General features: G+C 45.9%; 9 protein-coding genes across 11 annotated transcripts; 6 read left to right on the top strand and 3 right to left on the bottom strand.

Moving 5' to 3' along the window:
- The first annotated feature begins 659 nt into the window (after positions 1-659).
- LOC128305628 (ankyrin-2) lies at positions 660-1,571 on the top strand. The gene has a single exon (XM_053043177.1). The coding sequence runs from the start codon at positions 660-662 to the stop codon at positions 1,569-1,571; it is 912 nt and encodes a 303-aa protein (XP_052899137.1).
- Positions 1,572-1,754: 183 nt separating this feature from the next.
- LOC128305608 (protein Skeletor, isoforms B/C) lies at positions 1,755-16,454 on the bottom strand. Of its 2 annotated transcripts, XM_053043143.1 has the most exons (8): positions 16,338-16,454; positions 8,737-8,892; positions 8,179-8,526; positions 7,793-8,052; positions 5,477-5,576; positions 4,699-5,388; positions 4,434-4,627; positions 1,755-4,350 (listed from the first exon to the last, which is right to left on the bottom strand). In XM_053043143.1, exons 1-8 carry the CDS (start codon positions 16,411-16,413, stop codon positions 2,062-2,064), a joined length of 4,113 nt encoding a protein of 1,370 aa, XP_052899103.1. In that variant the 5' UTR covers positions 16,414-16,454; the 3' UTR covers positions 1,755-2,061. The 2 variants fall into 2 exon arrangements, with proteins under 2 accessions (XP_052899103.1, XP_052899112.1); XM_053043152.1 differs by lacking the exons at positions 1,755-4,350; positions 4,434-4,627; positions 4,699-5,388; positions 5,477-5,576 and adding an exon at positions 7,019-7,191.
- A 4,841-nt stretch (positions 16,455-21,295) lies between these two features.
- On the top strand, positions 21,296-27,456 carry LOC128305634 (phytanoyl-CoA dioxygenase domain-containing protein 1). The gene is made up of 3 exons (XM_053043190.1): positions 21,296-21,598; positions 25,719-26,275; positions 26,781-27,456. The coding sequence occupies exons 1-3, from the start codon at positions 21,575-21,577 to the stop codon at positions 27,061-27,063; spliced, it is 864 nt and encodes a 287-aa protein (XP_052899150.1). The 5' UTR covers positions 21,296-21,574; the 3' UTR covers positions 27,064-27,456.
- A 43-nt stretch (positions 27,457-27,499) lies between these two features.
- On the bottom strand, positions 27,500-28,634 carry LOC128305664 (omega-amidase NIT2-like). The gene has a single exon (XM_053043236.1). It carries the CDS (start codon positions 28,593-28,595, stop codon positions 27,765-27,767), a length of 831 nt encoding a protein of 276 aa, XP_052899196.1. The 5' UTR covers positions 28,596-28,634; the 3' UTR covers positions 27,500-27,764.
- A 1,238-nt stretch (positions 28,635-29,872) lies between these two features.
- LOC128305655 (omega-amidase NIT2-like) lies at positions 29,873-31,510 on the top strand. Its single transcript, XM_053043225.1, has 2 exons — positions 29,873-30,557; positions 30,623-31,510. Exons 1-2 carry the CDS (start codon positions 30,219-30,221, stop codon positions 31,118-31,120), a joined length of 837 nt encoding a protein of 278 aa, XP_052899185.1. The 5' UTR covers positions 29,873-30,218; the 3' UTR covers positions 31,121-31,510.
- A 572-nt stretch (positions 31,511-32,082) lies between these two features.
- On the top strand, positions 32,083-33,473 carry LOC128305643 (omega-amidase NIT2-like). 2 transcript variants are annotated; one of them, XM_053043202.1, is made up of 3 exons: positions 32,083-32,287; positions 32,416-32,479; positions 32,542-33,473. In XM_053043202.1, the coding sequence occupies exons 2-3, from the start codon at positions 32,461-32,463 to the stop codon at positions 33,378-33,380; spliced, it is 858 nt and encodes a 285-aa protein (XP_052899162.1). In that variant the 5' UTR covers positions 32,083-32,287; positions 32,416-32,460; the 3' UTR covers positions 33,381-33,473. The 2 variants fall into 2 exon arrangements, with proteins under 2 accessions (XP_052899162.1, XP_052899172.1); XM_053043212.1 differs by having other exon boundaries at positions 32,095-32,207.
- A 227-nt stretch (positions 33,474-33,700) lies between these two features.
- On the top strand, positions 33,701-34,207 carry LOC128309834 (uncharacterized). The gene is made up of 2 exons (XM_053046319.1): positions 33,701-33,868; positions 33,933-34,207. The coding sequence occupies exons 1-2, from the start codon at positions 33,766-33,768 to the stop codon at positions 34,205-34,207; spliced, it is 378 nt and encodes a 125-aa protein (XP_052902279.1). The 5' UTR covers positions 33,701-33,765.
- Positions 33,770-36,323, bottom strand: LOC128305619 (phenylalanine--tRNA ligase beta subunit). The gene is made up of 3 exons (XM_053043165.1): positions 36,165-36,323; positions 35,860-36,073; positions 33,770-35,794 (listed from the first exon to the last, which is right to left on the bottom strand). The coding sequence occupies exons 1-3, from the start codon at positions 36,220-36,222 to the stop codon at positions 34,294-34,296; spliced, it is 1,773 nt and encodes a 590-aa protein (XP_052899125.1). The 5' UTR covers positions 36,223-36,323; the 3' UTR covers positions 33,770-34,293.
- Positions 36,324-37,105: 782 nt separating this feature from the next.
- On the top strand, positions 37,106-61,563 carry LOC128305599 (ankyrin repeat and KH domain-containing protein mask). Its single transcript, XM_053043130.1, has 19 exons — positions 37,106-38,128; positions 44,788-44,826; positions 45,847-45,982; positions 46,103-46,195; positions 46,278-46,338; positions 46,405-46,561; positions 46,661-46,960; positions 47,380-47,794; positions 47,993-49,689; positions 49,845-50,336; positions 50,478-50,885; positions 50,928-51,477; positions 51,695-51,822; positions 51,916-52,209; positions 52,281-52,550; positions 52,625-58,543; positions 58,606-60,426; positions 60,542-60,694; positions 60,768-61,563. The coding sequence occupies exons 1-19, from the start codon at positions 37,106-37,108 to the stop codon at positions 60,795-60,797; spliced, it is 13,986 nt and encodes a 4,661-aa protein (XP_052899090.1). The 3' UTR covers positions 60,798-61,563.
- The last annotated feature ends 4,658 nt before the right edge of the window (positions 61,564-66,221 follow it).

Below are 66,221 nucleotides of genomic sequence, written 5' to 3'. Positions count from 1 at the left end.
ATACATCAAAAATTTAAGTTGCTCTTACTTGCTCTTATGAGATTTAAGGGAATTAGTCTGTGATTTTTTAAATTACATCCTGCGTATTCAGCAATCTCCACCAGCAAATTCGATTCAAGATATTGAAACTCATTCGAACCATCAGAGTACAAACTTTTAGAAGTATTATAGAAAACTTTTCCTTAAACTTTAGTATAAATAAACTATTATTAAAATACTTTATTAAGTGATAATGTCACGTGATTTGTTGAAGCAGTTGTATCTCCTTCTGTATTATTATTTATTTTAATTTTAAACCATAGCTCTAAGATAACCCAGTTCATAGAACTTAGGTATTATACTATAACAAAAATATATCTTGAATAAAACACTAAATTCTGAATTATTTTTCTTAAACAACCACTGAAGGTGAAGAACGATAAACCGATGCTTTTCTGGAATCGAAAGCTTTTCTGTGTTCCGGTACTACCCGATAGAGGGCGCCACATAAAATTTGAAGAAGTTCGTGGAGTTTACATCCGAAATGCGTTATAAGGCATCATTACCCCATTATCAACGGGGACGCGCATGCGTTTACTCCAAATTATCTCGAGAAGGTACCGGCAAAACGGAGTTCAAACCATTCATCGACCAAACAACGCACACCAAACAAACAAAACATGCCGATAAAAGTGCTTTCCTCGGACGATTGGTTTGAAGTTGTGCTCGTTAAACAAACCACATCCTCCATCACGTTCCAGTGGACGTTCCGGAACCCGCTCGATGTGCCGCACGATCTATACAAGGTGGAAAAGTGCTACAGTGTCAAGCGCGATCGCTGGGAAACGGTGTACTGGGGCGCAGCAACAACGCTAACGGTGCGATGTCTCGAACAGAACCTCTGCTACTCGTTCCGTGCGAGCATCCTGCACCAACCGTACGACGGTGCGGATTTCCAGTACGCCTATCAGTCGCCCATCTTCAAGGCAAGCACCCTTCCCAACATTCCCTCGACGATGGGCCTGTATCGGGCAGTTAAAAAGTGTCAACCGGGTCTGGTGAAGCGACTGCTGTTCGCTCGCCCCGAGCTGGTCAATGTGCCCGTGCATGGAGAGACGTTCCTCTACCTGGCCGTCCGTAGCAACAGCCTCGAGCTGGTAAACGCACTGCTCGATGCCGGTGCCAACATTGATCTGGGTGTACCGGAAACAAGCGTTACGCCACTACATCTCGCTGTGTACCGGCGCAACCTAACGCTGGTACGCCATCTCATCGAGCGCGGTGCCAATGTGCACGCGCAGAACTGTGTCGGCATGACCGTTGGCCACTATGCGATTGATGCCGACGATCTGACACTGCTGAAGTACGTGCTGACGCAGGGCATCAGTCAGGAGACGCGTGATCGCTGCCAGTGGACATTGATCTTTCGGGCACTTTACATGCGCTCGTCGGTCGATATCGTACGGCATCTGCTGGAACGGAAGTGTCGGTTAAAGGTGAAGGACCGGCTGCGACTGACACCGCTCTACTACGCTCAGGTGTCCGGGCAAGAAGAAATCTTGCGGCTACTGAGGAGAAGACTGAAGATTTAACGACGGCGAACGGCTTTGTGCAGTCTTGAGCCATTAACAGCCATAAACTTTTGTATTTCACAAGGATAATCTCGCAATAAACTGTATTTTCCAGCACTAAAGGAAAGCTTGTTGATTTAATTTTTTTCCAGACAATTTTCAACTTTATTTACAACCCACAACGATCAGATTCTGTGAGCAATAACCGAGCGTCTCGCACAATCCGGATACATACAGATCTTTCTGTTGCTATGATTATCGTAATCTATTTCCAACCTGTTGACGTACTCCCTCTTGTGCTTCTGCGCCATCTGAAGACGTTTCTCCTTCTCACAATCTTCTCCCTACTTCAACTGAGCTTGTTTTGTAACTCTAATGTACGTGCGTATGTTTTGGGTTTCTATTTAAATAAAATGCTAATTCTATCCTCTAGTGCTTGCAGAACACCGCATCGTTATCCCCTAATACTGCATCCCGTGCGTGACTTGCCGGGTAATGTAAACGACCCTCACTACAACAACACCGCTCGCCGAAGCACGATCGTAGACCATGCCGTGCATAAAACGCCAAGGATAACTTTGCTCCAGCTGCTTGCGACGCCGTTTCCACCACCAGCCATCGGTTGCCAACCATCGTCGTGGCTGTCTCCGTGATGATCCGGATGGTGGTGGGGCGACCGTTTGCTTCGTGCCCGACCGGCTTCCGATTCGGTTTCCTCGTAGGGGATCGGATCCTCTTGAGAGTTCGCAACGGGCTTCACTATCGAGAGCTTTGTCGAGATGGGTTTACCTACCGCCGCAGACTGATGCTCGCTGCTGGCACTGTCCTGTGCATTAATACCTCCCGGCAGCAGCGGATTCGCGTACTCCGACACCGGCGGCTGGACGGCGTTCGAACCACGCGTCCCATAGATGGCGGCAGTGTCCGGTGCGAGAAAGGCCGCTATCGGTGGATACTCACCACGGAACGGACCAAACTGAGGCGTTTCACGCAGCAACTGTTCCGATTTCGAACCCGGCCCAACCGGCGGAAGTGGTTCGCTTTGATGCGAGACCGCACCGGGACCGTTCACTAACGACATGTCCAGCACGGCTTTTCCATCGAACGAAACGACCGATCCGTCCGAACCGATCGGAGGCAGATAGAACGGATCGACACGATCGTTTGCCGCACCCAGTGAATCTTGTCCCTCTCCCACCACATCGGCCGTTTCGTCCGGTAAGATTTCAACATTACGCTTCGTGGCCGACTCACGGGCCGGACCGGCAGAGGGCTTCACATGCGCCATCGCCATACTGTCCAGCGGGGAAGGAATAAACATCGGTTCGAATGTCTGCTTCGACGGTTCATCCTGTCCATGGATTATCAGTGCATCGCTCTCGATCGCCTCATCGATATCGTCGTCCTGTCGTCGCAAAAACCCGTGCGCACGGTTATCCTCAAACTCAAGATCGTAATCATCCTTCCGGCGATAGATCGGCTTGAACCCGCTCTCCACAACGACCGAGCTCGGCTCGAACCCATGATTAGCGGCGTGCCCCTCGTACGACACCTTCGGTTCCGACACATCATACGGCGTCTTGAAGATTGGCTTTATGTTCGGCTTGTGGGATTCCTTCACCGGTTTCGTGTGGCGTACCGGGAGCGTAATCGGCACCGGTTCATTCTTCTTCAAACTCATCGTCAGATGCGGTGGCATTTCCGGCAGTGCAAACGGTGGACCGCCAGGTGAGCTACCAGGGCGCGGTTCACCACCGGAAATCTGCTTCGGCGGTTTCGCCACCATCATCTCCACCGACGGTCCTTTGCGAAACGGTTTTATCTCAGTGGGTTCGCCAAGCAGCAGAATCGGAGCGATCGCCTTAATCGGCATTTTGCCCTTCGTCACGAACGGTCGCATCAACGGAGCGACCGGTTTCTGGTAGTGGCTCACGATCATCGATGGCTGCGGGATTACGAACGGGCGCGTCGGTCTACTACCATGCATCGGGCGGCGCTCCATGCCGATCGGACGCCGGACAGGCAACTTCACCGGACGGAACATCGGTCCACTGTTCGGAGGGCGCAGATACACCGGTAAACCAGACGATGAAAGGATCGGTTTGGCCGATCCCGGATACCCGGGCGGCGGCGGATGACGATGGCCAGGTGGACCGGGTATGAAACTCGGATGGCCCGGATGGTGCTGGTGCGGTACGGTTTGATTAACGCTCTCCACCGTCTGGTTCGCACGCAACTTCTCCTCCAACTCTTCTGCCGCCCGTATGCCATCCTCAATGATGCGCGTCATCTCGGGGTTCTCCTCCAGGTTGATATCGAACGACTGTTCCTTCTTCGTGTCCGGCGTCATCTTGTGGTGCTTGATCAGATCCAGTTCGTGTTTCTGTAGGAAATTCTCATGCTGCTGTAGGAAGTTATCTGCCGGGAGCACCTTCGATTCGTGCCGTATCGATTCCTCCACCGAGATGCCTTCGTTCGGTTCCGCATACACCTCGTCGAGCTCGCTTGGTTGTGCGACATCGCATGCATCGTGCACATTAATGCGCCAGCCAAGGTAACGGTGCGTAAAACATTGATAGTACACGGTGTCGGGTGTGTCGGCGTCCGGTGTCCAGGTGATGATGCCCGGCTCACCAACATCACACTTGAGCGATAGACTGCGCTGGTACGCACCGAACGAAGGATACTCGTCCGACGGTGGACCGTCCGGATTCGGCGTCCAGTTACAGAGTCGTCCAATACCCGTTGGAACGAGCTTTCCGCTGCGGCTGCGATGTACTCCGGCAAAAATGCGAATATTCTGAAATTGGCATTGGCGTGTTGTATTAGAACCTTGATCCTCTACTAAACCCAACACTAACAAACTACAAAATGGCCACCAACCTTACGGTCCTCCTCCGACTGATGTTCATATCCACCAACGGAATCGTCTGTAATGTAGAACGGGTGATACTTGGCGGGTACGTTCGGATCCAGTCCACCCTCCACCACAAACGTGTACGTCTTGCCGCGCACGACATTTATCTCGGGAATTAGCAATCCATTGATGTACCACGAAATGCCCCATCCGACGTGTCCTGCAAGAATGAACCAGCGTGTCATACACATCGCCACCATCCAACCAACCTCTGCCAACTCGCGTCCATACCTGTAATAGCCGGATAACCCTGTTTGCCACCCGTTGGTCCCATCTGTGCGTAGAATACACCATCCTCCGGCTCGTAACACTGGATCGGGGGAATGTCCCATGCGCCCGGTTTTGCCGGTGGTCTTGCAGTCGCCGGTAGCTGAGGTCGCTGCTGTTGCACACTATTGCCCGCATCCTCCCGACGGTTGCCACCCCCATAACTGGACGATGCCGACGACAGCTTCTGGGGCTGTTCCGGTTGTTTCTGGTCCGATTCCGGTGTCGGACAGTTCCAGAACGGTTGGCGCCCAAAATCGACCAGCTTGTTACCCTTCAAATAGTGCGAATGGTACGACACCTCGTACCGCTGATTCAGTGGTCCTACCGCCCAGATGATGGCCTGCGATGCATTGGTGTACACGGGCAGATCGAGATGATCGGAGGCACGCAGCGGACGCTGGTACGTTACGATCGAGTACCCATTCACCATAGCCGCGTTGAGCAAACGGATCGAATTGCTGTTCTCGGTAATGCGCGTATCGGGACAGCTTCCGCGACCACCGGAACACTGCGATTTCGCATCGAGATAGTAATCCTGCGCATAGCCCTTGCCCGTTGCCTTGTCTACCCAGACGACCGCCACATCGGCACCCACCATCTGGCTCTGCTGCGGGTTAGGCGAAACGCCAAACGACATGTACTCGCCATCATCTGTATTCAGCGGAAGAGAATTCGAGATGTTGCATTATTAATAAAAGTATTCTTATAGAGATACAAGCCTTGATTGGGCATTACTCACCTAATTTCGCCACCAGCTGTACGACCACACTTTCCCCGGCTACGGCCCATCGTACCTCAAAAGCCAACTCGTCCAGAAGGACTTCACAGTTCAGTTTGGACTGAGGATAGAAAACAATAACATCGATTATGAACAGCCAAATTATTGCTTTAGTTGAGCGATTGTATATCAAGCTTTGGAGATCAATATACACTACAACTTATGCTAATGCTCTAAGTTTTTTTCCTTGTAAATCGCAAGATCTACGCACACCGTCTATTCCACCCATTAGTAGGCAACTATTTACATACTAACGCAACGTATAATCTACCGGGCAACACTAACGCTACTATTTACAATCGCTTTCATTGTTCACTCACTCAAACCCAGCCCAGCAAGCAAAGCAAATTGGGTTAGATCGTTTCCGATGCGATGTGTCGTGTTACTTACGCACGCCTCGCCAACGAAGGCACCGTTCCCCGGGGGCAGTTGAGCTTCGCCGGCCGATTGTGGTCGATTTTCGTATCATTAGATCGCACAATCAAAGCAAGCGTAAAGTTATCGACGCGCGTACCACACACACGGTGACTGCCACGGAACAATTATTATTTACAAACAATGGAAAAGCTCGCGTCGCTTCCGTTTTTTACACCATTTTTGTTGTTGTTTTTTTTTCTCCATCCCAATGCACCATCAACGGCGCCGATCGGTGAACGATGATGATGGTCGGCGGCCCCAGCGTAAGCGTAACGGGCTTATCGGCGAATGCAGCTCACGCGCGATGATCGGTGCAGCAAACGTCAGCTGCAGTCGTAACTGCACTCCCGCGGCACTTAGCGGTAATAGGATTAGTTAATTACACACGCGCACGGCAAGTTCCACCAGGCTCCCTTACTACCACACGGGCCACGTATATTGTGGCTCGGCACGGATAAAAGCCAAGTGACAAATTACGGTGTAACGAGGAACACCGTTTGGTGTGTAGTATTTGCTGGAAAGCTTTTTTCTTCTTCCACCGTGTCATTGAACTCGCGCACAAGTATCTTTCGAGGAATGGTTGTTGTTGTTCCTTTTTTTTCCTACTTTACCAAGTACCGAAACACATTCTTCACATTCATTAGAGCACAACATTTCCTCTCCTGGTAGGAAAGACACATTTTCTTTTAATTTTCCATCTTGATTGTTCCGCCAAACGTTACAATGATGAGTGTGTCGCCTCGATCGAGTGTACACCGCATCACACGCGAAGGAATTGTCACTTGGAAAGCGTTGGAACAACCCCCTTCCTCAGGTGGCCAATGCACGCGCCTACCATTTGTTTAAAAAATCCTCTTTTAGTTGCTTATGTTAGTCATTTAATTAAAAACAAAAATCAACTTTTACATTATACAGTTGTACAACTTTTATTTACATCCTAGAAGAATAACGTAAAGGAAGTTTCGAATATTCTGCCATTCCAATATTTATACACAAAACTTTGATAATGTATTTTGTTATTTTGTTTTATAATTATTGAAAAAAAATTCCACTTGTCATTATAGGTTGCGAAAATGAATACTGCATCAGCTGCAGCATTCGTTAAAATGAGTTACTCCGTAACTCTAGCAAATACTATCCACGCATCATGGTCTTAAGCCACACACGGCTAAGGTATTAAATAACGGTGTACTTAAACATAGACATCGCCGCAGTTCCAAACAGACCAATTAGTGGCCGCTTTACGCGAAGCGCGATCGCTGCAAACGAGAGTAAAGTTTGGAAGAATAAAACCAGCGCATTGGATGGCAAATGAAGGGCTGTTCACTGCTGCCCAATGAATCGGGCCGCTAGAGGCAAGAGAAGCCACCATGCTTGTGGTGCATAAATGGGTGATAGAGATGATATTAGCGAGTATATAGGAGTCCACCTATCATGATGGTGTTTTTGACCGAATGTGCTCATCTATCACGCAGTGAGGCTTGTAAACGTGGAATGAGCAAGAAGTTGTACTATGATTTTTTTGTTTTTCTAAATGTCAGATGTTATCATCCGTTGGAAGGTGTTACAGGTTACGGATAAGGGTAAACAGATGGTTTGTGAGTGGCACATGTGTGGTAATGTGAGTATATCAGCATGAGGTAAGTGTACACCTGAACCTGCCACCCCTCCCCCCGTGCCGTGTCGTGCCGCCCCGTGCTTAATGTTGGAAATGGTACATGGAGGTTTGGAACATTGCATACGAACATCGCCCACACTCCACTAGAACAGCAGTGAGCCAACGTAGTCCAGCAGCCCACCGGCACTGGCACTTCCAGCCGCTGGACGGCCCGGTTTGCGGCGCTGATTGCCATTAGTTACCTGCGGGCTGATGCCAAGCATCTTCAGCGACGGTGGCACATTGATCTGGTCCGGGATGCGCACGTGCCCGAAATCGACAGTGAACGCCTCACACCACACACCGAAATGGCCGATATCGAACACGGTCAGATCACCGGGAAGCGTCAGCACGATCGTTTTCTTGTCGTAACGGCGCAATGGCGTTTCCTTGCCATTCTCGTCCGGGATGCGAATGCCCTGCGAGGTAGGTGCCGGTCCACGTCCTACCCAAAACTTGGCATCTGTGAGGCGTGGCGTACGAGAAGAAAGGTAAGGTGTTGTATTTTAGCGTTTAAATGTTGCACCGTGTCAGGTCACGCACACAAGCTGCCAAATGTGTGTGCCCTCCTCTCATTGTCACTACTTACCCGGTGCCTCGCCGTCGTAGCTAAAGTTGGGTACGAGCAGCGTCTGTGCATCGACGATCACGATGTTGTCCGAGGTAACATCATGCACACCGCTCAGGCCGGCAATCTTGGTCGGGCGCGGAAAGTCGAGATCGTTCCGTATCTGCACATCGCCAAAGTTGACCGAAAAGTCATCGCACCACACGGCGAACCAGCGAATGTCGCGCAGCGTCTTGCCCTCTGGCAGTGATAGCGTAATGTCCTCGTTACGGTACCGCCGCAGCACACCGGCCCGGCCCCGTTCGTCCCGCAAACGATGGGCACCCTTATTGCTGGGGGCTCGCGTATTGCCAACGTAGAAGTAGGCAGCTAGTGGGGACATTAACAACGCAAGGGTGATTTTAGATGGATGATACAAACAAACTTTGCAGAGAGCAACCACAAAAAAAATAACAACATCACAACAAACCCGTACGGTTAGGTAACGCTAATGTCACCCGGAGAGAAATGCCCCGGCGGTAATGAAGATGACGCTGTACAGACTTTTTTGCTGGGTGGTAAAAGACGAGCGCAACTTACCTGGACCTTCGCCGTCGTAGTTGAAATTCTTCAGAAAAAGCGTTCTGGCGTCGACGGCATACACCGATCCGGAGACACCGTGGTGCAGCTCGGTAAGATCAGCGATCTTTGTGCCATAGTATCCCTGCAGTGCGCTTGTCTGTTTTGTCAGGAAACCTGCAGTAGAATAAAAATAAAAAAAATATAAATAAATAAATAAAAATAAATTAATTTCAATTTCTGAAATCTTCCCATGAATCGGAACAGACCCAAAGCATAATCACAGCAAAAACCGCGCGGTACCAATTAGGCAAAGCTATTTCGCAACGGGAATAAAGGATCGTATTCCATGGTTCTTCTTGCGCGGGGCAATGTTTTTGCGCATGGCCACTCCTGGTGTGATTTCCACCGAAACCGGTTCCCGACAGAGGGAGAAAACAGATACATTAAAAAAAAAAACAACCAGAGAAAGAAGCCCATTTGTTCGTCTTAAATTAATTGGATTTTCCCTTTCATTTTCACCCGCTTCATCACCGTTGCCGCCGGGGGGGTTTGACAACGAAACGCGCTTTTAGTGCCATTAATCTACCCGCGTTGGCCCGCGTTGCTCACTTCCAAGAAGCTTTGAACGGTTTTGCTCATGGCCAAATTCTTTCCCGTTTGCGCCCGGAAGGAAAGCAAAACCACTTTCTCGACAGTCTCCCGCGGGGCTAAATGATCTTTCCCCAAACACCGAAAAACTTCAACACGCTCGAGGGTTGTTCGGAATGTTTGTTCGAGCGTGTGCTTTTGTCGTTTAGTGTGTGTCTTCCAAACCCGGGCCAAAGTATTTTGATTGAAGGGCGAGGACAGACCGATCGTAAAGCGGGGCACGATCGTAAATCGTTGCCGCGTGAAAACATTTCAAGCGTTTGTCTCGGAAAAGAAAAGCGATGAAGGGGTAAGACATTACACTGCAACTCGCAAAGGATAAGAGGACACTTACGTTACACACGCGCTTACACTCCTTTCTTTCACTTGCCCTCGCTCTCTCTCTCTCTCTCTTTTTAAGACAGCAATAGTCGACACCTATGTCATTGTTGGGCGTCGTTTGATTGATTGGCTCTAATGGTAGGGCCCGGCATCTGGGAATGTCTTCGGATCCGTTCCCGAAACATACGCGCGCGCGCGCGCCCGTGGTATAATTAACCTACCCGTGGCGGAACCAAGGCGACGATCGTGTGAAAAGCCCCGCACCGGACGTTGTATCGATGGCTGTGGCGAAAGGAAAACAAAAGTGAATTTTCCCTCCGGTCCGAATTCGAAATTCTTTACTCCCTTTTAGCCCAAAGTGGATCGGCAACTGTCGCGAACGAAATGGATTTGCCATGGTGAAAGTTCGACAACACACAGTACGATCCGTCCATTGACCTTAACGATGGTAAAGATGACGGGTTCGATTGCATTCTGGCACGACGCCTCCAGATTGTGCCATTTACCATAAATAAGCATAAAACACCCCACAGTTGAAAACAAATGTACTTTCAAGGCCGGCATGATGTCAATCACTGTGCATCCAAATGGGATGGCGTGGTATTCACGATTTATTCGCGGCACTACTTTATTCTTTCTCTTCTCTACCTTTTTGGCGAACGAAATTCAAGCACCACCAAAAACCAACCACCCCATTGACGCAGAAGCTTACCTCATCGCTCTTAAGGCGCGCACACGGTCGCCAAACGGTGTAGACTGCGGGAAAAATATGAATATATAAAGAAAAAAAAGTAACACAAACCACTGTGCCATTTTCGTATTGCGACATGATCGTAAAGTTGCGCAATCGATGAACCCTACTGGCCCGTAACGATCCTGGGGTCGGACCGTTCTTTTACGGCATGATGCAGGGTTCGCGTGTACCACCGGATGCAACCTGCGCTATTGGCACACGGTGGCATGGACCAGTTGTAAATTAACATATCGTTAGCTAGTGCTAGCGAAAGACCTAAAGGGATCGACCAGAGAACGATCTGTGATGTGACGTAAGGTCCATTTCCCTGCCGAGTACATTAATAAGCATTCGGTGGGGCGAGCATCTCTAAAGCGGTACAAGATTGATTTGATTAACACACAAACTGTCAACAATTATAATAATTGTTCAAAATCATGTACATAGTGAGTTAAGAATGAATGAGTGAGTAAAATCATCATAGCGAGTGAGTTAATTTGACGAAGAGTTTTTATGACCTCATTTGTGCTTTAACTCACTCACAACAATTTAAACATTCTTTAAGCACGAAACTGGAATGAATTACTTGCAGAGGAATGAATTAGATCAAGATTTAATTCTGCATCTCACTCAGAATGTTTCACATCTTTTTTGAGTTATACAACAAATGAGTGAGATAAATCTGACAGGCGAGTGATTCAACTTACATCTTCTCGAACATTTTTTAATTGTTTATTTACATCACTGCTGAGTCAATAATCCCTTGAAAGAGTTAAATTAAATTAATGGTAATTAATAAAACACGCAGAATGATCAATGAATGAAATGAAATCAATCTTCACGAAGCATTTTTCATGTCTCTGGAGTGATATTACTCACTCACAGTGATTTCAATCACTTGCGAGTTATATAACTCATGTATGAGTTCAAAAGGAATAGGAGTTAGACTTGGAGTTAGCTCCGCAAGTCATTCGGAATTATTCCTGCGTTATGTGAGAATGAGCAAGATAGATTATGATCATGATTTGAACATATCTTAATGCGATTGAGATTGAGATACTAATCGCTGTGAAGAGATAATTCCTAAAAGTCTCAACACTCCAACGATCTTCACTGATCATTTGCTCTCGATCATATTAAATTATAACAAACTCTAACAAGGGCAGGTAGGGTTAGGGTAGCCTATAGAAGTAGACGATTAAATTCCCTAAAATGGATTGCTTGGGATCACTGCAAGTAATGCACCATCGGCAGAGAGTAATAACCCTTACGCAAGCACTTTATCATTTCACTTGGCCCTTTCTAACCGATGGGGGAAGGATGAAAACCCGTATCCTGCCCCGAGCAAATGATCATATGCAAGTGCGCTGACTGACGGAGAATTATAAAAAAAAGAATTATCGTACCACAGTTCAATAAACAGCACAATTTTACGATCACTCCGCAAAACGTTGCTGGGTTGCTTGGAAAAATCTACCAACCGCATTATGTGACACCGCAGCCACCATACCGAAAAGATGCGTCTGTCTTGGCTGTGCAACATGTTTTTTTTCCAACTGGTTGATAAAAGCGAAAGGGAAGCTTTTGCCTTCCGACCGATGCCGCCTGAAATCGGTCAATCGGTTTTGTCGATAAGTTGGACGAGCGGTTCAGTGTGTGCTGTTCGTTTGTGTGGCATGACTAAATGACAAGTGAATAGACAGGGGAAAAAATTAAGCACAACTGGTAAAGAAAAAAAGACAAATCCACCACCTTTATACACTCAATCACTGTGGCCAGCAAAAGCGAAAGGGAACGAACAACAGCAACGGAAGATACGTCTCAAAGCATCGATTTATGATGGAGTGCGTTGAACGAAGTCTTCCTGTAGTGTTTATGGTTGCTTTTTGCCGATTTTTAGCACGCTTTACACAATCGATCCGAATGAGGTTTGCCGTGAGCTATACATCGTACGATTTTGAATTTAATTTAGTAAATGCAACAAGAAATCAGCATTTAATTTAGGCGTAGGCTAATAAACAAGTGATTGTAAGTTAATTTAATCATCATTTAGACGACTCGTGTGAATTTGTATCATAAAATGTACATTTTTCATAACTTAATTGCAGATCGTCCAAACGGACCGGCTCAATGTCAAACGCAAATGTTACTCAATCCCAGCCCAGAGTGTTCAGTACAAAGCTTTCAAATCTTTGCATAAAAAAAAGCTCTCGCTACTCAATGGTCCGAAAAGGCCGCTGGCCTTTTCCGTTTTCCCACCGATCGGTGAATCGCTGGAATTAAAACGATAATTCTACGGAGCAACGGCATAGTACAGCATCCAAAACGACTCCCGTCTACAAACACACACAAAAAACACGATGATCGAATCGAGAAGATCATCTTCACACGTCTTGCGCACGCGACCATTCGCTCGCTGACCGCATTGAGATGGGATAAGACATTGATCGCACACGGTGGTATAATACCGTGCGAGCGGGCGAAACACCGCGAGAGAAAAGAAGCAGAAGGAAAAAAAAAGCGCACCCCAACAAAACAAAACCAGCATAAGGGGCAACATTTGCATAATCGTTTTAACCTTTGATAAATAGCGGTTCCTCACAACCGTACCGCCACCAGTCGGGGTTCACCCCGGGTTGCAGCTGCAAACGAACTGGAAGCTGTGCGTATCAGGGGAGGGAGCCCGAAGATGCACAATTCCATCCCCATCCCCATCCCCGAAAGGTTTTGCACACAGCTGGACATCGACGGTCACTGCTGCGGCAACTACCGATTGCGGCGAGGTTGCTGGACGGGTTTTTGGCGAGGTGTTTCACAGCAGGTTATTCTTACCATTTAGCTTTGGCTGATCCACTTCGCTGGTTGTGCTGTTTTTACTGTTACCGGGAATCATCACAGTTCTTAAAAAGGTTTTGTGCATTAAACCACCGGTTAATTTATCATAGGTAAGCTTATGAAGTGTTTACAAAGCCGTGTTCGAAGCTGCACATTCATTAGTTTTGCTCTCAATAGCTATTGACCGGCAATATGTTTACTACGTACCGTTTACTATAAAATGACAGCTGCAAGTAAAATTTGGCAAATCAACTCCAAAACCGATGACGACCAATGTGAAGTTCAGGTGAAACGAAATTTATTTTAATTTTGCTTTGTACAAACTTTAACATACATTATATAAAAACCAAAGAAGCTAAGCCCTTAAAGTTATGGTACACTATCATATATCAACAAAACCAGATGTAGCTTTTGTAGAATTTGTCTACTTATTCCAACATGATCAAGCTTCGATGAGCAATGATACTCGATTTTCCAATCTGTTGTGATAAAACGGCCATTGGGAAAAGCACTAACAAAAACAGTTATTAGCAAAAAATATTGAAATTCTCCGCATTTAGACGAGAATGTAAAGATATCTTGTGAAATGGTAAACTAGAAATTATATCATGTACCTTTTCAAAACATACACTACGAAAACATCTATACGTTTTATCCGTGTTGTCCATTTATTCGGGTGCAATTGAGTCTCACGAAATAAACACGAAATAAACGGCGTTGTACTGAACTAGATTTAAATTAATATACAGTAGAATTTTACCTTCTTTCATGAGCAGCTTCGTATTGAGATTTTCTTTTTTTCGTTTTAGGTTAGATTTAGCAATAGAAGAATTAATTGTTTGTTTGGTATTCTACTTCTAATTAATTGATCTGTTTAAAAGCAACTTTCATTTAGCCAAATAAGTTTCCCTTCCCGCTAATGTAATTTTAATTATATATTTACTGTTTTCTCCACCGCATCCCACACTTTTCTGAAACTATTTAGTAATGGTTTTATAAAAACAAACCAAGCTAAACACAATTTTTCCATGCATTTCACCAAAATCACAACCATTGGGGCCTCCGGCAATAAATTTAGCACAATGTCTACTTATGGCCAGCCAATTTACAACAATCCCCTCTTGTGGTTCGTTCAACAACAACAAAAAAGAGAAAAGCTACCGTAAAGAGTTCCGCACCATACGAGAAGTGATATGTGCTCAACCGAACAATGTTGAACCATCACCGAAAAAAAAGCCACTGCATCGCGAGCCTCAAAATTGTCGCCCATTTCGCCCAACACCGGTAACGCTCCAGTTCCGCACCAACTAAACCACACACCAAACTCTGAGACGAGACCGAAGAGTTGCTGATATTAATTGCAACAACAAAAGTAACGAAAACACTCATACACACAAACACAAATCTCACTTAAAAACTAACAAGCTGGCACCGTATCGAGCGGGCCCGAAATATTTGGGTCAAAATTTCCCTTTTCCAAGCATGCGCGGCGCACTCGCTATGGCCGCGTGTATATGTGTGTGTGTGTGTTGTGCCCGAAAAGTATGTGGCGAGCATAATTATTCAAATCCATTTCACGGCCAAGTGACTCAACGGGAAGCGATCGCAACACTCCGCGCCAACCGGACGGATGTTGGATGATTTTTGAATTTCTGTAACTTTGCCTGATCGCCTTACCGCCGCTACACAGAAGCGGACACTTTTCCGCCTTGGGCCGCTTTTTCCTTTTGCTATTCCCGCAAATTGATAAGCAACCAACTATCGAAAGGAACGGCATATCGAGACCGAAGATGAACAACGCTGACCGAGATCGCCCCTATCTTTGCAGGTGTCCGGCGTGGAGTGGCGGGTTGCGGAAGTACGGGAAGAGTGAAATCGTGAAAGCAAACCGGGAAAAAGGAGGCAACCCCCCCTAAACCAGCCACCCCTCTCCCGTCTTCCCTTCCCCCCCGGGGTGGGATGGACCAGCTTGTGTATAGAGATGTAGTTGGCCGGTCGGCGACCGGGTTGCTAAGAAAACTGCAAGCTTCGTGCAACGGACAAAACGCCTGGAACCGAAAGTTGGCCACGGTCCGTTGTGGTGAAAACAAACAAATCGAACACCGCGCAACCGGGCGCCATAAAGTGGGCGCCTGCTATCGGATCCACCAGTCCAAGATATTTGGGTCTTGCCATTCGAAAATTGTGAATTTTTATCCACCCCGAACGGCAGCAAACAGGCACCATTAATTATGATGTCGGTACCTGGTACCGGGGTTTCGGGTCGTATCGGAATCGGCACCGCATGTAGCAAAACGGGCCGATCGGCACGGGTTTCCACGTACCGGACCAGCGTACCGTGCGGTGGAACTAGGGAACCGGCACACGATAATTTGCCACCCGGATAAAGCCGAGTCCGACACCGCACGGTTGGCCATCATCATCATCATCATCATCATCACCACCATGGAGGGAATAAAACTCCAACTCGACTGGCATAGAGTGACTCGCCGGGATGCGTGGATGGCTCGACGGACGTCATGTGGTGGAATGGCATTAAAAAGGGGGCATGACTCTTCATCACGTCAAGCACCGCGACTTAGATCGTGAAAGATCAATGTTGCAGTATGGGTCGTTTTTTTTTCTATTTCGCCTTGTACTCTGCCTTGTTCTTTTCTATTGCCGCTAGGCTATGCTGCCGTGAGGTTCCTTAGCGTACCGACGATGGTACGGCCGAGGAGGTGAAATTAAAGCCTCAGCTCAATTCGTAACATCATGGCACACATTTTTCACCCCGATAGGTTTGATCGACGCACTGCAAGGAAATGGAATCAAGTCGCCTGCCTGGCCGACAATTGACCCAAATCTTCGTCTTGCACACGTCAATAATGATCGTCATCAGGTGATCGTTTCCATGTACTCTTGGTTGAATTAAAGGCAGTGGGCTAAGATATATTCTGCTATGCTTTTACCCTTCTAAACGAACTCCCTTAAACGCACGCACGCACACACACATAGACACACGTTCACAGATGGCGATGGATGACCGCGGAAGTAAGTATTGGATGACGTCCAAGCCCTAACGTAGCCACAGTAAACTTACAGATCAAAAGTATTCCAGCGAAGAACACGATCACTCTCGATCGTGGCCGGTCGTTGCTGCTGCTTGTTGGCAACATTTTATCAACCCTTAACGGTTGCTCCGTCCTGGAATTGCGATTTGTCTTCAACACGCACTGCACTTGCTCTTAAAAACCCTTCACAGACGAACCCCTTCACGGATGCAGGTCCTGAATATCTGGCAAACAGTTCACTTTTAACAAACTCCTGAGCAAAGCTTCACTTTTAACCACTCGTGGCCGCAGTTCCAGCTGTCCGAACCAGCGACGGGAACCGGGATGTAGCTCAGCCAAGTCCCGTTCGTTTTAGTTTCCCTTCTATCGTTCTCCCTTTGCTTTGCGATGTTTTGTTTTGCTGCACTACTTCACTTTCTGCGTGAGCACAACCTGAGCAACGAACGAAAGAGTCCCGTTTCTTTTCCCTTGCACGATGTTCACACGTACACACACCCTGTAGGTGTACCCACACACGCACAATCGCGCGCGCACACACACACACACTGTTTCCACGGTGATCTTCTGGACCCAAGTTCCAGACTCCAGGGGGGGGATCGGACGGTTTTATTGGAACGCCAACTTCTCCAACTGGGTGCTCTCCGGGCAACGGCTCGAGCCCAAATGAAGCCCGCCGCGCTGGTGCACGGCCATAAGTATCTACCGTACCGAATGATCGCCGTTGCGTTTGCGTATGGTCCTCTCGCGGATTATCGCGTGTTGAGAGGCTGCACGGCTAGCGCGATCTCATCCGATTCCGTTTTTCTTTTCTCAATTGATTGTTTGTCTGTCCGCTGAATCTTTTTATTTCTCCACACGACCAGCGACTCGCTGGAGAATAGGAGAGCTTTCAGATCGTATCTCATCCAAGCGGCGAGCTTCGTTCGAACCGAAGATCGACTCGATGGGCAACGCGATTTCGGGTTGAGGTGTTTTATTTACCGCCACGGAATTGTTTGTTAAATCCTCAACCGTTTGCCCACCGTTCACACCGGGAGACCTTCAAAGCAGTACAAAAAGTGCAACCCAATCTGTCCCGAATGTGAACAACAATGAACAGGCAAAAATTCCAAAACATCATTCCACCGGACCGAGTAGCTCCTTCCGGTAAACAACGCAGTGTCCTATGGAGTGAACTACCCCAAACATCAGTGAGCAAATAAAAAAAAAAGGAAGAGGAACCAAGGGAACTTGGACCAGCAACCTTGGACGTTCTAGAGTGGTTTTGAATTCGCTAGAAAATTAATTAATTTCCATTTCGTGCATCGATTTGCATCGTGTGCTGATCACACGGGTGGGGAGGGATTAAACATCCCCAGCAACGCGCAGTGGGCGCACCGTTCAGGGGTGGAAACGTATTACAAGTCTTCCACTCATATCTAACGATATTATAAAAGCTTCCCCATTCACCTAAATGTCACGGCTCCGGACCGTGCTGTCGGTGCCGTGTAACGACCGTGAACCGAGAACCTGCAATCGAACGGCTCGAATATGTGTCCGCTTCCCGTCCCATTCACTTACCGTTGCGTTCTGACGCGTTCTACCGTACCAGACTGGAACCGTCGTGATAGGCCGATAATGTAACCTTTTTCCTTTTTGCAACCGTTAGTCGTCTGACCGGAATTCACGACCGTTCGAGCGCATCGTGCGGTTTGCACATTCACGCGATGACGCCCCATTTGCAAGCGGATGACCCAACGCGTCCGGACGGCAACGTGCCGCAACCTACCACGAGCGGCAAACAGGTGCAATCCAGCGAAGACACGGCTAAAGGTGGCTGAAGTCTTCTCAAGAACTTTGCACGCCATTCAATGCAAATCACAATCTTGCACCGACGTCTTGCGGGTTCGTTGCCGTTCAGCTGACGGGCCCCGGAAAAGTTCTTTGTTTTGCACACCGGTGCACCATCGGAAGGTGGAAGGGCTGCCGTAGACTGGATGCTGCCAACATTCCGGCCTGGCAGTCGTTTGCTGGCGTTCTTGTAGCGCAATCTTTGCACCATTCTGTATAATTTATTCTCGTTTACATGCCACCGTCCACCGTTGGCCATGCCCGAGCGACCATTTTCCGACGTCAATTAGATTGCACGCTAAGTTTTATGAGTTCTTGGGGTGATGATAAATAATCCATCTGTCAGTGGGTCGTTTGTTTACAAGAAATGGAATACATCCCACAAACATTTTCCACATCGATACTACTGCGCGTCTCAAGCATGAGGATGATGTACTTTACCTTTTCGCACGACTTATGGCAGCTCTTTCCACAAACTTGTCAATTCACAGCGGAGCTTTCCATCCCCACCATTAGTTCATATTTCTATGGCTGGTTTTCCACTTCTCTTCGCTTTTTATTTTCTTCGTCTCACCGCAATCTCGCGGCTCATCGTGTGGTAGATTGAAGGAAAAACGGAAACCGTTGTCTAAAATTAGTCTCATCCTGTCCAGCTGCCTTCCCCCGTAATCCCACGCTTCCTCTGACTTCTTCACTACAGCTCGCGGTAACCGTGGTTCGCCCCTTTATCGTTGATTAACGAACGTCACTGCGTTGCCGTGCACCGTGTTTCACTCGCCAAAAACCATTCTTCCCTGCCGCGATGGAAACCGATTTTCCGCCACCCATAATATTGCGATATGACGCGGCGGAAGAGATGTTTTGTTTCGTAAAATGTGGGACAGATGCATGCATTTGTTTGACTGCGGTGCGTCCACGAGGGTCCCGTAACGAAGTGAATTGCCGAATTGTGATGGACACGCTTTTACTATCGAATTTTGGCAGTGGGCAGAAAATTAATGATTGATTCGATGGAAAAGAAACGTTAATGAACATATCAGCAGGAATATTTATTGCGCCGTGTGAATTGTACTCCTTCAACTGGAGACAATTCTCTTCATGAAGGCATTACTGCAATGCGTAAGTGTTCCATCCCTTACTTAGCCTATTTTACTGATTATTTTAAACACCTTCAAAGCTCAGACGTTTCGGAAGCGTTAATCAAACTTAAGTTTCTATCGTCGGCCAAATTTGAAATTCACCTACAGCCAAATTTGTGCATGGAAATATACAATCACAAAACACGCAAAGAGTAATGAAAGAAACTTTTTCATCTTTGAATAATCAATGCATCGTCCGGTTTGATCGACATTTTTTTAATTCTATTCAATTGTTTTTTTTTGTCTTTTTCTTTTTTTTGAATTTTTTCCATTATTGTGACTTCAAATAAGTTTTGTTTATTTTTTTTTCCAATTGCGATATGTAAATAAAAAATGAACAGGTTATTAAAAAAAATTATTTCAAAGTAATTAAAAAATTACAAAAAAGTTAGATAGAATATAAAAAATATGAAAATAACATTATTGTTGCATAAGCTTCAATAATAACGCTTCTAAAATGTCCACTAATAGTCAGATTTCTCTACACTGATCCAAAGGAGGTGAGCAAAGCAGCAGACCAAAGAATTTACCCAATGTATACCATAACTTTTGTAGACTAAACAGAAACCCCGGCAATTTTGATCTTCCATTTCGAACAAACCCCTAAAGTCACCCTTATTTCAGACGGTCAGGACGTTTTAGAAAGTCTCATTAAACGAAGATTGCATACTTTCAGGCGCTACGAATTATGGAAACCTTACGGGACAGGTAACACACCTGTATATTTATTTTGATTCATTTAACCAACAAAAACTAAACAGCCATCTATTTCAAAACATTAAAACACATTACATGTTTCATAATTAAAAATATATGTTCTCGCTACCATTTTATGCTACAACCTACTCCAATCCATTTAGGATCACCCTGTAATTCGTGCGTTCCCCTCGCGAGTATGAGTGCCACGAAATGCACCATTTAAAAACACCCCCATTTCACTCACTGCATCCGCTCGGAGAGATTTCGCAACGGAATTAACAGCAACAGCAATTTTAGAAAAAAAAAAACACTTGTTGCGTACACAATGTTAGATTGTCTTTAAGCATGTGTTTTGCATAAATCATGCGCAGAGCAAACAAAGCAGGATGCGTTCTTCATTATGCGCACGAGAGAAGTAAAAAAACCAACAATAAAAAAAATGCACCCATTTTATTAATTGCAGCTTTTTTGCACATTTTTTCACGCGCACCCCCGATTGAAAGCAATCCAAATGCACCAATGCATTGCAGCTTTTCACTTGTTCCACAGCAGATCGCGTGGAATGGTTAATTACGCATGACAGATGAGCTGATCGTTCTGCCAAGGAGCAAAAACGATCATTCCGCACCGCAAAAGAGTGTGTCTCAGGAGTTATCTCTCTCGCGAGTGCAGTGGCAGCAGATAGTGAACAGGGGGTTTTTACAAAGTTTACACGGAAAGTAAGTCTTTATATGTTTATTTTGTATGTTATACCTTTTCTGCATTTGTTTTATCATCTTCCCTGCTATGAACAGTAACTTCAACAGTTTGTGTTTAGGTGCAAATATTTTCTCTTGCAGCTCCGAGTGTATGAAAGTCATAATAATTTAACGTTTACTTATGGCACCATATTGATTCTGTAATTAAATACAATATAATTCTGTTAAAAGATGTACACATCACTTCAAGCGGTCATTTTTGAACATTCCTCAGATTTTCGGCAAACAAACAAGAATAATAAGTGCAAACTAAAACTTTCCCCACAAAAAGTAAGCAAAAATGCTACTCTTCTGCAATGGTTTTAAAACAAATCATGTAAAAACTGTTAAATTTTGTAGTGCGACTGCAGGAAAATACCAAACCACCCAAACCAAGCGCACTCATGAGTGATTCAAAAATGTAAACAAAGCGAAAAGAGATCCGGAGAGCGCCAAAAAGCGAGAGAGTGAGTGAGAGTTTTGTCGGAACTGCTCGCATTTGTCCATGAATGGTGGCCCAACATAAAACCGTGCCAGCGAGCGTTGTCGCGGTATAGTTTTGTTCGAATGCCCAGCATAGTAAGTTCGCGGGACCGTGCATCATAAGTGAGCGCGCACTCCATACGACGCCATTGTGATAATCGCTCGAAAGCAATAGATAAGGCCAAGCGTGTGGTGGTGCCGTCGTACAGCAAGGACTGAGATAAGATAAGCAAACGGTCGTCCAGCAAAAGCGGATCGTACGGCCGTGGTTTGCCCCCGGGGGTTGTTCTGCAGATAGTCATTGTGCGGCCTATCAGCGCCAGTGTTGTTTTGGACGGATCTCGGTGACTAGGAAAAGCTTCTAGAAATTCTTCCATCATGAGGAACCTTCTGATCGATCAGGTAAGCGTGTGGCGGACCAGTCGTGCCAGTCTTGGTGCTTCCCGTTTTCCGTGATCTTCTCATCGCCACGATTGAACGTTGAGGCACCTAAATTTAGAAAACCGTGCGCAATTTTACGGACAACACCGGGCCAGGGACGAAACCGTGGAAAACCCGTACCGTTTTACGGCCGGCAGTTGATTGCGCAGGAATTAAAGTTTAAAATCCACCCGAAAGGTGTGCCTCGGACCGATTGGACCGTGTATTTTGGGGTGGAATGGTTTACAACGTGTTGCTACATTCCCACACCTGAAAGTACAAATCACGTACGGTGGGGTTTGGAAGATGTTTCGGACAGTTTCACTGACCCCTGCTGCTGTCCGCCGTGTGGGGTTTGGGGGTGGTTGATGGTTGTTTTTCTATCTTCCGCGGACACACGATAAAGCAACGCAACACCTTGCCCCAACCAGTTTCGATAAAATGGACAGTGCTAAAATTAGGTGCTTGATGTCGCGAGTTGTTGTCATTTCACTTTTCGCCACCTTTTGCGGACAGCTCATTTCCGTCCAACCTCCAGTGACATAATCCTCGCCCAAAACACCCATCCTTCGTAAAATCAATCCGTGTTGATCAATCGGTGTGAGAAAGCAATGACACACATGGGCGACATGCAACAAAATTGCGGCAAAGTGGTTTTCCTTTTTCGGATGACCGAATCACTGAGCCGGTCCGGGTGTGACCGTATAAGGAAAACATCAACCAGACCGCCTGCCATCCACCGTCCACGTGCCAACCCCGAACCCAGCCTGACGGGTTAATAATAATTGAATTTTAATGAACTCACCTCCCAACGCACCACCGCGCCGCCTCCCTCGTCCTGTCGTCCGCTATCGCTAACGGTTTCCGGCGCTTTCGCCATCCGCCATTTGAGACGCTTTTGAGTGCCAACAGCGCGGCACCGCGGCCTCGCTTAATGCATTCACCGTTGTGGCTTTCCCAAAACCTCACCAGACATCAGCAGCAGCAGCAAACAACGAAATGCTGCACAACCGTTGCGAGAGGTTTTTTTCTCTACCGCCGTCGTGGCCGCCGCCGGTCTGTCAAGAAAATGGATCAAGATGGATTTCAACAATGGTAATAAAAGTACGGACACACGCGCTCGTACACAACAAGCCCATCATCAATGGCCATTGGCCGGACCATGGATAAGTCAATGAGATGGACCGGCAAACACCTTCCCGCCACGCGGCCCATCCTTTACGGCCTTCCGGTCCCGGCCGGTTTCGGTGTGAAGAGAAGCGTGCAGGTGAAAATATATTTCCTTCGCACCATATGTGTGCATTTTCACGCACTTGCACGCGCTGCCGCAGACCCGCCGATGCTGCGTCCGCGGTGGTTTATGCGCACGCACATTCACATTCCTCACCAATACACCGCAGGGCGCCCGCGCACACCACCTGAAACTGACTGCCGGATGGCGATCGGGTGTGATCTTGTTAGACAACATCGGGGTGCGCTTGAGGTGTGGGAAGTTGTTGGATTTGTCCATGATTCACTCTATTTATTCGAACTAAAACTAACGGGCTGCGAATGGTCGCGTGGGTGCTTCAGCATGTGTTCGATGTTGGTGGTGGCCGAACGGATTCATTCGTTCAACGGATGGATGTCATTCGCAGCATGGTGAAGAGATGTATTCTTGTCCACTTATTCCACTTTAGCGTATTGCGCATCGCCCTTCCGCTTGCTTTGTGCATGAGACGGCCAATTTGGCAGACAATCATTGTCAATGTTAGGCGAAATGATTTAAATAATCTATTTACCGTAAGGGGGTTGTACACTCTGTACAAAATTTAATGTTCAAGAAAATGTATTTTTGCTTAAATTATTCTTTGGATTATGCGGATGGTAGATGGATGTGGTGGTAGAGGAATAGCGGTGTATGTGATGTTCACATGACAGAACCAGGACAGAATCCCATCTGGACCAAACCCCCGTACGCAGGAATGACTATCTATCCACGGATAAATTAAATCCAAGAATACCAGAAATGACATTCCTAGACCTCTTAAGGATGTTGTGTCTTTAAGCAGGAGGAGGACGTTCCTTATCTACTTTATTACTGTTGGGTGAATCTAATTCCGATTCGTGATTGCGATATAAAAGAAAATCTTTAAACCTAATGGATGAATCCCTATTTTAAAGATTCACGAATACTCATAGATTTATGATTCCTCAATGACTCATAAATTCTCAAGATCCTCACGAATCTTAGATTGTCATGAATCTTTTGGATCCTCACTAAAGATTAATATGAATGATTCTTCTCAAAAGATTCATTAAGTACACCATTACGCTTACTACTTCCTATCCATAAAACATTGTTGTTCAGCGTTCATTGGTATTCCGTTGTTCTCCAGATTTGTGAACCGTTCCGAGGTTTTGTCCAAAGAATTGAGGGTTCGGTAAATGATTACCTTTGTATGAAATTGAGCGAACCGGTTCGTTCTTTGAGAAGAACTGAACGAACGGTACAGATCTTTCATTTGCTTGCTCACATAAAATGTGTCTCTAGTACTTTATCTCGTCCATATACTTCACTAAATGCTCCTACGGGTAGTTTGCCCAACCTGCCATTCTAGGGCCATCCTCCTTCGTTACATTCCGTTCAACATGCGCCATTCAACCTGTCTACATAGATACTTCATTCAGAAGGTTCATTTAAAATATCTGATCGAACTGTACAAGTTTAGTTCTTGCGACCCAACTCTAAAAGTTTACAATGTCGTAAATACCCTGATACTTTCATAAAGTTCACAACGTTCTTCTGCTTCAAAAGCTTATCTAACATAAACATTTCGTCGCTGGTCTTCTAATCTTTGTTTTGAACTCTTATCAAAATTCTTCAAAGTATAAAATGTACTTTCAAAGCTAGTTGTTGGTGTCCAATGATATTTGGGCACAATAGTTTGATGAGCAACATTTTATGTCAACCGAATGTTCCGAATTAACGAGCATCAAACATTTTGTCCAAATAAGAATAAATTTGTTCCCTCGAAAAAGTTGATGCAGCTTCGAGCGCATTCCTGATTAGAAGTGTTCCGGGGACGTTGTTTACCGCATGCAATGAATAATCAAAGTATTTGTGGAACCATGACATACCAAATATCGGTACGGAATGCATCGTAACATCACATTTTCCAATTCGGTACCATTACTAACCATCCAACAGTTGCCGTAGATCACCTTCACGAGAAAACAATCACATGCTTGTATGCTCTACTTCTTACTCATGCACTTAAAAGGCAAACCGAACGAACACATCCTGCGGCATTGCGTCTGCTATTTAATTCAGTCCCCTCTCCGCCAGTGCTTTTTTTGTAATTATAACACAAAAATATTATCCGCATACCCGAGGTCCCGTCGTCCAACCGAATGCAGTTCTCGGCCGGTTTCATGCAACCGGCAAGAAATGATGCAATGTCGGCACCAACTTCCTCCCCAAAATACAAGCGCAAAGCAAAGAGTCGAAATGATCTTCTACTTTGGTCGAAAAAAAAACCGGCCACTCTCAAACGAAGAAGAAAAAACAACCCCCGCGCAACGAACACACATACAACCACCGACATTTCGCGTCCAAATTAGACGATGCGAATCGGCGTCCTGTGTGAGGGCGCGAGGGTGGTATTGCGTTGCTGTAGTTGGTGATCGTGAACTGATGCGGATTTTTGTTATTTTTAACCCAACCGCGAGTGTCTTTGTTGGTTGGCGGAGTTGAATTTACACGTACTCAACGCAAGATGAAGAAAATAAACGAGCGCGTCCTTCCCTGTGCCATGAATGGTTTCCTTATGCTGTGCTGGGTGTGTGTTTTGCCTGTGTGTCATCGCTTTTCCGACCGGTGGCGAATGGCGAACACAACAACGGGATGTGGATGCGTCACACCTTCCGCCCTACCCGTGGGTATCGTACAATTTACGACGCACTTTTATCTCACGCGACCGATGAGTAATGTCGAACTTGAGCGACACGTGACGCCAATCGGTTGGCATGCGCTGAGGAATGTGTGTACGACACTGTACGATTTTAACCATCTGTATCTGCCCATTTTCTCATTCTTCCTCTCTCTATCTCTCGTTCGCAGATCCGCGAAGATGGGTTCGCCGTGATCGATGACTTTCTGACAGCGGACGAGATACAAGATCTGTTAAAGAACGGCCAGAACCTCCACAAGGATGCACCGAAGGAAGAGCGGAAAGTGTTCAGCGCGAACGCGGACGGCAAATCGGCCCAAAGCCGGGAGCAATATTTCCTCGACAGTGCGGACAAGGTGCGATATTTCTTCGAGGAAGGTGCCGTTGGTGAAAACGGTGAGCTACTGGTCGATCCATCGATTGCGCTGAACAAGGTGGGACATGCCCTGCACACGGAACATCCAGCGTTCGAGGACATCACGTTTTCGAACCGCGTGAAGGAGGTATGCTGGCAGCTTGGATTCCGACGACCGGCCGTAGCGCAGAGCATGTACATCTTCAAAAATCCGGGCATTGGCGGTGAGGTAAAGTCACATCAGGATGCCACCTACCTCTACACCGAACCGAGCACAACGATCGGCTTCTGGATACCGCTCGAGGATGCGACACTCCAGAACGGGTGTCTGCACTTTATCAAAGGTTCCCACAAAAGCGGTGTCCACCGACGGTAAGTAACAACGGCTGAAATAGAGCTATGTTTCATAACTTGCTTCCCATACTTAGACAGTAGTGTGGTATACAAACCACACCTCCAGACTCCAATGTCTTACCAGAGTCCCTCAGAGAAAAGCCATTTTTGTACATTTTCAGTGTAGAGAGTGTTGTTTGAATCACGAATCGACACTTAGAAGTTTCTGAATATCTCCTAGAATTCTAGACTCTCCAAGAATTTAAGAATCTCAACAATTGCATGAGCCTCCAATAAATGTTGAATATCAGAGGATGCTAGAATCTCCAGCCACTTTAAATTCGAACATTAAACTAGAATTTCCGGGAATTCATGAAAAGCAATTCGTTCGAGAAGCTTCTAAAATTCATATAAAGATTCTTCAATGACTTAAATGATAAAGATTCTTATGACTCACACACACATTATTTGTGTCCACTTGAAATGTTTTTCTGTAACCTTGTAAAACACTGTGTAAAACCCATTGTTCTTTCGTCTCCCACAGATGGATCCGCAATCCGGACAAGAGTGCCGACGAACTGCTCGTCTACGATCGGCCGGCACCGCTCTACCCGCAGTCCAACTTTGTCGCCGTACCGGTAAAGGCCGGTTCATGCGTCCTCATCCACAGCCAGGTCGTGCACCGGAGCGAGGCAAACAAATCCGAACGTAGCCGGCACGCGTACACCTTCCACGTGATCGAAACCGAAGACTGTGAATATTCCAAAGAAAACTGGCTCCAACCGACGGAGGAACGCGCATTTCCGGTGCTGTACGAACGTAAATAGGCGCTTCGGCAGGCAGAATTGTTGTTTTAGAATTTAAGTTGTCGCATTCCCATCATCCAACAGCAAACAGATGATGCGGCCGCGAATTGTCTCTCTGTAATTTACGTACATGTACAACTTTTTTTTCTGCGTGCGAGTGTTTGAGTGTATAATCTTTTTTGTAACCGATCATGTAACGCAACCGATCCTTAGGCTCTCGCTCCGTGCCATAGATGTTTATTTACACTTCGGCGTTTAGCGATCGGGGCTGGTCTCCGTGGTACACGCCTGGTGTCTTTTGCCGTGTAGCCCGGTAGCGCTGATCGCAAACGCACCCCCGAAGGTAACTGCACCGGAATTAAGCTACGTAGCAAAATGTGAATAAAACAACTATTAAATTGCTAATTACATGAATAGTGTTTCCCTCCCCTCTTTCTTTGCATCATTGCCTGTGCTGATCGGTGGCAGTGATCTTTTCCCCTTGTTGCACCTTTTATTTCAATGCCACTTCGTCACGGATGGGTTGCGATCCGTGGTCGCCGTAGTGGAAACAAGTACAGGACAAGAAGCACAAACACTTTTCCCTTTTTTTTTGATACCGGAAAAGACCCAAGACAAGGGTGCGGTTGAGTGAATTCGCAACTCGTGGTAGTGAGGTATGATTGTTAGGATTTATTTAGTGGCTCGTTATTGCCCATTAAGAGGGCTCCAAATAAAACTGACTACTTCTTAGCCTTTAGTTCGTAAATATCGGTACGCTTTTGTCGTAGGATCGGTATCTGTTGCTTAATCTCATCGCACAGCTTGAGATCGATGTCAGTGATTAGCAGTTCCTGCTCTTCCTTTGCCCGGCACAACACTCGACCCCAAGGATCGCACATCAGTGAATAACCGTACGCAACGTAGTCGGTCGTTGGATCCCGTGCCGGTGACACTAGCGCCACAAACATCTGATTGTCGAGAGCTCTCGCGCGTCCCAGCAGCTCCCAGTGCAGTGGTCCGGTGTACGGATCGAACGCCGACGGGAAGATCATCATATCACAGCCCAGCTCACGATAGCACGCCGTCAACTCGGGGAACCGCTTGTCCCAACAAATGCCAACACCAATCTTCAGTGTACCGATGGAAAATGTTGCGAAACGATCGCCTGCGGCCAGGGCGGACGATTCCTGGAAAGTGCACCGCCCAGGGATATCCATATCGAAGAGATGCATCTTCCGGTACTTGCACAACAGTTCGCCTTTCGGGCCAAACACCGGGCAGGTGTTGTACAGCTTAGTGCCTTCACGTTCCGGGTATGTTCCACCGACCAGATATACACCCAGCTCGGCAGCTACCTTGGCGAGTGCTTGGCTTGTTTCGCCACGCGGAATCTCCTCGGCATGGCGTCCAAACTCGGACGTACTGTACGGTGAGTTAAAGCACTCCGGCAGGATGATCAACCGTGCACCGCGATCCTTTGCTAGCCGGATCTGTGTGATCGCGTTCGTGATGCACTCCTTCTTCGTTGGACGGCCGTACAACTGCACCAAAGCAACACGAAGGGTAGACATTTCTGTAAAGATCGCACGAACTGGTCGGCAACACCGGAATAATAGTTCCTGATCAACTGCTGCTCACCGTTCTTTGCTAGCTATTTATATAAAAGCGAAAAAAAATGCTCCAATCAAGCCAAACGAGGGCTTATCGATATGGAACCGGTCTGTTGCAGGGATGTAATAAAATTGCTAACGTGTAAACACCATCACACCACCGGGAGCAAAATCAGTAATACGGCGGTGGCAAAGGTTGACCTAGTTGCTACCATTATGATAAGTGTGACGATCGATTCCGCAAAGCGTATGCAATTAACGAAAGGGATTGTATGAAACCGTTCGATTATCATTGTAAAAACAAACTTGCAACCAGAAAGAATTGATTTGCCAGAAGCGATCAAAGCTGGAAGCAATTAATCTTTGATTTTTTTTTCTTAAGTATTTAAGCAAACTACCTACCTCCTATTAACGAAATGGTAACATTCAGTGTTTAGTCGCTATAGTCGCAGTGATAGTCGCTCATACCTTATCAACTCTTTCGACTGCTTCGCATGTCTTGGCATGCTGCAGGACATCTTTAATCCGCTCACGGTCCAATTCCGTCGTCTACCAATCAAATATCTCGCCCTATCTGGCGGACGCATCAACGCCATCTCAATTTGATCTTACCGTTCAAACGCTTCATCTGTCCGCTTGTCTCTGGCTTTTCAAACTTTTGGATCGACCGGCGTCATTCTCATGACATAACCAGCAATAAACTGCATTGCAATACCAAACAAAGCCTACTTATCGGACACAGCCGATTGCAACGTCGCCTCACGGAAAACAAGTGCTAAAGTTCGCAATCGATCATCATGCGAACACTACTTAAACTTTGCGTTGCGATTCCGTTGCTAAAACCTGAACTAAACCCATCTTAGGTATCATCCAACCACTTGAAAACTTTTTTTCTAAATACTTCCTTGCGTTTGGTGCGTGCAGAAGAAGACTGCAGCCGTTTGTATTAGTTATTGAAAAATATCCGATCGATGGAACAGCTTGTAAGGTTGTAAAGTGATAGCAAATGGTGGATTCATTGCTTTAACTTATTACCAACAGAAATAAATAATTAAAGACCTATAAACAACATTCAAACCCGCAAAACGGCCCCAATCGTTTATACTAGTGTTAATTGATGACACCACAACAAATCGACACGTTTATGCGCTCGGTAATCGATCATGGCTTTGTCATGTCGTATTCTTCGTTTTTTTCCCATCAACCATCCATCTCATCTCGTTCCATCGGTAGGAACTTCGGTTATCGACAGACCTGAGCAATAAACAGCTGTACGGTCATCGTGCGTAACGTCAAAACAAATCTCTGTTCGTAACCGGTCACCCGGTCGCCGTATGGTTTCCGGGGGTCAAACCGACAGCTTGATAGCTGATAGGAGCACCAGTACAATCGACACCCTGTCCGTGGAACAGATGGTGTTCCGAGCGTGCAAGGTGCAGCAGCAGTCCGGGAACGCACTTGACTGTGAGTAGCCGATAAAGCAGTAGTTCGTGAGCCGTAAAGTGCAGTGTGCGCTAAATTCTGACCCTGGAACCACACTGCCATAGCCGATTGTTTTTGCATTCCAATATCAGTGCTGCCAAAATGACGATCAAGATCGCTCTCGTACAGCTGCGGGTGGTTGGTTCGAAGGAGAAGAACCTTAAGAATGCAATCGATCTTATACGCATCGCAAAGAAGGAAAAGGAGGCGAATGTCGTCGTGCTACCGGAGTGTTTCAACGCACCGTACACCGCCGATTCGTTGCAGGACGTGGCCGAGGAGATTCCGAGTGGTGAAACATGTCGAGCACTGTCGAATGCTGCCCGCGATTTCGGTGTACACGTTGTCGGTGGTTCTATCGTCGAATCGTTTAGCGGACGGCTCTACAACACCTGTACCGTCTGGGGTCCGGAAGGTGATCTGGTGGCAACATATCGGAAGGTAATGTCCCAAAACAACTCCCACAGCTAGCAGTGTTCTGGAATCTGTCTCTTATCTGTTTGCAGGTGCATCTGTGCGATTCGAGCCTCAGCGGCAAGACGACAGTAGCAGAAACGAAACTGTTCACACCCGGTGACAAATACGCCACGTTTACCGTTGGAGAAACACGCATCGGGCTGGGCATTTGTTGGGATATGCGGTTCGCCGAGTTTGCCACTGCTTATCGTTCGATGGGCTGCGATTTGCTGATCTACCCAGCGGTCTGCGATGTACCGACCGGGGAGCAACACTGGGAGCTGCTGGCCAAAGCACGTGCGCTGGACAATCAAACGTTTGTGGCATTCTGTTCACCTGCGCGGGATACACACGCCAAGCTTATACCGTACGGCCATTCGCTTGTGGTCGATCCTTGGGGTCGCGTTATCCAGCGAGCTACCGAGTTTCAGGAGATTGTGATTGCGGATCTGGTACTGAAGGAGCTGTCCGTCGTACGCCAACGGATCCCGGTGTTCGACCAGAAGCGTACCGATCTATACGAGCTGAAGGTTGGCTGCTCTGTCTGAAACGCCATTCCACGATCATCGCGATTTGCGATTGCAAATCACGCCATGATGATCACTACGACGCGATGATTGTGTGTGTTCCTTTTTGTTTTTGCTTAGTGTTATGATCATCTTTTTGCTATACTGTGTGCAACGTTCGGTTTAAGAAGATCAAATGTTAAATCATCTTTCGTCTGGTATAGTTACTACTTTTTTCGGTTTACTGATAATGAATAAAAACATACTCTTGTGTAATAGTCTAATGATGCGGATGCAACGAATCATGGTTGTGATGTTTTCATAGCTATTACGAACAAAGGTCATGGTCACATGCGGCTAATGAGTGTCTATGATCATCCTAAATTAAAATACAAGTGATGTAATATAATGTTTAAGTGGTTTTTATGGAACATTGGATAACTGTAGAGCTTAGATTTCTTTGTAAAGTGAGTGATCCTGCTCGAATATTTAACTTTCATTAAATACCAACATCAACTTGATCACCCACATCCCTATTCGGCTTCATATCAATTACTTTTGTCGCATCTCCGTAAATCCATATAGACCTGGATTTGAAACACTTAATAGCATTTGTGTCAAACCAGGATGAGATTCGTATAGAGGAGCTAAAATAATCTCTTTGCTGTAGTCAACAGTAGCAATGTCTTACCTGCATCCACTCAAGACGCGTCCACAAAAGCGGTAATCCATGGACTTGAAGGTTGCTGTAACTCGCTATCATCTCACATTAAGTTTTTCTTTTGTCACATACTGCGTCACACAATAATGCGTGTATAAAATGTTTTAAATTATCAGTAAAGATCGTAGTCAAAACTTGCGGGAAAATTTAACAAATACTAAAATAATCCATCACACATCTGTCATTTCACTCAATTGTCAACAAACCGAACGACGGCAATTGTCAAAATTTCGTTCGTCGGGTATTTTGTTGTTATCAACCACAACAACATTCGGAACGATTGTTTGAAAAACAGCTGATACAGTTAGTGTATTTAAGCTAAATTTAACATTTTATCAGTGCATTTGTGTTTCAAATAAAAAGCCTATAGTATCTTCCTTGCCACCGCCCAAAGCAATAATTCGAGAAGTAACTAACTTTTGATAAGCTTTTTGATATTTTAAATCGTGATAAGCGGAAAAGTGTACTATAGTTAAGTCTTTACAGAGGTTTGTATAATTTGCAAAATGTATTATGGCAGATCTATCTACATAATCCCGCACTGATAAGACTGTACTATCAAAGACCAGAGACAAATCGTATGTTGTTTTTTCGTTCTGATTATCTTATTAAATAGGAAAGACAACGTTTCCAGATCTGCCTACATTCCTCACGATACCACATGAGCACGATGGCTCGCGGTAAGCAAAAACCAATTACAATTATCAATTACATGAATTGAATTCGCGATCCTTCTCCACAGCCGGGTTTCGCATTGCCTTGCTACAGTTGAAGGTTGGTGCAAGCAAGGCACAAAATATCGAAAACGCTCTATCGAAAATACGCTTTGCCGTAGCGGAGAAAGGTGCCCGCGTGGTTGCCCTGCCCGAATGTTTCAATTCACCATACGGAACGCAACACTTTCCCGCGTACGCGGAAGAAATTCCTACCGGTGAAACAAGCCGCAGCCTGGCAGCGATCGCGAAAGAACTCGGCATCTATCTGATCGGTGGCACAATTCCGGAGAAATGTACCTCGGATAACAAGCTGTACAACACCTGCACCGTATGGTCGCCAGAAGGTGCTCTAATGGCAACGTACCGTAAAATTCATCTTTTCGACATTAACATACCGGGCGGGATTACTTTCCGCGAATCGGACGTCCTGACAGGTGGCAGAGACCTAGCGACGGTGTCTATCGAGGGTGCAAAAATTGGCATCGGTATTTGCTACGATATTCGATTTGACGAGCTGGCCCGGCTTTACCGCAATCAGGGTTGCGATATGTTAATCTACCCGGGTGCATTCAACATGAAAACGGGACCGTTGCATTGGGAGTTGCTTGCACGAGGCCGTGCGAATGATACGCAATCGTACGTGGCTACAATTTCACCGGCGCGCGACGCATCGGCAGGATACGTTGCCTGGGGCCACTCGATGGTGGTCGATCCGTGGGCAAAGATTATCACCGAGGCGAACGAAGACGAAGCAACGGTTATTGCGGACGTTAATCTCCAGACTGTGGATGAAGTGCGGGCACAAATTCCGATATTCAGCCAACGCCGAACGGACCTCTATAAGACGGAAGCTTTGGAGAAGTAATGGAGCAGTGTACATCGGTGGTATGTACCGAAAATTGGCCATTTTGTATGTAAGAAAAAAACTGTTGAAAATATACAAAAGTCTATATCTCTATTCTCGCACAATGTTTGATAATGTAGCTGCGGTTTCTACTTGTGGTTAAACGTACACTGCCGTTTAGCTTGTATTTTGGTTTCAGGGTTATATTGCTTCAATTGCCCATAACAAACGTTATCTCAGTAAGATTAAATATAACCGCATATATAGCTACTACTCAGAGCTATCTACTGATAACGATCCACCGACATAAATTGATAAAATGACTCATACGGAACGCTACATCGTGGTGGATCGAATCCCAGTTTATGTTTCCTTCCGGACAAATTACAACAAACTCCAACACACAATGCAGGTCTGCAGATCGTTTGTAGTTACCTTTCTAGCACTTCTCAATGTGATGATCGGTTGCAATGCAAACTGCAACATTAAAATAGGCGAACAAGCTACCGGTAAGTGAAACATTTCATTAGCAATCGATCGTATCGGGTCGCTAATTACGGGTACTGGTTTAAGGTGAACAATTGCTGCACAATATCACCATCTCGAAAGGACCGCTGGATGTGGAACAAATAATTGAAATGGGGCTCGATTATCGCGTTAGCCCGCTTCAAAACGAACAAATAAGCTACGTACAACTCGTTGGAACCGGGCCCGGATGTTCCGCCATCATTAGCAATAGTGTAGATCGGAAAAAGCAGCTGCTTGGTACGGTGGCCAGTACAACACAACTAAGAGAATTTTCAGTCAAACTGTCAGTGTATGGTTTTATAAAAATAAACGATTTATAATCAGTATTTGCATCAACCGTACAGCTGTACAGAAAGCAACGTACAAACAGGGCAAAGAGTTTTATTTCCGATCCAAACGAACGGTTCTAGACGAAATATTCCATATTGAACTCAACCACCGAGCACGGCGTAGTAAGCTCGAACGCTTGCAGTACCGTCGGGTGCAGCACACCAATCCGTCCAATTTCCGTGCCCTTGTACAGGACCGCAGCACAACGCCCCGGGAAATAGGCCGGATCATCGCATGCCTGCAGATAGTATCCGTTCATCTTATCCCACGGTACCTCCAGTAACTGCATCACACGGTCCAGCAACCCGTGCACCACTTCGAACCCGGCCGTCTTATTACAGTTTACCGCACACACCCGACGTTCATTCTTGGCACCGACTTCCGATTTGCTATCCGCCAGCACAACATCCGACACTTCAAAGAGCTTCAGTGGCAGTGGCATTTTGCGATTGGCTGCGAGTGTTTTCAGCAAACCCGGTATTAGTGTCGTACGGACCACCTGGAATTCGAGCGTCTTCGGGTTGGCGATGTGCACTGCCGGGATGCGATCAATGTTTGAATTCATCTTGGCCGCAATGTCGTCTCGCGAGCAGAGCGTAAATGTCAGCCCTTCCGTAAAGCCTGCCTGGGCGATCTGTTCCCGCAGTTGTTCGGTCAGCTTGTTCAATGGATACTGCTTCGCAATGTGCATCTTGGCCGGCAGCGTTTTCGGAATACGATTGTACCCATAGGCGATGGCCACATCTTCGTAAATGTCACAGACGTGCAGCATATCGTGCCGCGTGGGTGGAATTTCCACTTCCAACGTGTCCGGATCGGTTTGCTTGGTCGGAAGCAATCGGTTCAGCAGCGTCGTCATGTTCTCTGCCGATTCATTCAGCCCAATGTACGCGTTTGTCTTGGACACCGAAATCCGTTCCTTTCGGAAGACAAGATCCGGATACTGCTTAGTTTCACCGCTTGCCGACACGACATCACAGTACTCGACGGTAAATTGTTTCGCGCAGTGCGTGGAAAACATGCACACAAGCGTATCGAGTACGATGCGCGCCTTGGTCAAATCGGTTGCAGTGCACTCAATGAACACGTTTTTCGTTTGCAGCGAAATCTTCGAATGGTCGCCATTGATGATCGGTGGTAATGATAGCACTACACCCTTCGCATCGTAAATCACTGGATACACAGGAGAGTCACGGATGATGGGTAGGTATGCCTTGAGCTGGGCGTGCGTCGAGTAGAACTCCATCAGTTGATCACCATTCATCGCTTTTTCCTGGTTCAGCGGCACGAAGCTAATGTCCTTCGGCGGCTTAGCATCGTATGTGAACGGTCCCTGCAGGGTGTCCAGATCGTGCGTTCCAATTGCGACCAGTGCACGCTTACGGCATATGTTTTGATGAAGTTTATCCTGCAGATCAATGAAACTGTCATACGAATCCTTCGTGAAGGTAACATCACGCAGCACGGCCGCTACCGCGAATGGTCGTACAAGTGCAGTAGATTTCGTAACGATCATCTTCTGCGGTGACGAACTCTTGTCCACTGGTCCGACCTTGGTGAATCGGGGAAACTTGAGCCTAAAATTGACAAATGGTTGCTTTAAGTACGATCTTCAGATTTGGTGAGCATGATCATTGCCTACTTTCCAAGGAACACCTGCAACCCCATAACCAGTCCTTCCAAACAGAGCAGATCGTACCGGTTGGCTGGGATGTCAATACGATAGATTATTTCCTCCGATGCATCCTTGGCGGCTTCCACCTGACCCTGTTCCTTGGTGATCATCTGCTTTTCCGTCGTGATCTCGTCTAGCTCCAGGCCAAACTCGAAGCATAATTTTTGGAAATCATCATCAGCTGTAAATTGTACATGAACCGGCAACCGGCAGAGTATTACACGACACATAACCTTCTTGCTCGTCTAGATCACATGAATTTCGATACTAACTGTATGTTTTACCAAGTGCCTTGAACAGTAAGTCACGTTTCACACCGACGGTAGGCATTTTTAGTAATTGAATATTGATCGTTACACTGCTGGGAGTAAAATTTACAGCACAGCAAGTTATCCGCAGGGAAGGATATTTGTTGTTGCCAACACACCGAAAGCACTGCTAATTCTCCTGTCAATCGGATGTTGACGTTTATGCGCCACAGTTTAGTTATACCGACAGCCCACAGATGATTTTGGAGAAAAGCAGTGCAAACAAATAATGTTATTTTACAACAATTTTATATTACATACAATATTGTTCAAGTAGGAGTTGTACGACATGCGTCAGATACATTGCAATACTCCGCAAAATTGCAAGTTGTTTCATATGCCAATAAATTTAAAATTTCAAATCACTCGTTTGCCAGCAACTGCGAGACGACTTTGTGCAGCAATCATTGTTCAAAATGTTTGAGAGTATTCGGCGAGCTTATTCGACAAGTAAAAATGTTCCTTCGGACTCTACGTTCAGAATAATTTTCATTTGTAAAGACTATTTCAACCGCCCTCTGGAACGTTCGATTTATTTCCAGCGAAGAATCGTTCTTGCTTGTAAAAATGTTCCTTGAAAGAGTTTGCTTCTCTCACCGCATGATCTTCGCTCCGGATGTGACGAGCCATTTAAGGGCGAATTAGCTGTCAAATAGTAATGGCTTTCGAGCAGATTTGCGACAAAAAACCCCTATTTTCGAGCGCTTTCGAGCAGAACGGGGCAGTGCGTGTAGGAGAAAGCAGGAGGAGAAAATAAAATATGGCGAAAAATTCTACAGGCGGTCGCAGGCACGGAAGCTCCGTATGAAAAAGCGAATTTATCCAGTAAAAAGTGACTGTAAACGTACCGAAAGTGTGACAAACGCATGTTAAATGCGCCTAGTACATTGGACGCATAGCGAAAAATGCAGAATGCTGAACAATCCGGAGTGAAAAACCGGGAGAAAATTGTTAAATCAGTGAATCAGCAGACTTCGTTGAAATCGCAGCTGCAGCAGCAGCAACCTTCACCGTCGTCTTCGTCGTGTTCGTTGTCTTCATCCTCATCAACATCAACGGAAGGAGAAGAGGCAACGGCATCGGTAGCAACTTCCCAGAGCAAAGCAGCAGAAACAGGAGCAGCCAGCACTTCGTCATCGACATCCGAGAACAATAGCAACAACAACAGCAGCACAATCGGTGGTGGTAGTAGCAGCAACAGTAGTGGTGGTATCGGCAATAGTGGTAATAGTGGAGTAACAAGCAGTGGAAACAGTGCTGCTGCTACTACCATCGTCGACGTTGTTGCTGGTACGGCCACCACTTCTACGACATTTTTGCCGTCATCATCATCGGCCTTGCACGCAGGACAGGATGCTGGTGACAGAGCGGCTTCGGTCGTAAGAACAGCGGCGCATACATCGTCAATAAGAGCGGAAGCTGAAGAAGCTGCAGCTGGAGAGCTAAGGAGCAAGCTCGCTTTTGCTGCAGCCGACACGGTAACGCTTGTCGGGGTCGAACCGATTCGAACCCAGCTGCCTGGCAGCGTCATTTGTAAAACCAATTCTAAAAATAATGGTAAAACAATGTCTACGCCGAAGAATTCCACAACAGCGACAAAGCCTCCTGCGTCATCGACCGTGCTCGTGGGTGCCAATGCAACCATCGCCGCCCCAGGAGTTGCTGGTGATAGTAGTGCCGGCAAACAAGCAAACGGTACCAATGGCGATGATGATTGCAAGACCGCCACAGCGGGAGCAACCGGAAGTAACGCTGGTGCGTCGAAGCCGACTACCGGTGTGGCCGGCCAGAGCGCTGCTAATATCAACAGTAAACCATCAGCGACCAGCAATAACTCGTCTCCGACCAAGTCGGATACCGAAACCTTCTCCGAGATACAGCCTCGCGTTTCGGACTCGTCAGAGTCGGAAGAGGAATCGGTGTCGGAGGTAAATTTCTCATCTTTGTATTTGCTACACTTGTTTATCATTCTTACGCAGGTTAATATCAGGCTAGTTACAGCAGATGGGAAATTCATCTTGCTCATCTTACCTAAGCAGTTTTTCTATATCTATTCTATACTCCTTTCCATCGATGAAGAAAGTTCATACATGTATACTTCAACAAATGTATTCCTAAGGCGTCATGCGGTTTAGTTGCTTATCTATTCAGCAATAATCCCCATTGCCGTTAGATAACCTTATTTATTTACGAGTTTTAACTTTCCGAATGCTTTTTCTTTGTTTATTCGTTACATGAAGGTGTAATCAACATGTTAGAAGCATTTTATGTTAATATCCATTTAAGATAGTTCCTATTAGATACACGTTACACTAGAATCATATTTTCGACTGATGTAAAAACAATGGTTAACCCCTTTTCACACTAATACCGGAAGTGTGCCACACAGAATTGCGAATTTCAAGTGATGGAAATTGCTCTTCCAACACTGTCATGTGCAAATGCGTTGCAATGCAGAAGCAATTGGCGTTGGCAGAAGAATGTTGAAGGGCGTGCTCTCAACGATGGAAAAGGAAACATAAGCACAACCAAAAAAAGAAATGTGTTGCTGCGTTTGGTCTGCATCTGAAAAAGTGCATTCTCTATTTTGTGCTCTGTCCAGAATGGCTTTTAAAATCAAGGCCGTAATATATTGTTAGTCAGCTTAGGCCTTCATAAAATCGACCAAAAATGCCTCCCCTGTTTCGACATAATGCAAGATCATATACTGTTTTCTTATTTCTTCGTTATTTTCTAACGTGTATAGTAGAAGACTAATCGTTCATGGTTATATTCAAACTAAGAAACATAGAGCCCCAAAAGTCGCGCAATTATATCTAAATCCTAAACCCGTACAAATTACGATTCAAGATTTTCCCTTTACGATACAAAACCCTCTGTTTCGAACAGAACGCACAACCCTAACCTAATCATGAGTCTCTGTCATTCGGCAGTTGAGCAGGCCATGCGTTTTTCTTTTTTCTCCGTAACCAGTATTTGGTTGCCTTCCGAAATCTGTGTTTTTGCAGCAAATGTGTGGCAGTTTTATCTCACACAATAGAAACGGCGGCATGTCCGGGTTTCGGGAAAACGATCGCGCTTATTCGAGTAATCGTGGTCCTTCATCGTTCATCCCTCGTCGGGTTCGACATCGCCCCCAAAGAGCTGTGCTGGTAAAACAGGCAGCAATTGACGGGCACAGTTGTGTGTGTATAGCGTATGAAGTGTGCGTAATGGCAGCTGTGTTTTGCCGCATGTGTGTATGTGCAATCGGCGACCAGGCAAGGCAAAACCAACACAGCGACAGGGCACGGTGGCAGATGAAGATGGAGCGTATTCGTGTGTGTGTGTATGTGTCGCGGGTAACAGCACCAGCTAGCCAGCCAGCAGAAAAGGGAACAGTCGCGCGACCGTGCTCGTTCCTTGAATAGGTGTCGGAAAATAGTGAGGACAGATTTATTTAGTCTCTGCCGAGTCTCTCTATAGTTGAAGTTCTATCGCGTGTAGTAGCAGTAGTCGCAAACCACGTAGTGCGTGCGTGCATGCGTTTGGTTGTGTGTGTCCGCGTATATGGTGTGGTACGTCGTCCATTCGACTGCAGCGGAAGATGCTGATGATGATCGAAGTAGCAGCAGAATGTGTGATGAAAGCATGATGTCGAGCATGCATGTGGAAGACGCGATGAAAAGGTTAAAAGATTGTGCACCTCCGATCGAAGATGTGGAAGTGAGTGATGGGCAACCCGAGCAAAGTTTGCTCAACGACCATCAGCGTGTGTTGGAAGAGGTCAGAATGCGCGTAAGTGTCAACTAAATACAGTGCCCGTGTGTGCTAAATCAGTAGTTTTTTGAAGAAGTGAAAAAAGCTGTAACACTGTGTGTCCATAGTAGCAGAATTCCCGCATGGTTGGAATTGTGTGATTGGAAATAGATGGGAGGAGTTGTCAAAATTGAAGACGAAATGAAAAAAGTTCATCCCACACTAACACACTAGTCATGTACGGTTGGGATCAGCAGCATATTGCTGCACAGTACCCAAAAAAGAAAAGAATAGTTTTCGCAAGTGTAAGCGCGCGTGTGTGTGTGTGTTTGCGGAATATTAGCGATTTTTTTCTCCCGTATTGCTCTGTGTTCTCTTTCTTCGATCAACTGAACCGTGAATTTTTTTGTTGGGCCTTGTTCGGGACTGCGTTCAGTGTTTGTTACGGGAAACATAAAGGAAAAGGCTGTGCGAATTAAAATCGATCTTGTCACGACTTTCAATCTACCGATGCAATGTCTATTGTTCCAAATTTATTGTTCTTACTATTGTCGTCGTAAAGAAAAAGGTTACGTGATTCTCGGAATGCATCGTGTGCATCGATTCCTGAAGAAGGCATAGGGAAATTGAAGGATTGCAAAAAAAGAAAAAAGAATCGAAAAGGGAGGCATGACATGACGTTACTTTGACGGTAGTGCTATGGGCTAGTACCAAAGGTGCTACCACTACATCGATGAGCGGTCCCCGGCAATGGAACGGGTGTGTGTGCGTGCTGGTAGTTGTGTTAATAGTGCTCAACCGTACAGAAGAAGGAGAAAACGTGAAAGTGCTGCATGACTGTTCGAACCATTGAAAAAACACCTATTAGGACGGCGGTAGAACAAGCAAATTCGCACATTAATTGTTCAAGCATTATACGATTTTATATTGGAGAGAGCCCTAAATTTGAGTATTCACTTGAAATGATTAATGGCGAAATACGTACACTGAAGGGTGGGAAGACCTTGTTCCTACTACGTGTGTGTAGCTCGCCCTTTATTACGCTTTAAGCGCATTTAATCTTCGTAAGCATTACGAAATCCTGGCTACGAAACATTACGTTCTTAATTGCAATTTTAACATCCACTGGACAAAAAATCTCGCAACAGAAGTTAAGCTAATTGGTTAAAAGAGAGCAACGCAAGGATGTGTGTGTTTGGCGGTGTACAGGCGCGTAATAGTATGCGTTCCACATTCCGCAAAGTCGTAGCCGATGCGGCAAACGATGGGTATAGGTGGGCGCATATGAGTGTATCATGTATGTATGTTTGTGTGTGTTTGTGAAAGCGCTCTTCCGTCCGGTGCCGCCACTCTTCCTGTGCCATTTGAAGCTGTCGGTGTTCGAAACGGCGACGAAGACGACGTTTCTTTGCAGTATTTCGTGTTTTTTTCTCACGATGTGTGTGGCAGGCACCACACGGGTTAGCCTTCGTCCGTACAACACAATCACACCGACTGTGCGCTATCTCGCTCACACTACAACATTCCCGACATTTGTTTTCCCGTTTCCCTCATGCCGGACACACGAATCTCCGCGATCGATTTCTCTCTACAGCGTTTTTTTTTAATGAGAAATGCATTTTTTCATGGCGAAATGTTTTGTTGCAACATTTAATTTCGCAGAAATTGATTGTGTTCCAAAGCACGTATTGTAAAATAAGTTAGTTAATATGTATTGATATAATTGTGTCAGATTATTAAAACGTTCCAGGGATAACACTTTCCTCACTTCTAAAGGACTACCCTTTTTCCTTACAATCTCCAAAAGTCTAGGCCTGCCATTTCTGGCTTACTTTGACTTTATTTACCCGTAGCGGGATAGTCAATCCAGCGTAAAGGGAAATAGTCCAAATGGGATTTTGGACCGGTCCTGTCGTGTGAAAACCGGCGCCACTACCAATACTTCAATCTATCCGTCCTTTTTTAAATTTTTCGAATCACCGCAGGTTCTGCACAGAAGCACGTAATCTTCTCATCACACAGTAGCTATGCAGGTGATATTACTTTCATATCCAATACCATCCAACAGATGGCACTGTATGATGGTGCATTAGTGCGTTAGGAATTATCTCGCGCCGTCAGTATCGGTCTTCACCATGGTTATCATATCTTTTAGTACCGAGAACACATTGATGAGTGATAAGGTCATCAATTCCAAAAAGCTCGCATGGGTGTCTTAAGTGTTACGTTTTACTGACTCTCCAACATAGAAACGAATCAGCGATGGTGGTAACGCCGTACCTCCAAAGTCCGTTAGAAAAATCGGCACATTAACGTGTCAGAACAGTTCGTGGTCTGTTATACTTGCCAAACACATTTACTTACTCATCGATCGTTCAAACGAGAGCTGGGCGTTGACAGCACTGTCACATTGTGTGAGATTATTCTTAAACTGTTTGTAAGGCTGATCTATGGTCACTAACGCATAATGTTTTTACTTTACTTTTATCCCATCTTAACGTATTTATTAGACAATCTATCGGCAACGCAAATTGAATTGAGCTTCTGTAAATAATGCTAATTATGTGAAGACATGGAAAATTTAAATATTCGTAAGAAAAAGGGAACAAGTAAAAAAAACCCCTTAGCTACGGCGGATGGATTGGATTTGAATTGATGACCGTATGTTGTGTTATTGTCACATGGGGCAAACGAATATTTGCATTTATGATTAAAACGCACCACGATTCAGGAGGAAATAGGAAAATAGTACCTCTCGGTGCGCTCTTGTTCGTGTAGTGGTTTGCTGCTATATCCCGTGATCCGGAAGTAGATGATAATTGGGACCGCGCAAAGCGTGCGCGTGTGGTGGTAAGTTGAGGCCTTCAAAAAAAGCGGGCGGTTTGACAACGAAACCGAGGGTATTAACACTCCCCCATTGTTCAGCGTGTTGTAACTAGTCATGTTCAGTTGGTGAATCGAATCTATGAAACCCCCATTCGAGTCCAAGGTAAGGACGCGTCTGGAGATGTGGAAATCGATCAGCTAACGCCTGGAACACACCGAGTAAATGGTCTCAAGATAGTATTTATATTATATCTGTTTCTTTATTCCTAACATTCGATCACCTTTAGGAGAAGGAAGAACTACGGAACAAGGGTTAGCAAACATCTTCCATCACTCACAGCATAGAACGAAGACTGTATTACGAAAACAACACACCTGTCATGATTTGAAGGTGCACGGAAGAAGAAATGCTAATTCTTAACACGATGGAGGTGTCGTTTATATTCCGTTTGGGAGCAGTCTAATGATCAGACCATTAATTGATTACAATGAGTCAAAGAACTACAGACGTGCTGCCGTTAGCAATGTTAGGGTTAGGTTTGGGTTGTGCGGAAGAACGATGCAGATGGGATTGCAGTTTTTCACGTAAAGACCGACACGTCGCAATGGAATGGATGTATGGATTTTTTGGTCGATTCTTTTTTAGCATGGTATATGATGCATAAGTTACAGCAATCAATGCAAATCGCCCCACACGCAACACGGCGGTGGTGGTACCAAATATATCAGATAGCGCCTGGTCAAATCACCCATACTGACACGTACCATTAAAAATCTTTAACGACTGTGAATGTGTGAGGGTCAATGTACTTGCCTGTGTCCCCCATTCAAACTTATTGACACACTTGACATGCGATTCGTAAGAGATGTGTGGATAGTTAGTGGCAAGGGTTGGGGATGAACCCTTTAAGGTAGTTTTTTAATCAACTATTTGCGGATTTGAAGCAAATTCAATGATCAACGCATCATCGCTACATGATTAAACAATTATATTTTACTATTATGAGCGTCACCATCAACTACAATTTGTATAGCGCATATCGCTGAGACAAAATACAACAAAACTAGACAGACATTAATCCGACAGGGTACATCCTTTCCTCCGTCTGACTGCATTTTGCATGTGAGCGTTAAGGAGGTAGTAACTAGGAAAGTAAAAGAAACGTTTTTTTTTATTAAAAATGTTTTGAAATATTTACATTATCGTTATCCTCGTTCATGAAAAAACTGCCTTCTAAAGTAATAACTAGTCTAAAAGCGAAACCGTGCTGCGCTGCGACAGCCAAAGAATCAAGACTTTAAACACGACAATCTATCTCGATACCATGTTTCTAAAATTTTGATAATTGTTGTACCTCTCCACAAACAGTACTTCCAATTTATATAGCCGTTGAGGGCTGTTTTACCTTTACACAGATGTTCTCCAATTCTGTACTTTTGTAGACGTTTTGCTTCATCTTACAAAAAACTTTAGTCCGAAAACATGATATTTTGTTTGCTACTCCCTACTTCTTGTTGTCGTATTTGAACATAACACAGAAAGAGAATATGCCGGATATCAAGCAAATAATATTGATTTTGTTTTAATTTTAATCGGATGTGTGATTTTTACCGATGTCCACTGATCCGCCAGCAGGTTGTTATCGGAGGATTTGTTTTTCGCTGGAGAGATCGAGAGATCCGATGATGGTCTATTTAGTGTACCGTGCCTTTCCCAGGTCCTTTCCCATTGAGATCAAAACTCAAACTCTTCAAACATGGAAATAGTTTAAAACAGAAATTATCTCACCACAATTTATCTAGAACAAGCATCAAGTTGAACAAAACAAAATCTTAACTGTCCATTTAAGGTAGTACGAAAGTATCTCTTTAACCCTCCGCGAACCTATAGTTTTCGTTAGTGACATGAGTTGACGTTTGTTTGAAAACGAAACTTAAATGTTAAACTCTGTTTGGTTTTGCTCCACCCTTTAGTTTACGTTCTTTTTTGCCATTTTTATTCTCTTATTTTTTACCCTCCTAGATTTTGCTGGCTTGCCTATGTCTAAGGCCAGATCTGCTGGTAAGTGTCGTTGCTTGTGTTGAAAGCGGTCTCCACCCTGCCCCAAGAGGCCTGCGCATTCCATGTGTGTGTTTGCGTGTGTGTTTGTGTGCGCATTTCATTTTCCTGGCTTCATGTTATGTTTGCGTTTTTTTACAGGCATGATTTCACGTTCTTCTGTTCTGTTCTTTATGTTTCATTTATTGAACATAATTCTATTTTGAAATTTAAAGCTAAAATCATAAAATAATATTTCTAATACATTGTTTAAGATTACGTAACATTTCTTTTTTTGTGTCAAGATTATTGAAAACAATTGTTTGTCTCATCAATTCGAACAAATTGGTCCATTTTATTTTAATTCTCTCTAACCGCAAGAAAAACGTTCGAAGCGCTTTGTTTTGTTATTAACTATTATTACTGCTGTTGTTTTTTAAAAATTCAATAGTAAAACGTTCATGTGATTAATTGTTGCGAACCGCATTTGCCAGTGTAATTATAAAACCACTCACACTTATCAACTACAACATCCAGCCGATCTTCAGCCTTTAGATGCTTCAACCAGCAAAAGATGGGGGGCAATACATGTTATTGAAGTCTCTATTGTTTACGGGATTATTTTATGGGAGTTATTTACATATTATTTGCTTTGGCCAATTTCTGGATCCTATTTTCTAGAAATAAATAATTTATGTACACAATTTTTTCTGCTGTTAAAGTAAAAATTCGGCAATTAAATTATATTATGAGATAACTGTTTAAGTACAAATACCTTACCTTAAGGTGCTACATTTAAATTGTTTGTTCCTTTTCTTGATTTTTTATATTATGAAAGTGCATTACAAGCGGCCTGTTGGAATGCAATAGTGAAGAAAAAAGGCCAGTGTGAAACATAGCTTGCAAAAAGAAATGAGTGGCCTATTATAAATTTGCCACATCTTGTTTTTTATGTTAACATATATTTTCTGACACGCATCTCCGATTCCATGATGTTCACCTTGTGTTAATTCTTTGATCTTATTCATTTGTTTGTTGCTACAGGTTGACGATTTTGCGTTAGATCAGCAGTCGATTGAAATTCCGGAAACGGAATGTTCCGACAGCTGTGAGAATGACGTCGACATGGATGAGTCGGACAGTTGCGACAACGATGCCGACGATAATGAAGATTCTGATGGTACGCATATGTTCCCCCCGCGCAACAAGTTTTTGTGACCACTTTGTGTGACATTTCCAATAACCACAATTGCTTTCTTCTTCTGTTTTGTTTTTTGCCAACTTTACCGACGGCTCATAGAAGACGATGAGGACGACGATGATGATATGGTTCATAGTACGGTACCCGGAAAATTTCTCTTAGAGAACGATGATGATACCGATCATGAGCGAGGTAAGCGATTGTTCTACGCATTGCGAACACTTTTTCGGCCAAGAGCCTGTGTATTAATGTCATATTTTCCTCCCCACTTTAGACGAGGCGGCGCACGCGTTAACGCGAATGAAATCTAGCGATGGCAGTCCAAGGGATAAGAAGTAAGTGATGAACATACTAAATGCGAAAAGGTTTTAGTTTTTATCATATCTATTTTTCGCTTACAGTTTGCTATCCCGTTCGCTGATTGCGGCTTGCACTGATAATGATGTAAATACAGTGCGACGGCTGCTCGTCGAAGGAAATTCGTTGAACGAAGCCACCGAAGAGGGCGATTCATTGCTGTCGCTGGCATGTTCTGCCGGCTATTACGAGTTGGCTCAGGTATGTTTGATATCTGGAAGGTGTCTTTATAAAAATGACATACTGAACTGTTTTTAATGTAAATCTTGATCTGGTTTTGCCTCATTTCTACACCGCCAGGTACTGCTAGCAATGTCCGCACAGGTCGACGATCGTGGCCAAAAGAACGATTGCACACCTTTGATGGAAGCAGCATCGGCCGGTCATGTAGAGATAATTGAACTGTTATTCAAGCACGGCGCGGACGTGAATGCGCAATCTTCCACCGGTAACACGCCGCTCATGTACGCCTGCGCTGGAGGACATGAGAAGGCAGTAAAGTTACTGTTGGATCACGGTGCTAAGGTGGAGGACCACAACGAAAATGGTCACACTCCGCTGATGGAAGCTGCCTCTGCCGGTCATGTCGGAGTTGCCAAGGTACAAACTACGAATCTATGTTCAAAAGCTGTTTTTGCCATCGAGTTGTTCTACTTTACCATATTCCACATGATTAAACCCGAGAACAGAACTCAAACAGTGTACAATGGCACTTGCTCGCAGCTTTGCTACGAAATATTACAGACATATTACTCCTTGATTTGATTGTCATTATTGAGTCTATTCGTTCCTGATTCTAAGGTCGTCCAAATCAGCGAGAATGTGTCTGTTTTGTGTAAAGTTGAAGTTCCTTGCTTTTGCTACTGAGTAATGATTTTTATTTGATCTTATCTGATGGAGTACATTTATAGCAATATATAGTGTGACATTTTCTTTACTCATTTTGCTGCTTTTTTTTGCGTGCCAAAGAAACGACGTAAATATATATTAATCATCTTACAATATGTTTTTGTTCATAGATTCTGTTGGAGCATGGAGCCGGCATTAATACGCATTCGAATGAGTTTAAGGAGAGTGCCCTGACGTTAGCCTGCTATAAGGGCCATCTAGATATGGTTCGCTATCTGCTTGAAGCTGGGGCTGATCAGGAACATAAAACCGATGAAATGCATACAGCTCTAATGGAAGCGTCCATGGATGGGCATGTAGAAGTGGCCCGATTGCTGCTGGACTCGGGAGCACAAGTAAATATGCCAACTGACTCATTTGAATCACCGCTCACCCTAGCAGCATGCGGAGGCCATGTTGATCTGGCGATGCTGTTAATCGATCGAGGAGCTAACATTGAGGAGGTGAACGATGAAGGTTATACCCCACTGATGGAAGCTGCACGAGAAGGCCACGAGGAGATGGTGGCACTGTTACTACAGCAGAGTAAGTTTATCATAATTTGTATGTTAGATTGGTTCAGTTATATAGAGGTTTTGGTTATACTCGCTTGTAATATAATTATGTTTACCAACTGTAAAGCGAAGTGAGCGAACGTGTTTTTAGAGGAAACGTTTAACGTTTATCAATTACCTACAATCTCCTAACTGATCATTCCTATTATCAATTTTCTAACGTTAACAGATGCGCAGATCAATGCTCAAACTGAAGAAACTCAGGAAACGGCACTTACGCTAGCGTGTTGTGGTGGATTCATCGAGGTGGCCGAATATCTCATCAAGAATGGTGCGGATATTGAGCTTGGTGCGTCAACGCCGCTTATGGAAGCTGCCCAGGAGGGTCATATCGACTTGGTGCGTTTTCTTCTTCAGCATGGTGCAAACGTACACGCACAGACGCAGACGGGTGACACTGCGTTGACGTACGCGTGCGAGAACGGACATACTGAGGTAGCAGACATCTTGTTGAACTATGGAGCTGAGCTAGAGCACGAATCAGAGGGTGGTCGCACTCCGCTAATGAAAGCATGCCGCGCCGGTCATTGGTGTATAGTGAAGTTTCTGATCGAACGAGGTGCCGACGTAAATCGGCACACGACGAACAATGATCACACACCGCTCTCGCTGGCTTGTACTGGTGGTCACCAGAATGTTGTGGAGCTGTTGCTGAAGAACGGTGCAGATCCTTTCCATCGCCTGAAGGACAGCAGTACGATGCTGATTGAGGCAGCCAAGGGTGGCCACATCGGGGTAGTGCAGCTACTGTTGGACTTTCCGCACTCACTGATGAACGCGAATGCCGCCCAGCAGCAGAATATGCTTAGCAGTGGACAAATGCAGCAGCTTCAGCAGCAACAGGCCCACCAGCAACAATTACAACAGCAACACCAACAAGCCCAGCAGCTCATTATCACGCAAAACCATCAACAACACCAGCACCATCAGCAACAGCTACAGCAGGCTCAACAGCAGCAGCAGCAGTTGTTGGCTGGTCCACCCGGATTGCGCGAAGTTCCCGAAGCGATTCGCGTCAGTAATAAACAGATTTTCCAACTGCCAAGCAAAGATATGCTGGAACAGCAACAGCAACTGCAAACTCAAGGTCCACCGCAACAACAGCAGTCTCAGCAAGCTCAGCTGCAGCAGAATCAGCAATTACAGCAACACCAACAGCTGCTTGCTAACAGTCATCAACTTATAAACCAGGCGAACATGCTATTGGATAGCAGTGGCAACGACACATCCGTACTGGCACATCATCTTTTAGAAATACAGGACCCTTCGCTGAAAGATACCTTCCTCGAAGGTTTAGCGATCGGTTTACGTCCCCGTGTTCGCCGCATGACCAGCGGACCGGCTGGGTCCGCAGGCTCTTCGACAACACCACCAATTTCCGGTCAACAGCAGCAGCAAGATCAAGCCACGGTCGCTCAACAACAGTTGATACAATATCTGCACCAACATCAACAGCAGGCGCAACAGTTGCAAGCGGCCCAGCCAATTATTCTACAAGGCAATAATGTCGTTACACAACAGCAGCAGCAACATTTGCAGCAACAGCAGCAGCAGATGGCAACAGTTGTAGGTAACAACAATACAACTGGCGCAGGAGGTAATAAGCAACAGCGTAGTCTGCTGCGCAAAAAGCAACAGCAACCAACAGTAGCACTGCCTTCGCCATTCGAGACAAATCTAACCAGTTCCGAGGCACAGCAGGTTCGCAGCGATCCCATTGGCGAGGATAATAATGGAAGCTGCAGTGTTGGAATGAAGAACGTATCGTCGCTGCAACAACAGCCTCCTCCGCGCGTCAGCAACGTTGCCATGCGATCTGACTACGAGCAGTATCAGAAACAGATGAGTGAAATTCAGTTCCAGAAGGTAATTATCGCTTCCGGTGATTTCGTTGTTATAGTGTTTTCATCAAACAAATTAAGAACACCGATACACAATCGGTGCAATGCGCAAGTGGACATAGCTGTGCGTGATGGTAAGATTGTTAATTTATTGTTTTGTTAATTGTTTTTACTTCACAGAAAGCGAAAATACAATTCATCAGTGATGCGAAAGGTCCGCCGCCAACACTTTTACCGCACACGGAATCGTACCTTGCCAACTTGCAGAACAACTTGCCCCAGTCGCAACAGCAACATCTTCAGCTAGCAACAATAGCTGCCAATGCCGCTGGAAGTACCTCTGTCGTTGCGGGAGCCAATAACGTCAGTCAGGCTACCAGCAGTGGCACAACCTTGACTGCCCCTTCGGAAGTGTCCCAAAGCACTGCCATCAGCGATCGTCCAAAGGTGAAACCCGTGTCCAAAAAAGATGCCAAGAATAATCGAAAAACTGCAGCCGCGGCAGCAGCAGCAGCAGCTGCGGCAGTTGCAACCGCTACGGCCTCGGTACAACAGCAGCAGCAACAATCCTTCTGGCCTTTGACGAGTAATAGTACTGCAACCGGTGGTAGCGGAAATGCTGTTAGCGGTGTTCTGCAGCAAAATCCGATGGTGTCAATTTATAACAACTTGGTTAGTATATCGTGTTGCTCATATTGGTGTGTTTTACTGTTTATCGACAATAATCATAGCCTGGTTGATGTTTGGAGTTTATTTTTTTAACGTTAAGTAACATTTCTTTCACTTGTTCATAATGTTTTTTTTTTTTTATAGTCTGTGATTCCAAGTTCCGACCAGAATGTGCAACTGTTACAGCAATCGATGGCGAACTTGAATCTTCAGTCACAGTCACCCGTAACAACGCCATCCACCATACAAACGGCACCAATGCCGCCCAGTGGCAAATCAACTGATAGGAAGTCATCCACGGATGCAGGAAAGGAGGTGAAGAAGAACGATTTTGGTAATGTAAATGAAGCCGAATCATCGTCAGCTACTGCCGATGTGAAACATGACAGCAGCATTGTTCCTACGTCGTCAGCCCAGCCGACGGTCATCACGAGCACTATAGCGAAGCGTGCGTCCAGTGTTAAGCACGATGATGCAGCAGAAGGTTGTTTGGCGGAGCAACTGGTCGCAACACCGTCATTGGTTCGTGAATCGTCGGACAAAGAGACAAATGTCACTGCTTCCGGTATTTCCGGCCATACCTCGAATGTGGAGGGTAGTAGTGACAGTGCCAGCACCAGTAGCAGCAGCAGCACAGGAGAAAGTGGCTCATCGGGTAACGTGAACAGCAGTTCTGGAGCTAGTAACAGCAACTCAACAACCAACACAACGAGCACCACTAGCGACAGCAGCAGTGTTCCATCTGGGGAAGGCGGTGTTGGTGGCGATGGCGAAGGAAGCACTATCAGCAGTGGTAGCATCAGTAGCAGCAACAGCAGTGCTAGTAGCAGCGACAGCAGTACTACCACAAGCGCAAATAACAACACTGCCGAAGGAGGAGAAAGCGGAACCGGTGCAGGTAATGCCAATGGTGAAGACGTTGGAGGTACCAGTGGTGGGAACGGTGGAACCGTGTCTAGCATCGATCCGGACAACCAGTTCAACCTTTTTGCGATGGTCGATCGTAAGCTGATGCTCAAGATCGCGCATCGCTTGCTCGGCGATACTGCCAAATCGCCCTCGGAAACGCCACCGCTGAGCAGCTGCCCAGGGTCGAACTTGGACCCTCCCGCTTCACCCCCGCCAGCGATGATAAACAATGCCGGTAGTGTACCGAACACCAGTGGGTGGAAAGGACAATAGTACGCGAGCAGCGCTTGATACGAATTGTCTGTCTCTTCCCCGTCCCCGTAAACCCTTCCTTATCTGTCACCCACGGACATGCACATTAGTCCTGCCACCCGGACTATATGCGTTCAATGGTGTTTAGAATGTTGGAACGTTTTGTAATTTATTGTTATTTTGTTTTCTCGTTCACGCAGATATCGAGTATCCGGAGCTGTCACGCATCCTGTGCAGTTTCAGCGGTTCCGACATACTGCCTGCGCAAGAATTTGTGCAAGTGCATCAGCATATGCAAAACATAATTCAACATAAGAGCGGTAGCAATGTAAGTATGATTAAGAAATGTGTAACAACAGGAACATTGGAAAAATTCTAGAAGAATGTGTTATTGACATTATTACGCATTCTATATCCGTAGCCCATCAAACTCGGTGACTCTACTGACGGTCATCAGTATGCGGAAGAAGGCGATGAACATCTGCCAATGTTTAACATAGAGGAATCGGATGCAGATGGCATTACCGAATGTGTGGGTGGCATGTATCCTGCACTGATGAATGATGAAACCCTCGAACAATATCATGGTGAGGACGGATCAGTCACGCAGGCACATGGCTCACGAGAATCGACATACAACTACGAATGGGTAGACAGTATTGACGATGTGATCCATGTGCTTAACGGATGTCCCGAAATTCCAATGGCATTGCACGTGAGTATTAAGTGATACAACTGTCTAAAACAAGTGTAACATAAATGTGTCGGTATCTCCCAAATACACAGGATATGGCTGCGAATTTCGGTTGCCAGGATATGGATATGTACGCAAATCTGATCGGCTTAAATTCGTTCTGCAAGACTCGTTGGGCGGGTAATCAGAACCAGCTTACGTCAGGTACATCGTCGCCAGTAGAAGAGGACGGAAGTGGTATGGTGACTCTTAGCGATCCGACGTTTGCCTATCGTACCGCTCAAGCTGCTGGTCAATTGCTAGCGTTGGATCCACAACAATTTTCAATGGAGTCGATTCAGTTGCTTAATCAAATTCATCAGGTATGTAAAAGGAAAACGAAACAACGAACATTTTGGTCTGGAAATGATTTTTGTTTGTTTTTCAAACGTTTCAGGCGTCTGTTTCACTCGCCTCCGCACAAGCCTCCGGGACTGTATTACATCATCCGCCAGCAACAACCAGCGGTACCCAAGGACAGCATCCAAAGCTTGTGTTTAATGTCGATGCAGATAAAGCTTCGCAAGTGCATTTACTGTTTCAACTGCCTACCATGCAATCTCAACAGCAGCAACAGCAAATGACGCAAGATCAGCAACATGATCACATGAATATAATGGGCAACAATGCCCAACAGCAGTCGCAGAATCAGCAACAGTCACTTTCATTGCAGCAGGCGGCTGGTCAGCAACAACAGCAGCAGTGTAATATAGCCGCAATGCAACCGCATGCAGCGGCTGCAGCAGCTGCCGCTGCAATCCAGCACGCTCAACTACAGCAGCAACTGCACGCGCAGGGTATGGCTGCCGGGCATTCCGGTTCGGTGGCTTTGCAGCAGCAACAACAACAAAGGCAGCAAATGCAGCATCTGCAGTCCCAGGCCCAGGGGCAGCAGTTGCAACACTTGCAGTCGCAAGGGCAACAACAACAGTCGCAACAACATTGTTTGCAACACGCCCAAATGCAGGTTTCTACACAAACTCCTCAACAACAACAGCATGTCGCATCCGCCCGAGGTGAGGAGGAAATGTCCCCTCTCGTAAGAACGCAGCACTTTGCTTTAATGGACAACAATCAGCCAGCCAATGTGAATGTTCCTGGAACGGGAAAAGTGGGCGGTGCTGCCAGTGGTGGAAAGAAGGGAGAGAAAAATCGTAAAGAAAAGAATCGTCTCGCTGTGCCTGCAGTTCGACAAGCACCGGCTGGTCAGCAGAGTGCAGGAGCAGGCGGTCAAATTCAAAACTATCAGTACGATAGTACGAACGGCAATGCTCGGTCGGTGGGCGGAGCAATGGACATACCACCTCCTGGTGGTGCCGTTCAACCGTTTCACGCAGGAAGTGGTATGATGCCACCACAGGGGGGCAGCACAGCGACATCGGAGCGAACGATTGATGTGGATTCGGAAACCGATTCAAACCATGATACTGCGTTAACGCTTGCCTGTGCTGGCGGTCATGAAGATATGGTGGAACTGTTAATTACCCGCGGTGCAAATATTGAGCACAAGGATAAGAAAGGTTTCACTCCGTTGATATTGGCAGCTACGGCTGGTCACGAAAAAGTGGTAGATACACTACTTCGGAATGGTGCCGAAATTGAGGCACAATCAGAACGAACAAAGGACACTCCACTGTCATTGGCCTGCTCTGGTGGCCGGTACGAGGTGGTTGAGCTGTTGCTCAGCATGAACGCCAACCGAGAGCATCGCAATGTGTCCGACTACACGCCACTCAGTTTAGCTGCTAGCGGTGGCTACGTGAACATTATCAAATTGTTATTACAGCACGGAGCGGAGATAAACTCGCGCACCGGAAGCAAACTAGGAATTTCTCCGCTTATGCTTGCCGCTATGAATGGACATGTTGCCGCTGTTAAGCTCCTGCTGGACATGGGTTCCGATATAAACGCACAGATCGAAACAAACCGCAATACGGCGCTAACATTGGCTTGCTTCCAAGGCCGACATGAAGTGGTCAGCCTCCTTTTAGATCGTAAGGCCAACGTAGAGCATCGTGCAAAGACGGGCCTTACCCCACTGATGGAGGCGGCTTCGGGTGGATACATCGATGTGGGTCGCGTGTTGTTGGATAAGGGAGCGGACGTTAATGCTGCCCCTGTTCCATCCTCTCGTGATACGGCGCTTACCATTGCAGCCGACAAAGGACATCTGAAGTTCGTTGAGCTGTTGCTTTCCCGTGGTGCATTGGTGGAGGTGAAAAATAAGAAAGGCAATTCACCGCTCTGGCTGGCGGCAAACGGTGGGCATCTGGGCGTGGTGGAACTACTCTGCAGCGCCGGCGGGGATATTGATTCCCAAGATAATCGGAAGGTTTCCTGCTTAATGGCTGCTTTCCGCAAGGGCCACACGAAGGTCGTAAAATGGATGGTAGGTCAGGTGACACAGTTCCCGTCGGATCAGGAGATGACTCGCTACATCAATACGATCAACGAACAGGAACTCTTGGAAAAGTGTCACGATTGTGTGAAAGTTATTCGTGCCGCAAAGGATCAGCAGGCTACAAAGGCGAACATTAATGCATCAATTTTGCTGAAGGAGCTTGATCTCGAACGATCGCTGGAGGAAAGCCGCAAAGCGGCTGCGGCGAAGCGTCGTGAACGAAAGAAGCGACGCCGGGCAGAAAAGCGTGAGCAGCAGCGTAAACTGGAGATGGGCGAAGAAGGTGCTGCCGGGGAAGGAAACGACGACGATGACGAAGAGGAGGAAGCGGAAGATGAGAAGGAAGAGGAAGAGGAGGAAGAGGATGTTGACAGTGAGCATGACGAGGACGAATTGCTTCTTTCGGCGGCCATGACACAACAGTCCTCTATTGGTAATAAGAATAAGAATCGCAACTCGAACCACTCGTCTGCACAGCTTCATAACAAGTCTCAGCAAAATCATCGCGAGAAAGAGAAGGAAGTTAAGGGCAAACAAAAGGATAAGGAAAAGGATAAGAATAAGGATGTGGAACGTGAAAAAGGAAAGGAGTCCAACCAATCTGCGTCGTCATCCTCTTCCAATAGCAATCAGCGGCAACAGCAGCAGAACGCTAATGGTCAGCTGTATCAGTATCGGCCGATGTCGATACCATATCAGGTACAGGAGGAAGGTGATTCCGGAATCGATGCCAACAGTTTGGGCTCATGCTCCAGTTCGGAAGTGAAATCCACGTCGAATAGCAGCGCTCTAGAGCAGAAGAAAAACAACAAGAAAAGAAAGCAGCAGCAACAACAACAACAGCAGCAGGCTCAAACGGCACGCGGTACGATTGCTTCCACGAATGCAGCCGGTGCAGCAAGAGCAGCTAAAGCGGCCGCAGTCGCAAATGCATCCAGTGGTGCCAAATCGTCTAACAATGCGCAACATCAGCAAAGCAGCAACAATCGCCAATCAAAAAGCCCGGAGAGTGCATCTGCTTCGACGTCGAATGGTAATACTGTGGTGCAGGATAAAAACTCAAAAGAAAAGAATCGTCGACAGCAGCAGCAGCAGGAGAAAGAACAGCAGCAGCAGCAATATGGGGGCGGCAGAGAAAAGCGTGAAAAAACACTAGAGAAGGAAAACGTTGCACCGAAAGATCACGGCTCGGGTGGACTGGCAATGACCACGAAGAACGAAAGCAAAAAATCCGATCATCATCAGCAACAAGGTCAACCGACTGGTAACAACGTTACGAACAGTGGCGCAATCCATCAATCGCAGCAAAACAGTATGACGGGAAATCGTAAATCGATTATTGTGTTTGGTTCGGGTAACCGGCATACCTCGGAGCAAAACGATGAACTGGTACCAAGCGGTGGTAACAATTTCTACAACACGGCCAGTGCTGGTGGGAAGAAAACGCATGGTAACAAAACGTTTTACAACACTGCAAATAGTGAGGATCACGGTCATCATGGTAAGATGTCCTCAGCTAGTCCGATGAAGCAACAGTCAATGTCTGGTGGAATGCCGTCTTTGTCACAGCAGCAGAATGCAAACGGATCACAGACTAATTCGATGGGTGTCAAACGCGAGGAAGGCTGGAAGGAGGTAGTACGTAAGAGCTCGGTACAACAGAGCGGTAGTGGCAGTAGTGCAGGTAGCAGCGGCACCGGAAGCAACAGTGGCAGTGGTTCTGGTGGTGGTGGCGGTGGTGGTAGTGGTTCTTCTTCATCGCCAATGGAATGCCGCAAAGTGCAGGTACCGGTACATGCTATCTCGCGCGTAATAGGACGAGCAGGTAGTAACATCAATGCAATCCGAGCCGCAACCGGTGCGCATATTGAGGTTGAAAAGCAAGGCAAAAGCCAGGGCGACAGATCGATCACCATCAAGGGATCGCAGGAAGCAACCAAGCAAGCGCACTCACTAATCGTTACCCTCATTAAGGATCCCGATGTGGACATACTGTTAATGTTGCCAAAACACAATGCTAGCAGTAGCAACTCAGCGCAAAAAAGCTATGGTTCTTCTTCGACATTAGTTGCTGGTAGTGGGTCATCGGTCGGGCAAAATTCAACATCTTCGGGAGGAATAGTGTCGTCCGCTGGAACGTCAGCCCAACAGTCACCAGTCATTGTGCCGGCGGCCATTATTCCTACCAATGGTGCTGCTCCGACCATGTCAGCCATCGTAGCATCAGGTGGCGTGGCAGCAGCTGCCGCAGCAGCAGCAGCCGCCGCCGCCGCCGCAGCCGCTGCGGCTGCTGGTACTAACAATAATACGACAGGCTCTGTTAAAGGTGGAAAGAATGTGTTCAATGCTTCGAACAAGTCTAGTAATGCGAATGCTGCCAACATTGTTGCTAGTGGCAGCGCCTCAACAGTAACCAGTGCTACGGCTAACGCTAAAACTCCGTCCGCTCAAGGTTCGATGCCGTCAAACTCAAGCAATACACGGACGTCGACTACCAAGAATCTGTTCCTATCATCGGCAGTAACAGCTTCGCCGCAACAACAGTCGACCCGTGTGCTGACGGCAGCCAGCAGTAGTAATGTCACTATTAATAGCGGCAGCGTGCCATATGCCGTTGCGGCTTCGGCCGGGCCGGGGAAGGATTCCAAACGGCAACAGCCGACCTCCCAAGCATCACAACAACAATCGTCTACCGCATCAAAGGGACCGCTTCATCATCCAGGCTTAGCTACGAGTGGTCCATCGAGTGGAAATGCAACGGCACCATTCGGCAGTGTGGGAATGCAATCGATCAAATCGAAAAACAATATCAAAGCACCAATTGCTTCTAGCTCAGTACCACAGCCAGGTGGTACGAATGTTAGCGGCAACACTACCGGTGCAACCACACGCATGGTAGGATCGTTCGCCAAGTTGGTAGCTTCAGATGGTGGAATTTCAGAGAAGAAGTCATTCGGCAATGGCGGCTCCGTTGGTAGCGGTTCGGGAAATTCCTCAGCCATGACGCTACAAGGTCAGCAGCAGCAGCACCATCAGCAGCAATCGGTTGGAGTTATCGGAGGTCGTGCTCCATCACAAGTTCAGGAATCTCCTGCTAAAAGTGGTGGGTCCGGGCTACCAGCACCATTTGGTAGCAATGCCAATACAGTTGGCCTTGGAGTGTCTCCAATCGGTTCACATATGATTTCATCGAATGCACATCAGTCAACTGTTGGTGGAAGCATTGGGAATGGAGGGGCTGGACATCAGAAGATCTCTTCGTTTATTCCTCCTATTGCAACAAGCGGCCCAGGTCCAACGATTGTTGAGGCATCAGCTCTGCCTCCTTTACCACCCATCAGTGTACCGAACACAGCGAATCCCCTTGCTGCACCGGGAAGTGGTCGATCGATTACGCCAATTGGTCAACCAACATCGACGTCGTCATCCGCATCAACATCCGTCGGCTCCGCCTCCACCGTTTCATCATCCGGTACGACGACTTCATCATCGTCAGTGACTGGTCTCATCGGCAGTCGTAGCGTTACTACACCGTCGCCTTTGCTGCAGCAGCAAACTTCAACCACCTCACCTACAATCGGTGGTCAGCTACACACAAAGATGCAACCTATCGGGACGCATCAACAGCAACAGCTAGCGCCATCGCCTCCACCATCGAACGTTTATTCGCTGTTCAATGATCCGTTTACGAACAGCCAATGGGGTGTTGGAGGAAGCGGCAGTGGTAGTAATGTAGGCGACGTTGGAAAACCTCCCCTATACGGTGGACACCACCATCAGCAACAGCATCATTTGTCACACGCGAATGTTCCGCCACATCACCATCAGCAACATCATCAGCAGCATACTAGTGGTGTGGGTGGTGCTGGAAGTGGTGTTTTGGCAACGTTCATGGAGAACCCACCAACGCTACAGGTATGTAAAACGTTTAGAATCAAAAAACGGTTCGATTGTAAATCCATTTGCTCTTTTTGCAGGTCGACGCATCGAAAGCTCCGGGGTACCGTGGAAATGCGATTTCTTCGCCAGTTAGCTCCAAAGCCTCCAGTAATGCTACAACTCCACCATCCTCTAGCATGTCATCGCATCCACATCAACATCAGCAGCAACCTCCGATACACCAAGCATTACAACAGCAGCAGCAGGCCAATGGAGGACATTTAAATCTACACCATCAGTCCCAGCAACCTCACTCGCATCAGCAACAGTCATTAGGACTTGGTCATATACTGGGTGGAGCGAACAGCGGCAGCAATAGCACATCACCCCTCGCTGGCTTGGGCAGTGGAACCGCCGGTTCACAGCAGCAACAACCTCCGACATCCCGGGACTCAGGTGTTGTGAACATGGTAGGAGGAGGACATTCAACATCCTCCGCATCATCGTCTGTACCGTCATCCACCTCAGGTGGTGGCCAACATCAACACCATCCATCCTCCTATCAGTCGTCCAATGAGCCACCGAATGTCGGTATGAAACCGACTCCTCCTCAACCATCTATGCATGGTGGTGGTACTGGTGGGCAAGGCAATGGAGCTACAGGCGGTGGGTTGGGCATGTTGCGTTCCATGATGAACCTGTCGTCGCATATGCGCCATCTGGGAGGTGGCAATGGACCACCGGATTATTTGAGTGGCGGAAATGCTGGTGGCCGTGAGCATTCAACCGGTTTAACACCACAGCAACCACCGGTAGGTAGTTCTCGTCCTCCTCCGCTTATGTTTGAAAACTCTGGAGCCGGTGGTGGTGGGCCTCCTGATTCGCTACAATCCTCATACCAACCGCACCTTGGTCTTGGCGGAAACGGTAATGCAGGCCTGCCTCCTATTTCCCGTCTCAATCCGAAGGCATCGGCTTTCTCCGGCGGAATTGGTCCATCGGTCATGCCACCGGCGCAACATCAACCAGGCAAGATGGGCCTGTCCAACAATCATCAGCCTTACGGAGGTAATAATGCAGGTGGTGGTGGTGGTGGTGGTAGTGGCGGTGGCGGAGGATCTGGAATGTTCCATGCACCACCACCGATTGGCATGGCCGGTGGTAAGTACCCTCCCTTGTCAACCTACAGCCTTGCACCGGGCCGCCCCAACAGTCAACAGCAGCACGGTAATGGTGGTGGTGGTGGTGGTGGAACAGGGGGAGGTAACAGTGGTGGCCCTCCACCGGTAGGTGGTATGCATCATCGAGGCGCGACAGGCGGTGTCAATAATTGGTTCTCGTCTGATCTGGGTCACCTACAACGTGACAATTTGATGGGCATGGAAAATGGGCTAGCAATGACACTCAATGCTACCGGGTCGCCCAACATATCGCCAAACAACAACAATGCGCAACACTCTATTAACGGTGGTGTGGGTGGGCTTGTTGCGCAGCACCAGCAACAACAGTCCATGATGGACGATGCTCGCAAGCTACCTCGCGCCATCGGTACCGAGCGAGCCTGGAAATATGGCGGAAACGGTAACGTTGGTCTTGTGGGCAGTGGAAGTGCTGGTGGTGCTGGTGGAGGAAACAATGCTGGAAACATGTACAACACTGCCATGGTAACGACATACGTCGGGCTGGACGGGCCGGATATAATGAATGGTGGAGCGTCACCGGTAGCAATAGCAGCTGCGGCTGCGGCGTCCGCCAACCAACCGTGGATGGGCATGGACAAAAATCAGTTCATGGGTAGCGGTGTAGGTCTGGGCGGGTCGCAACAGCAACATCAGCAGCAACCGCCTCTGCCCTGGCTCACACCGGCAGGAATGAACAGACAGTACATGGATGACATTCATATACCGGATCATTTCCAGGTAGGTAGTGGACAGATACGGAAATTATATTCAAATTAAATGCATTACACTTATTGGTATATGAATAATGTCATACTATTCTGTCCATGTTTCCCCTCGATTCTTATCCGTGTAGCAACTTCAAATGGATTATCATGGCAACATTGGTGGATCTGGACCCAGTGGACCCAATCAACCTAACATGAATTTCATGCAGTATCCATTCACACCATCCAACGATATGGTGGGAACAGGGGAACTGCGACCACCGTGGGAACATGAAAAGCATGTAAGTTTTGCTGATGAACGTGCGTATGAAGAGATAACGAGAATCATTAATGTCTTTTGTTTTTCGATGACAGGGTTGGTCGCAAAAGTGGTCTGGACACTAGACGAAGAAGAAGTAAAAGCCCCAAGCGATCCTGTCGTTAAAGAATTCGCAGACGCCAATTGTAATCACTTCGCCACAACGCACCGCCAGCAATACCACCTACGGCTAGGATCAACTATTAGAAAAGGGATAGATAGTAGAAGGAAACATAGAGTCAGCAGAAAGATTCGTTGGTAAGTTAGCAACTCCACCACTGGTACGGCAAACGGTGATGAATTTTGTCTTGGAAATTTTCCTCCATATTTACCATCTCAAAGATGGTGTTGAAGCAACAGTATAGATCCGCGTAAACTGCGTATGTTGCGTTTGATTACAACCCACTGCTTCATACATACACAGACACACATACTAGTTCTGGCTGCGTTCCTTTATTGTTCGCATTGCATATGTTAAAACGCGATTATGTTTATTCTAAGTATGCGTTAGCCACTGGCCCCCCTACATTTCACGTGTGGAACTCGTAAAATAATTGATGAGAACGTATTAGAATACAATTCCTCGAAACAACAGAGTAACGGAGGAAAAAACGGTTGAACGTTACAGAAAGTAGTAGGGTAACTGCACTGTCCTATGTGCATGCCCGAATTCGTTTCCTGCTTCTTTATTGTTTATTATCTTCAGTCGTTCGTACGTACATACATGCTGTTATAGCAGTACAGTTAATAGTAGAGCAAACAAAATGTTCATTTTCAGTGTAAACTACAAAGACACTAATGTGCACCATCTCGTTTTTGGGTAATGGAATATAAGAATATATGTGAACAGAGTATTTCTATGCCTTTTTTTGTCTCTTACTTATGCCCTGTGAAAGACATAGGAGTTGGGGATCGCTTTGAGCATACCGAAATGAACGCTAATCTCAACTGTGCTTCGACCTATATCTGCATAGGACAAATAGCGCAGTATGTGCACAGGAACGCCGATGTCGACAAAGATGTGTATCGTTAATTCCTTTCACGCAGTATGCAGCTTATCATGCGCCGTAATAAAATCGGTAAACAGTGTTTGCCTTTCGCAGTGAATAACACACAGACATGACTATTTTGCAACTAGTACCAGTACGAGCAAAAGGGACGATTTCGCACGTTTCTAGTGGTGTGTGACGTTATCGGTTAAGATATAAAATCAATATCAAGCCAGCCAAATGCATAGCATAAAAACCAAGTATAAATAATACCAGTACTACTATAACATCTACTAGAGTAATATCTACTTCTCTATCATTAATATTACTATCACTTATAAACTACACTTGGATGCCACCCTGAGATAAACACGCATAACAAGTTTGCAAATGATACAAAAAAGCTGTACTACGCAAAAACAACACTCACACACAACTACTCAAGCCTATTCAAGTTATTGCCTACAATGACCGGAAAAACACTACTTAGAGGGAGAGAGAAAGCCGCATAGGAGCAACAAGATCGAAATTGAGCTGCACGAATCCACCAAGGTTTGCATGATGGTAACATGTAGTTGATATTAGTGCATTTAAAAGTGCAATGGCGCGCGCAAGTTTGAATTTTAGGCATCTACGTTTTAGATAAAGCAGAACCCTATCTACTACTACTCTCAACCACAGTCAGTTAGTCCCTATTTGACCGTTGTTCGTGCTAACGATCGAAGTTGAATGTGTCGCACCCTCGGTAATTATGGATAGCTTAGTAAAAAGTGAAGTAAACATAGTGGACACAACTAATAGTAGAAGAATTGCCTAAAGCGTAAGTACTGATGGTAGCCATCATTAGAAACGGAAGCATTTTTTTCTTTGAATACCATTTGATGCAGTCGCGGTACAAGAACAAAATTGGCTATAAAGCAAACCGAGAAAGATTTGCAAAAGAAAATGGAAGGCTTTATCTGAGTGTAGAAGTGCGACAAAACTATGCTTTTTTAAATAGAAACATGCAAAAAATTGCGAGATGGAAGGATGAACAATTATATCAATAATAATCATAAAACACGGGCTTTATGAGATCATTCTGAACATGGAGGATTATGCTTTAAAAAGTTAGAGCCTAAAAAAGCTATTTCATCATATTTTGTCTATTATCCTATTAATACATACATCTAAACCATCAAAACCACAGCTTTCTCTGGATATGGCCGGTGATAGAAATTCGCACTTATTTGAGCTAACATAAAATCAATACAGTCTTCACGACAGCTGTTGATAATAGCTCAACGATGTTAGCTGAACTTCAGGCTTCGGTCTTGATATAGTATGAAGAATCTTGAAGAAGACTGTACGAATAAGAGTGAGCAACGCCCAGATATATACATGAAGAAAAAATCGTTTTTTTGAACGGGAAATTCTTGTCTCTTCTTAAATAATCTTGACGAAGATGAGCAGCAGTGCAGTGTCGAGCTGTAGCCTTGATTGGTAAACAAGAAAATCTGCATTTAAAGTTCAACGATAAATGCTATTGGTGCGTGGGCTTTCAAAGAAACACCTTCGAAATGTAAGAATGTGAACGGACGGTTATTGTGCATCCCTCCTGTCTTTGCCACGTGATCTTCAATTGGGCCTTGAAGATTATCGGGAAATACTGGAATTGCGGAAGCGCCACATCCGATGCTGGTTTGAATTTTGCATTGAATGCGGGCAACCATTAATGTTATTCACATGCCCAGACAAAAAAACCTTGTTCCGTTTAGTGCAGGTTGCATTCAACATTCACTCAGTGACACTGACCGTATCCTTCCATGTCGTCTGTTGTAAAGCATAATTATAGGTGTTTTATACCAACACCAACCGATTGTTCCGATGAACATGAAGACATTGAGCTGTCAAATTTCATGCGAAGAAAATGTTGAACATTAAAGAAATGTAAAAGGCACGCGCAGCACTTCCAAGCTTCATTAATGTTTATTTGATTTTGTATTCCTTTCGTTGGGTGATCCATGTTTAAAATTAGGGTTTAGCCGACGAAATGGTATCGCATTGCGCGTATTATCCGTTTGTCCACCCTGTGTTAGATGATCCTAACGAATGTAAGTTGCTTGAAAATGCACACCCAGTTTACTGCTAGACAAGTTCATTACACATGCGATTAAGTACAACCGACATCATACACAATACACACTATTCGCCGCTGTTCAATACTGAGAGGACGCAACTGCAGGGCAAGAAATAGAAGGTTGAAAACTGCAAGTGATTGTTGCAACAACGTTTTGCACACACTATATGATATTTAAGAAATACAAGAAAACGATCGACGAAACAGTGTGCGAAAGAGATAGAGAGAATCAAAGAGGTGGAGGTCCGAGGTCGATTTCAGGGGAGAATAGATCGCTGGTAGGAGGCAAACAGAACAACATAAATACTGCTTGAAAATATACGATAAAAAGATCATGAAGCAGAAGAAACATGATAAAAGCATTATAACATAGATGAGTTTTATACGACTCATCAGAACGAGGGAAAAGCGTACATTTGCAATATATGCAAAAAAAAACACACACCGCCACACACGTATTGAAAAACATAAATTGTTGATGAAGCAAAACATACTACCAACAGTGGAAAACATGAGTAAAAGGAAGAAAATAAAAACATGTGGACGAATAAAGCGGAAAAAATGTTATAGAAATAGAAATTACGCTAACAATAGAGGAAAAATGACAAAATGAAAAGAAAACAAAACCCACACATGCACACAACCTATCCGCGCATGAGTGTGTGTGTTTTTGGTGTGTGGCGAACCTGGTAAATACGTTGGTCGATAAAACGGCAAAAAGGGGAAGATGAAGAAAACACATGATGCAAAACAAGCAACACCCTTACAGATTAATGAATTACTGATGGATTATTGAATAATTATTATTATTATATATTATTATTCTATAAATTATATATTATATTTGGAAAGTAACCAATATAAAAACTGAAAATGGAATATTATAAGTAATGAAGCGCAGAAAAAACCTTAACCTATGGATCATCTCTCTCTATATAGTCTGTAATGCGTTGCGCGCGGAGTACGGAGTTTCAGCATTACGATACCTTAGCGAACATGATGACACTTCTGACAAACCACACCGAATTTACTATTATGTACCTTTATAAGCTAGACTGAAACAGTACGAACCATCCCTGCTTCAGGATCGTCTTTGTAAGGAGAAACTGCAACGTTACGTTTGCGTTCCAGAACAACTGTTGATTACCATTACATGGAGCAGAGGTTCCTCTGTTCTCCAGGATTACTTTTGTGTGGTAAATCATGCAGGGTAGCTGGAGCCGGAACGGTTGGAAGGAACAGCAATATAATCGAATGATCGAAAAAGATTAGTGTTCATCTACTACATGGAAGAGGGGTATGGAAGCAAATGCAGCATTTTTTTAAGTTTATTCGCTAAACAATGTACCAACGTTTCATCCTAGCTATTGCACTTGTACATGCGCAAGTAAGTACTTGGTAAGTACACATTGGTAAGTTAAATACTTTGTGGACAATTTTGGTTTGGTTTCGATTTTGTGTAGCAGCGGCGGATCAAACGGTAGGCGGAGTAGGCGGTCGCCTAGGGCCTCGCCGTGTTGGTGGCCCCAAGAAATGTGTGTAGTAGTTGTATACATAGGCCCAAGTCTCCTATGCTAGAGAAGGCACCGAAGGGTACCACAAGAGGCCCCTGGCGAATTTTGAAGTTGGGACAAAATGCCCCGGAATCGGCCAATTTTGTAACTTGTGATACCAAGCGGATAGTTTTGTCATCTATAGCCAAGATCTTCGACCCTCTCGGCTTGCTGGGTCGACGATAATCGTCGCTAAACTATTCATGCAGCAACTATGGTCGCTTAAGAAGGATGGAAAGGCATGGGACTGGGACAGCGATCTCCCATCGCACTTACAGCATGAATGGTTAAGGTTTCACTCTTCACTAGAATCCCTTCGTGATTTACGCATTTCGCGCTACACTTCACAACACTCGGCTACAAATCTGCAGATACACATTTTCGCAGATGCATCACAAGTGGCGTAAGGGTGCTTGCTGCTACATTCGGGCTGGAAGCATGAAAGGAGTCACGGTTCACTTGCTTACAGCAATTGTAAGCGCGAGCCAAGTACTGCAATGGTCGATCAGTATCCCCAAAAGAAAACCAACTGGCGATCGTCAAACAAGGCAACATGCATCCTACCTTGTGGGCAACGGGGCGTATTATTTCGGTTCATCCTGGCAAGGACGGAACAGTTCGCGTAGTGACGCTGCGCACAGCATCCGGTAAACACGTCTCACGCGCAGCAAACCGGTTGGCAATGTTACCCAATCCAAATGGGCTCAGCAATTTGGATAAGAAGATTGGCATTGGCACTGAATAGCATGCAGCATCAAACCATTTTTACGTTTATTTACTTTCATAGTTGTCAGTGATAAAAAGGCAAGGCACAACATACCCATATACACCCATAAATTCAATTTTTTT

The sequence above is a fragment of the Anopheles moucheti genome, chromosome 2 (genome assembly GCF_943734755.1).
Source record: "Anopheles moucheti chromosome 2, idAnoMoucSN_F20_07, whole genome shotgun sequence".
NCBI lineage: Eukaryota > Metazoa > Arthropoda > Insecta > Diptera > Culicidae > Anopheles > Anopheles moucheti.
Note: the sequence above shows the minus strand (reverse complement) of the source record. Positions and strands in the feature narration are given on the sequence as shown.

What these genes read in the sequence shown, in the direction of transcription:
- LOC128305628 (XM_053043177.1), top strand. Translation starts at nt 660, where the DNA reads ATGCCGATAAAAGTGCTTTCCTCGGACGATTGGTTTGAAGTTGTGCTC.
- LOC128305608 (XM_053043143.1), bottom strand. Translation starts at nt 16,413, where the DNA reads ATGTTGCCAACAAGCAGCAGCAACGACCGGCCACGATCGAGAGTGATC. An exon ending in ACAGCTGGTGGCGAAATTAG is followed by an intron (nt 5,389 to 5,476) that starts GTGAGTAATGCC and finishes CGCTGAATACAG; the next exon opens with ATGATGGCGAGTACATGTCG. An exon ending in GGGTTATCCGGCTATTACAG is followed by an intron (nt 4,628 to 4,698) that starts GTATGGACGCGA and finishes TCATTCTTGCAG; the next exon opens with GACACGTCGGATGGGGCATT.
- LOC128305634 (XM_053043190.1), top strand. Translation starts at nt 21,575, where the DNA reads ATGAGGAACCTTCTGATCGATCAG. An exon ending in GGAACCTTCTGATCGATCAG is followed by an intron (nt 21,599 to 25,718) that starts GTAAGCGTGTGG and finishes TCTCGTTCGCAG; the next exon opens with ATCCGCGAAGATGGGTTCGC. An exon ending in AAAAGCGGTGTCCACCGACG is followed by an intron (nt 26,276 to 26,780) that starts GTAAGTAACAAC and finishes CGTCTCCCACAG; the next exon opens with ATGGATCCGCAATCCGGACA.
- LOC128305664 (XM_053043236.1), bottom strand. Translation starts at nt 28,595, where the DNA reads ATGTCTACCCTTCGTGTTGCTTTGGTGCAGTTGTACGGCCGTCCAACG.
- LOC128305655 (XM_053043225.1), top strand. Translation starts at nt 30,219, where the DNA reads ATGACGATCAAGATCGCTCTCGTACAGCTGCGGGTGGTTGGTTCGAAG. An exon ending in TGGTGGCAACATATCGGAAG is followed by an intron (nt 30,558 to 30,622) that starts GTAATGTCCCAA and finishes ATCTGTTTGCAG; the next exon opens with GTGCATCTGTGCGATTCGAG.
- LOC128309834 (XM_053046319.1), top strand. Translation starts at nt 33,766, where the DNA reads ATGCAGGTCTGCAGATCGTTTGTAGTTACCTTTCTAGCACTTCTCAAT. An exon ending in AATAGGCGAACAAGCTACCG is followed by an intron (nt 33,869 to 33,932) that starts GTAAGTGAAACA and finishes TACTGGTTTAAG; the next exon opens with GTGAACAATTGCTGCACAAT.
- LOC128305619 (XM_053043165.1), bottom strand. Translation starts at nt 36,222, where the DNA reads ATGCCTACCGTCGGTGTGAAACGTGACTTACTGTTCAAGGCACTTGGT. An exon ending in GGCACTTGGTAAAACATACA is followed by an intron (nt 36,074 to 36,164) that starts GTTAGTATCGAA and finishes TACAATTTACAG; the next exon opens with CTGATGATGATTTCCAAAAA. An exon ending in TTGCAGGTGTTCCTTGGAAA is followed by an intron (nt 35,795 to 35,859) that starts GTAGGCAATGAT and finishes TGTCAATTTTAG; the next exon opens with GCTCAAGTTTCCCCGATTCA.
- LOC128305599 (XM_053043130.1), top strand. Translation starts at nt 37,106, where the DNA reads ATGCAGAATGCTGAACAATCCGGAGTGAAAAACCGGGAGAAAATTGTT. An exon ending in GTCATGTCGGAGTTGCCAAG is followed by an intron (nt 46,961 to 47,379) that starts GTACAAACTACG and finishes TTTTGTTCATAG; the next exon opens with ATTCTGTTGGAGCATGGAGC. An exon ending in CGTGGGAACATGAAAAGCAT is followed by an intron (nt 60,695 to 60,767) that starts GTAAGTTTTGCT and finishes TTTCGATGACAG; the next exon opens with GGTTGGTCGCAAAAGTGGTC.